The 71728-nt window shown below is 34.1% G+C and overlaps 7 protein-coding genes and 1 pseudogene across 8 annotated transcripts; all 8 read right to left on the bottom strand.

The window, feature by feature from the left end:
- Window positions 1–8874: 8874 nt before the first annotated feature.
- On the bottom strand, window positions 8875–10083 carry LOC115984952. The gene has a single exon (XM_031107932.1). The coding sequence runs from the start codon at window positions 10081–10083 to the stop codon at window positions 8875–8877; it is 1209 nt and encodes a 402-aa protein (XP_030963792.1).
- A 15744-nt stretch (window positions 10084–25827) lies between these two features.
- Window positions 25828–27925, bottom strand: LOC115987912. 2 transcript variants are annotated; one of them, XM_031111523.1, is made up of 3 exons: window positions 27548–27925; window positions 26375–26479; window positions 25828–26184 (listed from the first exon to the last, which is right to left on the bottom strand). In XM_031111523.1, exons 1-3 carry the CDS (start codon window positions 27914–27916, stop codon window positions 25855–25857), a joined length of 804 nt encoding a protein of 267 aa, XP_030967383.1. In that variant the 5' UTR covers window positions 27917–27925; the 3' UTR covers window positions 25828–25854. The 2 variants fall into 2 exon arrangements, with proteins under 2 accessions (XP_030967383.1, XP_030967384.1); XM_031111524.1 differs by lacking the exon at window positions 26375–26479.
- A 3823-nt stretch (window positions 27926–31748) lies between these two features.
- Window positions 31749–34317, bottom strand: LOC115984951. The gene is made up of 6 exons (XM_031107931.1): window positions 33943–34317; window positions 33366–33693; window positions 33180–33256; window positions 32487–32973; window positions 32365–32371; window positions 31749–32070 (listed from the first exon to the last, which is right to left on the bottom strand). Exons 1-6 carry the CDS (start codon window positions 34315–34317, stop codon window positions 31749–31751), a joined length of 1596 nt encoding a protein of 531 aa, XP_030963791.1.
- Window positions 34318–42287: 7970 nt separating this feature from the next.
- LOC115984950 (disease resistance protein RML1B-like) lies at window positions 42288–51559 on the bottom strand. Its single transcript, XM_031107930.1, has 3 exons — window positions 51485–51559; window positions 47639–47856; window positions 42288–42567 (listed from the first exon to the last, which is right to left on the bottom strand). Exons 1-3 carry the CDS (start codon window positions 51557–51559, stop codon window positions 42288–42290), a joined length of 573 nt encoding a protein of 190 aa, XP_030963790.1.
- A 2937-nt stretch (window positions 51560–54496) lies between these two features.
- Window positions 54497–58502, bottom strand: LOC115984949 (annotated as a pseudogene).
- Window positions 58503–59053: 551 nt separating this feature from the next.
- Window positions 59054–63372, bottom strand: LOC115987911 (UPF0481 protein At3g47200-like). The gene is made up of 2 exons (XM_031111521.1): window positions 63297–63372; window positions 59054–60719 (listed from the first exon to the last, which is right to left on the bottom strand). Exons 1-2 carry the CDS (start codon window positions 63357–63359, stop codon window positions 59307–59309), a joined length of 1476 nt encoding a protein of 491 aa, XP_030967381.1. The 5' UTR covers window positions 63360–63372; the 3' UTR covers window positions 59054–59306.
- Window positions 63373–63416: 44 nt separating this feature from the next.
- On the bottom strand, window positions 63417–66156 carry LOC115984947 (transcription factor HBI1-like). Its single transcript, XM_031107929.1, has 4 exons — window positions 65951–66156; window positions 65699–65858; window positions 63705–63941; window positions 63417–63596 (listed from the first exon to the last, which is right to left on the bottom strand). Exons 1-4 carry the CDS (start codon window positions 66154–66156, stop codon window positions 63417–63419), a joined length of 783 nt encoding a protein of 260 aa, XP_030963789.1.
- Window positions 65841–68430, bottom strand: LOC115987913. The gene is made up of 3 exons (XM_031111525.1): window positions 67759–68430; window positions 66590–66694; window positions 65841–66399 (listed from the first exon to the last, which is right to left on the bottom strand). Exons 1-3 carry the CDS (start codon window positions 67863–67865, stop codon window positions 66309–66311), a joined length of 303 nt encoding a protein of 100 aa, XP_030967385.1. The 5' UTR covers window positions 67866–68430; the 3' UTR covers window positions 65841–66308.
- Between the last annotated feature and the right edge of the window lie 3298 nt (window positions 68431–71728).

The following is a 71728-nucleotide window of genomic DNA, read 5'->3' as shown; positions in this document are numbered from 1 at the left end:
ATGGTTCTGTTGAATGTTTTAAGCTTTTGAGGATTTTAGATTTATAGACTTTTGTTTTTGTTCACAGTGACAGTCATCAAGCAGAGGTTTGTGATTCCAAGACTGCAACAGAGCAAGGGTGAGTTATATTTTTCATGTTTGCTTTGATTTCAAGTTTGAATGCTTAAAACTTTTAATATATGAAGAAGGGGCTTGGTTTTTTTGTGTATAACCAATGGATGAATTATTGTCTCTTTGGTTTATTTGAGAAAGTATTTTGTGAAAAAAATTTATGAAAGAGGTTTTTTTGGTTAGAAATATTTTTAGTGTTTAATGATTTGGATGGATGTGATGCTGTATTTTTTAGTTTGTTTTGTAAAATGGATTGTCATAAGGTGTTCCTCTTCCCAACCTTTATATATATATATATATATATATATATTAAATATATGTTTCAACTCTCTAATTCTTTCCCCCTTTCCACGCTGTTGCTTTGGTTAAACCAATCTAGGAGCCAGAATAGGAAGCAAAAAGGTTGATGTAAGAATCATATTAAAGAGTTTGTGCAGGATCAAGGAGATTCCTCTTACAATAGATGTGGAAGCACCCTTCTTTGGTTTGATACTAAGGTTTGGTTTTCTACAAGAGTGGAAGATGGAGTGCAATAAAATAAACTATTTCACAATGATAGAAAATCTTTGTGTTGTGCTAGATATAAACAAACTCATTAGAATGTGAACGTGTATTACATACTATCACCTTCTAGAATAGAGTTGTATCTGAAAGCTTAGTTTCTACATTGATTGAATTTAGCTAGAAAACACGCATTGTTCGATTTTGTAAAGAACCATTGGGTAAAGTCAATTATGCTTGGTACTTTGATAGTGGATATGTCAAACTATATTTGGTAGTGATACTTTGTCAAGGTGTTTTAAATTTCATCAATGATCAACTAGAATCCTGTTTTCTTCTTCTTTTATGGGGTCTTTGACTCTTTGTTTTTTACTACATATATTGCTAATACAAATGAATCAAAATGCTATTTTGGATTGGTTAGTTGCCCATTACACTTTTAAAATTTTCTCCCAAATAAGGTGTTAACTTTCAATTTTAAAGTTCAGATATATTTACAAATACTCAATATATTGGCAGGCACGTGCCTTGCACGTGCAGCCCACACTAGTCTTCTATATATATATATATATATATATATATATATTAAAGCACGAATGTGCTAAATCACTGTAGTTACAGTGCTTTGGTTTTGTGAGTCACTTTTTTTCCCCAAGTTTTGAATAGTAACTACAGTGCCAAGTGGCACTGTAACTACAATAGCTATAGTTTTTTTTTTTTCTTCTTCTTCTTCTTCAGTAATCGCTCTGTGTTTTTTTTTTTTTTTTTTTTCCTTTTAAATATTTATATAAGCTGGTATATATATTGTTATATTAACACAACAAATTTTATAATATTTTCACAATTATTGACGTGCGCGAATGCGCTAAAACACTGTAGCTACAGTGCTTTGGTTTCGTGAGCCTTTTTTTTTTTTAAGTTTTGAATAGTAACTACAGTTTTTTTTTTTTGTTTTTTTTATTCTTCAGTAATTGGTTTGTGTTTATTTTTTTTTTCCTTTTAAATATTTATGTAAGCTAATATATATATTGTTATATTGACACAACAAATTTCAGAATATTTTCACAATTATTAACATGTCAATTTCTTACAAGTCAAAATAAAATAATAAAATATGATACTGTGACCAATCACAACTAAAAATAAATGTTTTGAGAAAATGTTACAATACTTATTGTGCAATACTTTTGGTTTATTCAACTGGTAGGGTATCTACAGTGCCTAAAGTTTTTTTTTTTTTTTTAGTAATCGGTTTGTGATTTTTTTCTTTTAAATATTTATGTATGCTGATATATATATATTGTTATACTGACATAACAAATTTTACAATATTTTCACAATTTTTGATGTGTCAATTTCTTATAAGTCAAAATAAAATAATAAAACATGAGACTGTGACCAACCACAACTAAAAATAAATGTTTTGAGAAAATGTTACAACATTTACTGGTATCACAATATTTTCACAATTGTTGAGATCTCAGTTTCTTATAGATCAAATAAAAAAATGCTCAGTTCACAACATTTTAACATTAATTTCTACCATGCCTAAAGTTTTGTTTATTATTTTTTTTTTCGGTTATCAGTTTGTGTTTTTTTTTTTTCTTTTAAATATTTATGTAAGCTGGCATATCTATTAACTATATAAAAAAAGCCAAAGGCTCATGAATAGTATTTTTTTGGTTTATTCAATTAGTGAGGTGCACTTTTTCTTTTTTTTCCCCTTCAAGTATGCCAATTGGTTTGAACTTTGTTTTTGTTTTTTTTTTTTTAAGATCTATATATGTTTACTTTGTACTTGCAATGCAAGTTTACATTGTAAATACACAAAAGTGGTTAATATTATACACATTTGCACAAAAAAAGGGTAAATATTGTACAAATTTTGTAAATGTGTACAAAATTTGCCAATTTTTTTGTGTCTACAATATAAATTTACATTGTAATTAAGTACAATGTATACATAGAGATATTATGAAAATGTTGTGACACATGTGTCAATTTCTTATGGGTCAAAATAAAATAAAATAAAATAATAAAATATTATACCGAGATCTAGCACAACTAAAACTGTCGTGACATTTTGTTGTTATTACAATATATTCACAACTATTGAGGTGTAAGTTATAGATCAAAATAAAATATTAAAATATTGGATTGGGATCTGTCACGGTCTTATACGAATGAAATTAACTTTTTATGACATAATTATCAAAATTCTTAAAATTAATGTCTCTTTTGATTAATGTAAATCTCTAAGTATTTTAAAAATCAAATGATTTATATATTTATTTTGTGATACAAATAAAATCTAAAATTGATCATAATCTCTACTTTTTTCCCCATCGCTAACTAGTCTATATTAAAAGAGCCAATGGCTCTATCTACAGTCATTTTTGGTTTCTCTTATTTATTTAATTCCACTATTAATCTCAACCCAAATCCTTTTCAGTTCAACTTTACGGTTTTGTGTGAGCCTTTTAAGCTTAAAGGAAAAAAACAAAAAACAAAAAACAAAATGTTGAAGCCTTTCATAGTGCAAAATACTTCTCTTCTCCAACCTTTCTCTCTCTCTTACCATTTCATCTCCCCACTACTTCTTCAATCTTTTCATCTCCTCACTACCCTCTACATTAATACCATTCTTCCTCTTTCCCTTCATCTTCCATTATTTTTTACTTTTCTTATTCACACCCTTTTACTATAAATTTGTCACTATATCTTCTATTCTATGCATAGTTTTCCCTCACCAAAGAAAAGGTTCCCTCTCTCTCTCTCTCTCTCTAAATTTTTTGGTGGATTTTTTATTTTTATTTTTCTTGCATCTCTACTTTAGGTTGATATTTTTTTTTTATTCTTTAAAGCTCTATTTTGGGTTAATGCGATTTAGTTTTGTTTTTTAAATTGTGATTTAGTTTTGTTTTTTAAATTGCTGTTGTTGTTTTTATTTTTTATTTTTTATTCTCTTTGATTGTTAAATGTTATCCTATTGCGTTCTAAAGAATTAAATATAGCATATAAAAATGTAATATTATTCTATTACATAGCATGATTTGGATAATTTGGTATTCATTATGTTATATAGTATGATTTTTTATAGTGCTCAATTTAGATATTAAACTATGAGACTTTACTAATTTTGGTTTATTTTCTAATCCTTTGTGGTGGACAAAGTACTCTTAATAGTTGTATTAGAAGTACTCTATAATGTTATTTATTTAAAGAAAATCAAAGGTTAGCCAAACGAAAATAATCGGATAGGTGACAAATTTTAACTTTTGCAATTTTATTTTTATTATTATTATTTTATAACAATGCATGTATAGAAATTTAATTCTTAGATTTTGCTAATAATTGTTTATTTGATAATACGTTTTGGGCAGTCGAAATTGTAATTTCCACAAAGAAAATAGCCTTAATAGATTATCAAAAACAAAATTTTATCCTAATATTGGTTCAATTAATTATTGTTAAGTTTTATTAATTTTTTTTAGTTTATGTTTTTTTGGTGTTTTGGATTGTTCCTATATTACATTTATGATTGTTTCTATAATAAATAAAAATATAATTACGAAATACATTACTCATTATTAGATTAGTTTAAATTGTAAATTTTTTTTAATAAAACCACCATAAAAATAATTATCACGCGCAACGCGCGGGTTCGCAGCTAGTGTTAATATAATATTCGGGGTGAACACGAATCACTTGGGACTGATGCTCTAAGTCGAAGCCAATCCCGCCTAGCTTGTGACCAATGTTCACTCCTAATCTCTCCTTAAATTGTTTCACAATTTTTTTTACTAAAATTGATTAGTGTATTGCACCTAATTACCAATAAAGAACATGTGATTTAATGATAGAATTGGTAAAAGAGAGAAACCATTCGCATGTATTTTACTCACATTTGAAGGAAAATTCTAATATATATATATATATATATATATATATTGAGTTAGAGGGGAAAGAAGAGCACTCATTTAAACACGAGAATGCTTAGGAATCCTTCCTAAAAGATTACCCGAAACCAAACAACTAGAAAAAGTAATAAAATGACCTTCACTTTTGCCAAAAACCTAATTCAAACAGCAGGTTAACAACTACTACATATTATTTATTCTGTCTCTTTACCTTGAAAGCCAAAAATATAATGAATATTCAAATGCCTCAGAAATGAATCAACGAACCCCTCATAGAAAATAGAACCAGCCAGGAAAAAAAATAAAATAAAAATGGCACTGCCATGGAATTTATTAACTAATATAAGGTTCACATAGTCTCATCTAAATCATTTTAGAAAATCTTTTTATTTTTTTATTATAGGTCAATCATTTTAGAAAAACTTAACATATGACAAAGCATTACCACACAATTATAAGATATATTACTCATAACCTAGTCCTCAGTTTATGTGTATCCTAGGTGCAATATCTTAGGTTTCCCAATTAAATTCAAACACCTAGTTGTATTGACCAATAAAACACAAACAATGTCATCTTTTCCAAGGATAATCAAATTCAATACACCAAAGTGTTTAAATTTAATTGGGGAACTTTATGTACTGTACATAAATTTTACCCTTTCAAAAAAAGTTTCAAAAAACTGTACTTCTGATAGAATAAAATAGACGTGCCCAACACTGTCTAGATTGTTGAGGATTCATAGCCAATCCAAATATATTTGGGACTACAATTTGGTGGTTGTGAAAACACAAACCAATTTCAGAAGACACCATTTTGGTGCTTTCAAAACAGTCATTTGGTGTTGCAGTTTTCAAAAATCCATATCTCCCCATCCCCATCCCAACCAAAAAAAAAAAAAAATATGAAGGAAAAAAAAAAAAGGAAACCAAATGATTTGTTGTGCATGTCTTTTAAAGCTCAGACAACAGTTCCAAACAAACCCAATATTTTCTATTAGTACTTTCCGTACAAGCAGGCTAAGATTCTTCCCAAACTAATTGGGGGGAAAATGCTGGTGAAACAAGTTTGGAAGTGACAAATGAATTGCATAAGACAATTCTTAAGAGAACAAAGTCAGATTAAATCACAGTTACGATATTGCCATGGTAGAGGAATTAGAACCATGATCTACTTGATAGAATCCCATAATTTGTTGTCAGCCAAAATTGGGGTAATTGGACAAGCTATTTGGTTTTAAGAAGAGAAAAAAACGGGGGGGTGGGGGGTCGGGTTGAGAACAGGGTGGAAGAAACAAGCTCAAGTTCACATCAATTGAAACCAAGAAAATCCCCATTAAAAATAACTAGCTGTACAAGTCGGCACAAATAGTTACTTCCACATCTAAACAATCTAATGCAACATGCTTATTTCCAAAGCTGCCATTTTATCATTCCACCCTCCTCAGGTCCAAATGTGATAAGCATTTGTACCCAAGGAGCCATCAAAACACTTTTTGCCACCACATTCATAGAAGAAGTCTCAAAACAAATAAACTGGACATCTCAATTTTTTTTTCTTGATAAGTAACTGGACATCTCAATTTATTTGAACTTTTAGCTCAATTTTTTTCTCCTTCAAAGTTCCACGGGAATAAATTGAAATACTAATCCTATCTCCTATCCATGCAAAACAAATAAGCAGAAAGGGAAGGATAGCTATATTACTTCATTTGACAACACAACATTATGGACATCAGTTGCAAAGTATAATAAATCCATACCCGAAAAAAAAAAAAAAAAAAAAAAAAAAAAAAGCACAAAGGAAAGGATAGCCATAATACTTCATTTGACAACACTCAATGCTATGGACATCAGTTGCAAAGTATAATAAGCAAACAACTCAGTAGTTGAATGAAGTAATCAAACAATATGGAAGTTGAAACATTTTTTTTTGATAAGTAAGAAAGATATATAATAAAAGCTACCTCATGAAAACACAAGGCAGAACAGAGAATACAGAGAAGGAAACAAACAAAAAGAGAGGAGAAGAAGAAAAAAGAAAACAAACGGAGACAACAAAAAGCAAATTAATTACAGAGAAGAGAACTAAGGAACATAGGGATAGAATCACTAGAGGTGAGTCCCCAAGCCCTAGACCAATCAAAAAGAGAGCCACTAAAGTAAGCGAGCAGCTGGTCATCAGACTTGTCCCTATCCTCAAAAGTACGCCAATTACGCTCCCTCCAAATACACCACATTAGGCACAACGGAGCTAGATTCCAAACGCTAGAAGAGTGCTTTCCAAACCAATTCCACCAACCTAATAGCATATCTGCAACCGATCTTGGCAAAACCCAAGAAATCCCAAAGGATCTAAAAACCATGCTCCACAACAGATAAGCTTTGTCACAATGGAGAAGCAAATGATTCACCGACTCCCCATTACAACGGCACAAAATGCACCAATCTACAAAATCGAATCCTCTATACTGCAAAATATCCCCTGTAAGAATCTTCTCCCAAGCCGCAGTCCAAATGAAGAAGGAGACGTGAGTAGGAGCCTTAGCCTTCCAAATACCTTTCCAAGGAAAAGTAATAGGCAGGGAGCTTCGGAGCTTATTGTAGAACGAGCGGATGTCAAAAACCCCTTTCTTCATCAATTTCCAAACCATGCGGTCTCCTTGCTCAGATTGAGGTAAGTTAGAACCCATGATTTGAAGGAAATCATCCACCACACCCATCTCCCAATCATTTGGATTTCTAAGTAAAAGAACCTTCCAACTTCTCCGAGCCTCGGTCCCCAAACGTTCAAGAGAAGAGGCCACCGAAGCCTCTCTATTAGAAGCAATCCCATACACTACCGGGAAAGAAAGATGGAGTGGTGAGTCCCCACACCACTGGTCCGTCCAAAGCTTCACTCTATCCCCCACCCCTACCTCAAACCGGATGTGTTTGCTAAACACCTCCCATCCTTTTCGGATACTTCTCCATAAGCCACACCCATGAACACCCCTGCCCAGTTTGGAAGACCAACCCCCCCACTCTTCCCCAAACCGCCATAGCCATTTTCCTAGTAAAGCTTTGTTAAACGTAGATAACTTCCTTATACCCAAACCACCATTAACCTTAGGAGCACACACCTTATCCCATCCCACCAAATGAAGCTTGGAATCCCCCCACAAGAAGTCCCTCTGAATCTTCTCAATCTTATTAGCCACATGCGAAGGGATGGTAAAAAGGGATAAAAAGTAGGTAGGAAGATTGGAAAGCGTACTCTTAATCAGTGTCAATCTACCACCTTTAGACAAATACAACTTCTTTCACCCGGCCAACTTAAGACTAATTTTTTCCAAAATAGGATTCCAAATAGAAGGGGACTTATGGGCAGCCCCCAACGGCATACCAAGATAGGTCATAGGCAAAGACCCAATCCGGCAACCCAGGATCTCTGCCAAGGCATGAATATTGTTAACCTCCCCTACAGGAACCAACTCGCTCTTTAATACATTAACCTTCAAACCTGTGACAGCCTGGAAACAAAGGAGAAGCATACGCACATGAAGGATCTGCTCCACATCCGCATCACAGAAAAGGATAGTATCATCCGCAAACAAAAGATGCGAGACACACTCCCCTACACCTCGTCTGCCTATAGCCTGAAAACCCCAGATCAAGCCAGCACCTTCAACTCTTTTCATCATCCTACTTAAGACCTCCATCATAACTAAAAATAACATAGGAGATAGCGGATCCCCTTGTCTTAGGCCCCTCGTGCTCCCAAAAAAGTCAGCTGGAGCCCCATTAATCAAAATAGAGAACTGGACAGTTGAAATACAAGTGCGAATCCAACTACACCACTTCTCCCCAAAACCCATTCTCTTTAAAAGATCCAGAAGAGCCTCCCAATTCACATGATCGTAAGCTTTCTCAATGTCTAGCTTACAAATATCCCCCGGGATCTTGCTCTTCACACGACTATCAACACACTCATTAGCAATAAGAACTGAGTCAAGAATCTGTCTGCCTCCCACAAAACTATTCTGAGACTCAGAAATTAATTGATCTAAGACCTGTTTCATACGGTTTGCCAAAACCTTAGACAAGATCTTATACAAGCTCCCCACCAGGCTGATAGGTCGAAAATCTCTAATATTAGAAGCATCGATTTTCTTGGGGATAAGAGCTATAAAGGTAGCGTTCAAAGATCTCTCAAACTTATTGTGCTGATAAAATTCCTCAAAAACTGCTAGAACATCCCTTTCCACCACTCTCCAGCAATGGTGGAAAAAAGCCATAGAGAAGCCATCAGGACCTGGAGCTTTATCTCCAGCCAGCTCATTAACGGCTAAAAGAATCTCCTCCTACTCAAACCTCCTTTCAAGCCAACCCCTCTCCAACCCATCAAGCTGATCAAACTCCAAACCTTCCACAAAAGGCCTCCACTCCTCTGACTCCTGGTACAAATTTTTATAAAAATTTACTACCTGAACAGCCACCTCAGATTCCTCCTCATAAATCACCCCGTCCACCTCCACAAAACTCAGATGATTAAACCGTCTACGGGAATTAGCCACCTTATGGAAAAAAATTTTATTTTTATCTCCTTCCTTAAGCCATAGCATCCTTGATTTCTGTCTCCAAGAGATTTCTTCCATAGAGAGAAGATTTTCCACTTCCGATCTCATCACAGCTCTCTCACAAATCTCTGCCTCTGAGAGGCCAATCTCCCCTTCCTTGACATCTAACGATTTCAAAGTCTCTAATAAATGAGTCTTTTTGCGTCCAACATGACCAAACTCCAATCGGTTCCACTGAACGATGTCCTCTTTCAAAGCATTCAACTTTTTGTCAAAAACAAAACTAGGAGTGCCAGAGAAAGAATGCTGACTCCACCAAGACTGAACTATATCGGTAAACTCATCCGTCTTAAGCCACATATTCTCAAACCTAAACAGACTTTTCCCCCTCGCCATTCCCCCTACCTCCACTAGAATTTGAAAATGGTCAGAAACAGGACGAGGGAGAATCCGTTCGGTCACATCCGGATATTGCTCCTCCCAATCATGAGACACCAAAACTCTGTCAATCCTGGACATCGAAGGCCTTTCTGACCCGCTAGACCAAGTAAAGCTCCTTTCTGACCTGCTAGACCAAGTAAAGCTCCCTCCCTCCAAAGGTAAATCTATCAAATTAAGATCCTTAATGAACTCCAAAAAAAGTTCCATAGCCGGAGTAAGACGGGAGTTACCCAACCGCTCACTAGGGAAGCGGACAATATTGAAATCCCCAATGCAACACCAAGGGACATTCCAGTAATGCTGAACACCTGCCAACTCGTCCCACATTAATCCCCTCGCATTGTTATCTATTGGGCCATAAACCCCCGAACACGCCCAACTGAAACCGTCCCCCACCCCTTGCCACCGAATAGACACTGAGAAAGAGCCCACCAAAACCTCCGTCCTCTCTAAAACCCTTCTATCCCACATCATCACAACCCCTCTGGCTGTCTGGACAGCATCCAAGGCCACCCAATCCACATAAGGACAGCTCCACAAATTACCTACCATCTGTCTATCCAAACCAGAAAGTTTAGTTTCTTAAAGGCATATTACATCACACTTCCACTTACGCAAACAATTCTTCACTACCAAACGTTTCCGACAGTCATTCAGCCCCCTAACATTCCAAGAGAGAATTTTTAAATGCATAAAGACATGAAGTCCCCGGCTGAAAAGAATCTCAGCAACCAGCCACTACCTACCATCGTAGTTAACCGAAGACTGCAAGTTCCTCAGCTCTCTCTTTCCCTTGTCCTTATAGATAACCACTTTTCTAGATTCTGTAACTTTCCTGTTTAGCACTTTGGCAGCCTCCGTCTCCCTCTCAATCTTCTGTAACAAAGCAATGCACAACTTTTCATGACGGCACAAAGGCAGCCCCACCAATTTACTAAAACCAGGGAGCCTATTCTTCACCCATCTAGAAGTATCCTGAGTATCCACACACTCCACTGCCTGGTTATCACGGTTCAGCTCATCTGACAGAGGTAACCCACCGGGAGTGATAGCCAACAGAGGAATAGGTGAACTACCTTCACCACCCAAACCCATATCAGAAAAATTCACCCCTTCCTCCGCCAAAGAACACACCCCAGGGACAACACTCAATGCCATTGTGGGTAACTCTGCTGATCTGGGTTGCTCAAATACAAGGGCCGCTTTCGGCGGGACAGCACTATTGTCCAAGCCACCTTCATCCCCCTCAATGTCACCCAGAACCAAAAGACCAGCCCGCGATAAGCTCAGAAGAAAATCAGATAAAAAACCTTCAACCGGTGACCACGGAAGCAAGTTATCTAACTTACCCAGTGACGACGTGGACTCATCGGAGCTAGTTCCGACAAGGAAGTAGTCGTCGGCCTTGCCCATTAAAAATGAAGGCAGGACAGGGCTGATTCCGGCGAAGAAATGGCCATCGGCCTTTACCTGGGCCACCGCGAGCTCGTCGAAGCATGTGCCGGCGGAGAAAGGGCCGTCGGCCACCACCGGAGCCACCGTGAGCTCGTCGGAGCAAGTGCCGGCGCAGGAAGGACCGTCGTCCTTACCCTGTAACGACGTGGGCTCACCGAAACTAGTACCGGTAAAAAGCCATCAGCCTCACCAGATGCTAGCAAGGGCATGACGGAGGACGACATGCACCGGCCCGACACCCCTGACTCTAAATCTGCTTCCAACGGGACCTGGGCTACAGCTCCTTTACCAGCCCAAGAGCTCTCTCCCACTTCAACAAGACTTGGGCCTGAAAAAAGACCCTCTCTAGTGTCTGGGCTTGTTCCAAGGCCCATAAAAGGCTTAACTACAGCCTGATTAGAGCTCCATTGAATCCATTTAAAAGCCTTAGAAATCTCTCTACCAGATTCATGCGAATCCCCTCTGCACTTCGTATCTCCCCCTTTCTTTCTATCCCAGAAAACCCATCTCCTCCCCATCACATCAACCTCCACGACAAGACCTCTCCCAGACCAGCAAGATCTCCTAGCATCACTCTTCTTCCCCATAACAAAATCTTTTGAATTCAAATTAATACTAGGGAAATGTAGCCTAGTGTCTGCCAGGTTTTGCTCACCAACCTCTGCCACCTCATAAGAGCAAAGCTCCCTCCTAGCTCCTCCCACCACCTTCATCCTACCAGATTTCACCACCGGTAAATCCCCCTCTTTAACACCAGAGATTCTCAGATTCACTCCCATCTTCTCCTCCCCTATCTGTGGTAACTTCCTTTTGGCAATTGTTCCTAGTTGCTTTGGTTGCTTCCTTTCCTCTATTCTTCCATGTAAACCTTGCACAACTTCAGCAAAAGATCTAGAACCTACAGCCTCCAAGTTAGACCTACGCACCTGAGGAATGAATTTGGGAAATCCATTTCCTCCCACTACATATTGAGAAGGGTTCAGTAGTTTTCTAAGTTCAAGGCCAAAAGCCCTCCAACCAAGACTCTCTTTGCCTTCCGGAATGATAATCGACCTCCTAGACCCACCAGCTTTGAGCTTAGTCAACAGCAAGAACTGACCAGCAAAGTTGCAACTACATTGGAGAGTAAAAGCTGTGTCACCTTCTCTAAAAATAAAAAACTGTTTGGAACTCACCCCAATAACAAGGTGTTCTATGCTAGACATCAGTCAATGTGCTGCATTCCTACCCATAAAGACTGATCTCATAAAGAATTTGCCCCTCTCAAAAATCCTTAACATGAAATAACGACCCCCTTCCTCTAAAACTAAATGAAAAAATTTTGACTCAATGAAGAATTTACGAACTCCCCCCATGTAAACTGCACTTTCCAACTTTGCTTTCCAAAATAATATGGAAGTTGAAACATAACGCATAAACCTTACACTAGCATACATATGATGCTAGTTTCTCTAAAGTTAACTCAGAGAATAAGAACTGGAATAAACAGGAAGATAGAAGCATGCATAGGAAAGGAGATACCTGTAAAATTCTTTAATTACTGCAATGGACATATCTTTAAGGCGTTCTTCAGGCAACTTTTCTGAAGGAACATTTTGGGGAACAGCTGCTCCCTCCATGTGTGATGTTGGTGAAGTGACAACGGATCTATCAAAACTCCGATCAGGATTCCTTAGGTCTCTGTGACCAAAATTTACATAACGCTCTTGAGGGCTTGATTGGTCATAAGCTGCTGGAGCAGCAAATCTATCCAGAATATATCTTGGAACAAGTTCATCTCTTGGGCCATAAGTTGTCCGCTCCGACACCATACTGTAACCATTCAAGCCAACTGCCATTCTTCGGGAGTCTGCAGCACCAGGAGATATTTCAACTGCAGGAGCACTTGACATTGCTGGTGGTCCTCTAATTGACATTCCTCTTGCAAGACCACCTTGAGGTCCAAGTGTAATAGAATCATCACCAATAGGTCTTTGAGGCAAGGGAACTGAAAAACAGTATCACATTCAATGAAAAACACTCACTTTACCTCTCTCTGTTTCTCTTTGGAAGAAAAGGTAAATAGAAGATTATTATTTCATTGAATGAGAATTTACAAAGTAGCTTTTGCTTTTATATGTACAAACAAGTATAAAAGGGAAAAACGGAAAAAATTAACTTCTAAAACTAATTGATCCGTGAATTAAGGAGTCAGTGGCTGCAAATGCATAATTAGTTAATGCTCAATGTACACATGTCTGCATCTGGCTGCTCCTTATCAACTAATCTCTGCTACAACTTATCTTTACTAACCTCTTCCATGTGAACCTCACGTGCCTCAACACTCTCAGCACTTTTCTTCTTATTTTTCTTCTTAATACTCCCCCTCAAGGTAGCCACTGCTGCTGTGGTTGATTGGCTACCCTGAACCTCTATTGATTCTGCAGCAGGTTTGTAGATATCTATCATTCCTAACTTTGCTACCAACTTTGAAAAAGCTGGAAATCCCAAGGGTTTAGTAAATATGTCTACATTTTGATTAACCCCTGCAATATGAAAAGTTTTGATGATGCCTCTCTGTATCTTTTCCCTAACCAAATGACAATCTATTTCAATGTGTTTGTTGCGCTCATGGAATACAGGATTGGCAGCTATGTGAAGAGTTGCTTGATTATCGCAATACAATAGTGCTGGCCTTTTGTGCTCTATATGAAGGTCCTTCAACAGCTGCTTCAGCCACACAATCTCATAAGTAGTTGAAGCCATGGCCCTATATTCAGCTTCTGCTGAACTTCTTGAAACAGTACCTTGCTTCTTTGAACTCCTGGAGATTAGGGACTCCCCTTGATAGACACAATAGCCTATTATAGACCTACGAGTGTCTGGACATCCAGCCCAGTCCGCATCATAGAATGCCTTGAAGTGCAATTCTGTATTGCTGGAAAGAAAAAGACCTTGCCCTGGTGATCCTTTGATGTACTTAACAATCCTAAAGGCTGCCTTCAAGTGTGGCTCTCTTGGTTTACTAAGGTATTGGCTGAGCAAGTGTATTGCATATGTTATGTCTGGTCTAGTTATGGTAAGGTACATTAGCCTTCCAATAAGTCTTCTAAATGTGTAAGATCCTTTAATAGAACCCCACTGGTTTTAGACAGCTTAATATTTTGCTCCATGGGTGTATTGAAAGGCTTAGAACCAGCTAAGCCAGTGTCTTGCAGAATCTCTAATGCATACTTCCTTTGGTTTTGAGCTATTCCTGTCTTGCTTCTAGCTACTTCTATCCCCAAGAAATATTGGACAGGCCCTAAGTCCTTGAGCTTGAACCTAGTGTCTGGCATGCCCTTCAAATGAGTAATATAGGACTCATTATTTCCAATCAAGAGTATGTCATCCACATATATTAGCAGTGCTACAAAAGCAGAACCTTTAGTAAAGGTAAAAAGTGAATAGTCAGCTTTAGATTAAACAAAACCCAATTCTAAGATAGCATTAGAAAGTTTGGCAAACCATTGCCTGGATGCCCTACTTCAAACCATACAAAGATTTGTTTAGTTTGCAAACTAAAGGACCTTGAGCACCCTGAACAAACTCCCCCTTACCTTCTGTCTCCCCCTTGCTGTGAAACCCCAATGGAAGGGACATATAAACATCTTCAAGCAAGTCACCATGCAGAAATGTATTGTTGACATCAAACTGAAGGACGTGCCATTGTTTCACAAGAGAGAATGTCTCATTTTAGTCAATGCCTGCCTTCTGTGTATATCTTTTGGCCACTAGCCTGGCCTTGTATCTTTCAATGGTGCCATCTGAGTGATATTTCACTTTTTAAACCCATTTTGAACCATTGGCAACCTTACTAGGTGGAAGAGGCACAAACAGACCAAGTATTGTTAGCTTCAAGAGCTTCAATCTCTGCCTGCATGGTAGCGCTCCAATGAGAAAATTTCACAGCTTCATGATAGAAAGCAGGTTCAGAGTTAGGATTGGAAATTGCTAAAGCAAAGGACTTGTACTTGGTGGAAAGTTTGGCATAGGTGAGATGACACCTAATGTCATAAGGCTTGCCAGCAATTGGAACAAGAGCAGAAGACTTACATAAATAGTCTTGTAGGTAAATAGGGGGTTTGTGCGATCTGGTAGAACTTCTAAGAAGTGGAGCTGTGATGTTAGCAGGAATAGATGGCTGAGCTATGATATCATTAGAAACAGGAGCTGATTGTGTACTTGAAGAAGGTATATCAGAAACAAAAGAATCATGAAGTTGATTAGGAGTAGAGGCAATAGTAGGAGATGTAATAGGTGTATCAGTCTCAGGATGAACAATAGGAGCAAAATCATGAATTGGAGGAGAGTCATCATACTCAAAATGCTCAGCACTATCAAATATAGGATCAGATTCACAATCCAAAACAGGTTTAGGAAAAACAAGGAAATCTGAATCTACGTGAACAGAAGCAAAGGCAAAGGGAAAAATTGTTTCATGAAAAACAACATCCCTTGAAATAAAGGAGGTATTGGTGTCAATATCCAAAACTTTATATCCTTTAATGCCAAATGGATAGCTTAAGGAAACACATTTCTTAGCTCTAGGAGCAAATTTGTGCCTATTATGAGAAAGAGTAGAAGCAAAACACAAACAACCAAAAACCTTTAAGTGAGAATAGGAGAGTGGTTTTTTGAAAAGCATTTCATAAGGGGTTTTGTGATTCAAAGGAGAAGAAGGTAACCTATTAATCAGATAAGCTGCTACATATAAGAGGTGTTAATGCTTCCTCTCAACAACAGAATTTTGTTGTAGAGTTTGAACACAGCTCAACTGATGAATAATTCCTTTTTCTTGTTAAAAAGATTTCATCACAAATTCAGCTGCATTGTCTGGTCTAATGATCTTAACTTTGAGGTCAAATTGTGTTTCAACCATAGAACAAAAATTTCTTAAAATTGATTGACATTCAGACTTGAACCTTAAAAGATAAAGCCAAGTACATCTAGTGTAATCATCAACTATTGTTAAGAAGAATCTATAACCATCAATTGTAGGAATAGAAAATGGACCCCAAATGTCAATATGTATTAAAGCAAAAGCACATTCCACAACATTGCAGGAAAAGGTAATTTCTTTTGTTTTGCCAAAGGGCAGACCATACAAGGTTCATTATTATTACAAGAAACAATAGGCATAGTTATATTCAATATGTACAATTTCTAATCAGAAGGATGACCCAATCTGATGTGCCAAAGATCAGTTCGAACAACTGATGCAATGGAAGGTAAAAAAGCAGTAATCTGAAAAGAGCACTGTGTTGTAGTGTCTTGGAGAAAGTAAAGTCCCTGAAGTTCTTTACACAGACCAATCATCTTCCAGTGAAGAAGGTCCTAGATAAAACACATATCACCAAGAAAGATAAAACAACAAGTCAAGGACTTGACCAATTGACTAACAGAAATGAGATTGAAGTGAAAAGAAGGGACAACCAAGACATTTTCAAGGATTAAATGTTCTGAAATAATGACAGTGCCAATGTGACTTACTAATGCAGTCTCTCCATAAGATAATTGAACATAAGCTTCTATAGTGGAAGTTATGGTAGAAAGGATAGTGACAGAATGAACAAAATGATCACTAGCTCCAGTATCCAATATCCAAGTATTAGCAGAAAAAGCTAGTCTATTAACTTTCTGGGAAGAAAAAATGGAATGTGAAAGGTCTAAGGTGGAAGCACAAGAGGAAGTTATAACCTTACCTGTGAAATTTGGCATTAGAGGGTGCTGAACCATGGCCTGAGAGTGAAGACCTGTTGCTACCACATTGGCTGCTTGATGAGAACTTCCAACCTGAGATTCATCCAAAGACTGACTGTTCAAGAAAGCCATTAGCTGCTGGCATTGTTCTTGAGTGATAGGGCACTTCATGGCCTGATGCTCCAGTGAACCAGTGGTGGACATGGAACCAGAATTTGACATGACCAATTGATCATTTCCAATGAAATTGGTAACCTAATTTGCTGAAGATGATTTTCCTTTTGGCTTATATCCAGGCGGATAGCCATGTAACTTGTAACAATTGTCAATAATGTGCCCTTGAATGCCACAATGACTGCAAATTGGCCTTTCCTTTCGATTGCCATACCTATTCCCCAAATTAGGCTTAGCACTTACATTAGAATACAAAGCAGCTGCTTCAATCTCAGAGGAGGAGGATGAACTAATGTTCTTTTGCATTTCCTCATGAAGAACCATAGAATACACCTTATTCAGATCAGGCATTGGATCAGCCATGAGGACTTGAGTTCGAATTGCAGCATAGTTCTCATTCAGTCCCATTAAGAACTTCATCACACAATCTTTCTCAAATTTTTCAGTCAAAATCCTCATTGCTCCACAAGAACATTCAGGCAAAGGATCACAATTCATCAATTCATCAGAAAGTGTCTTGAAGTTAGTGAAGTAATCACTCACCAAAAGATTGTTTTGAGAAATGTGAGAAATTGCCTTCTGCAGTGAGTAGATCCTGGCAGCATTTCCTTGATCAAATCTGTGCTTCAGATCCAACCAGACCTGCCTAGCAGTCTCATTATACGTCACACTAGATTTGATGTTCTTGTTCACAGAGTTGTATATCCAAGAAAGAACCATTGTGTTCGCAAGAGTCCAAGCTTTGTACAGTGGAGAATTGGCTTCTGGTTTACTGATAACACCATTGATGAACTCAATTTTGTTCTTGGCAGTAAGAGCAATAACCATTGCTCGTGACCAGGATGGATAATTCACACGTCCAATCAAAAGCTCAGTGACCAGAATAGAACCAGGATTATCACCACTCTTCAAGCAGTATGGATCGGGATTCAATTCATTAGAATCCGAAGAATCCACTGGATCTGGTACAGGAACCGAAGAAGCTTGATCAACGGAAGCCATTGTTACAGCTCTGATACCATGAAAAACACTCACTTTACCTCTCTCTCTTTCTCTCTGTTTCTCTCTGGAAGAAAAGGTAAATAGAAGATTATTATTTCATTGAATGAGAATTTTACAAAGTAGCTTTTGCTTTTATACGTACAAACAAGCATAAAAGGGAAAAACAGAAAAAATTAATTTCTAAAACTAATTGATCCGTGAATTAGGAGTCAGTGGCTGCAAATGCAAAATTAATTAATGCTTAATGTACACGTGTCTGCATCTGGCTGCTCCTTATCAACTAATCTCTGCTGCAACTTATCTTTACTAACCTCTTCTATGTGAACCTCACGTGCCTCAACACTCTCAGCACTTTTCTTCTTTAAGGCACTGTGTCCTCAAACCGAATCCACGAACCTGACTAGGCAGGCCAAGGAAACCACCCATCTGCGCACTTGAGGGAGACAACATAGTTGACCCTCTTGAACCAAAATCCATAGGTGTCCTTCTTGATGAAGTGTTGATGTTTCCTCGACCCAACCTGCTAGTTTGTGCCTGTCGTTCTTGAGCAGCATCTCGGTGCACTTCCTCAATCTTTTTCGGCCCTTCAACTTTCCTGCGGTGTTGCCATTTATTCTTTCTCAAATCAATTGAATCCTTCAACATGAACCTGATCCTAGAAGATAAATTCATATTGTTGGAGAACATCTTCATTCTCTCAAAATATGCATCCATATTCTCCTTGGCTTTGGAATGGTCGATCATCTCTTCAACAGTACTCATCAATTTGCACAAAGCTTCAATATCTTCTTCATCAGGATTATCATACTGACCCAGCAACTTCTGGATGCATGCGTGGATTATTCGCTCGGTCAACATTTTCTTCTTGTACAACTCCCCAATTAATCTAATGTTACCCAACACTCGTCTTCGAGCCTTAATTCTCTTTTCTTCTCTTTCCTCTGCAGACTGTCTGATCTCACCCTCTTCATCAGCTTTATTAGCTTCTTCTCGCTCTCTTTCCCATCTCTCAAATTCCTCCTGGCACTTGTTCAAAAACACCCTCTTAAAAGTTGTCTTTTCATTGTCTTTGCTAAAATCAGGCAATTCCAAAGAAAGTTGACTACAGAAATTGGCACACATTTCACAGAAAGTAGGCTCCATTAAAGCTTTGTCAAAGATCTGTGAGATGACACCAGTTAGAGTGTCAGGATTGTCAATGTTTACTGCTTTCACTTGTTCAAAAAGTTTATCAAAGTTCTGAGGAGTTAGCTACTTATTTGGCATTGACAATATAGAGAGTGAGATTTTCCTAAATTCAAATTGCTAAGGATGAAGTTTGAATCCCCCTGAATTGAGAAAGATGCATATAGAACAAGTCCTATCCAATTATGTAAGGTTGAATTTAATCAACCATCTTGTTGGCTTTATTTTGTGCCAAATTTGCTTGTATTTCAGTAATTAGTAACCCTGTATTTAGGTGGGATTCTTGTAAGGGTAGTGAGTGAGATAGTGTGAAGAAATGCTCAAGAGTGTGCAAGAAAAACAAAGACTTACGACTAGATCTCGCGGGTGACTCGCGGCTACAAGCCGCCAAAAGCTGCACACGTGTCAGGCATGCCAGAAGTTGAAGCGTCATGCTAGCTGGAGCATTACAGGACAAAATAGGACAACTGGCCGTTCAGTTATCTCGCGGCTGGATCTCACGACTCAGTCAAGCCGCGAGCCAGCCTTGTTTTGAAAAAGCTGACTCTTCATGTTCCATTCTCACCCTAGTATAAATACCTCTTATACCCACGAAAGAATGAGAGCTTTCAGAGAGAAACCCCAGAGTAAAACAAGATTGATTCATCCACAATCTTCACAAAAGATACTCTTCAAATTCCTCTACTCTCTTCCTCTCCATTGTTAAATCCTTGAGAGGCCTTTTATCAAAACCTTTTTTCACCATATCCATTACTGTAAGAGGGCTGTTTAGTGTTTTGGGAAGCAGTTAGGAAGGAACCAATTTCACATTGGTTGATGCTATGGTCAAGTAGCAGAATCCGTGAAGATAGAAAATAAATAAGTTCTGCGCAACCTCGTTGGAGCAAGAAGTTTGGAGGGCTTAGGTACACTGGATAGATTAAGCTTAGAGGGTCTATTGCTGTTCATGTATCCCAACTACATTTTCTAGTGGATTACTTACCGCTTGGAGGGCTACGGAGAGGTTTTACTCCGAGGGCTTCAGTTTTCTCTTCGATAACACATCATTATGTTGTCCTTATGTTTGCATCTCTCTTCCCTTAATCTTTGCCTTTTAGTTTCTGCTGTGGATGTGATTTTAATTGGCTTAGATTGTTTACCAATTCTGTTTATAGCTTGTGTTCATTTTCCGCATACTTATCATTTGTCATATAGCTTGGATTTGTATTTTTGTTATTGAGGGTCTAAACGTTTAAAGGTGTTTTATACACCATTTGAACCTTCAAATTACTATTGTGGTAAAAATTTGAGGGCAGGTCCATTGTCGTTGAGCATCCACGATTTTGATGACTGAACCAGTCTTGAATTTTGCTTGGAGTGAAACAACAATTATATGAAGTGGACGGATTAAAGTCCTGCAAAAGAGAAATACGGTGTGCAATTAGAGAGAGCTGATCAAATTTCTTTAGTATTCAAAATAATATTTTATAAGGTTGTGTTTGGGAACTTAGATTTGGATTTGGATTTGAAATTAATAGATTTGAAATCAAGATATTTCAAATCTATTGATTTTAGGAGTTATTTCAAATCCAAGCATCTTAAAGGTTTAAAATCCTCAGGGAATTTGTCAAATCTATTGCTTTTAGGATTTTTTTCTCATCGATCATGGTCTGGACCTTCAAGACCACCTCTTGCTGCTGCAAATTCAAATCTTTTACATGAGCTACATAATTACTTACTTCTCCAAATTTATATCTACATAATAATTTATTTGTCGTATTGCTCTTTAATACTTTAATGACATCATCGTGAAGCCAGAATCTATTGCGTCTTCCAGTTTCCTCTGATTCCTCAAGATAATTTCTCGATCCATTTTTTGTAGTAAATCATAAGGACTGTAGTTGAACAAAGAAAAAGAGAAAATAAATCAAACGTCAATAAGTAACATTCAATTGGAAAACAAAAAGATTATCAGGACTTAAGACGAGTATAAAACAAAACAGAAATGACCATATGGCGGACATGCTGAACATGGAATTGCTACCATAAAAATCTGTCTTTAGCACAATAGGTGATGATTAGCTGCTATTGTTTATCGTCTTTTAGGGTGATTATGAAGGTATTACAAATTAAATTCTCTTACATCATTTCACTTTTTGAATACTAAAATTCTGTTTACACAGATCACAGTTTTAGCAAGTGTTCTTGACCATACATACATTCATCTACTTGGATGCTTTTTTCTTGGCAATTCTACAATTAGCAATACATTGTTCTTGTTAAATAATATTATTATTAACAACGCGATGTGTTATACCATGTTGTGCATGCTAGAATGGATGCGGAAGAGGAAGCATAGAATAGGAACATCGAGAACACGAGGGTTACGTGGTTTAGCCTTGACGGCTTACATCCACAGAGGAATCCCTTAAGGGCTACATCTTTATTGTGTAAGAGTGTAGTACAATAACCTATGTTACAATGAACCCTAACATGAGTATATATAGGTGACCAAACCCTAGACTACTAGTACAAGCAGGACTGGGCTTGGGCCTATTACATTGGGCTAATATATGTTTAATATATATCTCTAACTCCCTCCCTTAAACTCAAGGCGGAAGCTCGATGAAGGCTTGAGGTTGGATAAGCATGAGAAGATCACTTGGAGATGCCGTGAAGAATGCCTTTGAAGAAACCACAATGAAGAATGTGCCAATTGAATTTCGGACCTTCAAATGAAGAAACAGAGTTCGAAATTGGAATCTACGCGAAAAACTGAACAAGATAGGCCATTTTGTAAATTTTAACTTTTTGTCAAAGGTCAATGCAAAAGTCAAAGTCAAGGGATCCTAGTTAAGTCAACAGTCAGTGCTCACAGGTCAGATCCGGGTGGCCCGGGTCGGGTCGGCCGGGTCAACGGTCAGCTAGGTGACGTGGTGCTGATGAGGCGACACTGCTGACGTGTGTAGATGACGTGTATAGGGTTGCGTGGCTCTTTGCTGACGTGGAGTAGTGATGTCATCTGGTCACGTCAGATGACATCAGCGGCAGTTCTTCGGTGTATGAAAGGCGCGTTTGTGTTCCACCGGCGCGTGGAGGAGAAGCCAGAAACCCAAGTAGCGTGTGGAGGCACGTGCAACAGCGGTTGAAAGCCATATTTCTTCCATAGGCAAATCGGTGGTCGACATGGCCAATAGGACGGCGCATGTGGCCAATGGATGAGCTACACAATAGGAAATCATGGCGGTGCGTGGGAAAGATTTGTAAATGCAGGTGGCGCGTGTGAAAGCGATAGACGGTCAGACTTCTCGGGTTTTGCAAATCGCCAAGCAATGAGGTTGACATGGCGGCGCATGTGGCTATGATCTAATTGGGTCTCGAGATTTTGGCAACGTGTGTGAGAGTTTTATGTTGCATTGTTCTAGCGTGGTGGAGCGTGCGGCTGTCGTTGGAGGTCGGGTGCCTAGGTTTTGTTCACGATATGCCGTGGAGCACTTCTGTCTCGTTGGTTTCATTAGGCAAAGGCTTGATGTGCATAGATCTGGTAGGGAGAGGCACTAATTACTTGGGCTTGAGGATCTGGACACAGCAGTGAGCCATGGTGGCTAGGAGATACCGTGGAGTCTAGATCCAGCAGACAAGCATGTGTGACTTCTAATGGTGGTGTGCACGTGAGAATCTTCTTTGCTTGCTAGAGATGTTTGTTTGATACAAAGAACAAAATTTGGCTCTGATACCATGTTAAATAATATTATTATTAACAACGCGATGTGTTATACCATGTTGTGTGTGCTAAAGTGGATGAGGAAGAGGAAGCATAGAATAGGAACTTCGAGAACACAAGGGTTACGTGGTTCAGCCTTAACGGCCTACATCCACGGAGGAATCCCTTAAGGGCTACATCTTTATTGTGTAAGAGTGTAGTACAATAACCTATGTTACAATGAACCCTAACATGAGTATATATAGGCGACTAAACCCTAGACTAGCTACAAGTACAAGTAGGATTGGGCTTGGGCCTATTACATTGGGCTAATATATGTTTAATATATATCTCTAATAGTTCTCACAACAAAACTCAGAAGCATGGCATCTGCAATCAATTGTTGAATTTTGATGATTTTCCCTTTCAGGAATTTTTTTTATTTTGGGAGAATGTCCCCTTCAGGAATTTTGATATTGTTTATATGCAGTAAGTAGTCAAATTTTTCATGACCTCTCTTTTCCTTCTTACAAGGGCATTTTTTAACACCTATTATCGTATTGTACCCCACAATATGAATTGGGTCTATAGTTAACCTTTTATGTTCAGGCCTGGTCTATCACAAAGATAAGGCTACAACCCCACTCTATATTACTTTATTGAATTTGAATTTTAATAAATCCACCATTGGATTAAATTTTTTTTTTTTTTATATTTTCTATTTTTGCAAAATTTCTAAAAGATTAAAGATCAATAGCTGGGTCATCAATCAAATGTTTAAATTTCATTTTTTGTAGTTTAAAATTATACACAAAAATATGTTTATAGATCAAATAGTAAATAGCATCCGATTGGTATGAAATTTGACATATGTATTAAGAACATAAATAATACGTAATCCGTTAAATTTTAAAAATATATAGTCATGTTAATTTTTTTAATAGGAGTTGTAACCTTAAGCTACAACCAAGTTTGTAGCCAAACTTTGTCTTATTGTATCTATGGTATACTTATATTTTTATTCTTATTCTTATTTATGATATCACATTTGCATTCTTAAAATATGGAACCTCTTGAATATTAAAATTTTTTTCTAAAACAATTAACACATTTTTTCTTATGAAAGATGCACGTAAAATTTTAAGGATACCAAAGCTAATAATATCATATTTTTAATAATATTCTTAAGAAAAAAAGTATTTTCTCAAAAAAAAAAATTGGGAAGGGGGCACCCCATGTGGTGGCTCCACTCTTGTCACAAACATATTCCTCTCTCATCAACTGCACAATTTCACATATACATTATGGGTTAAATAATTTAACACAGAATGACAATAATGTGTACAAACAATATATATTTTCATTTTTAATACAATCAAAACTGAAACGAAAAATTAATTAAGTATCGCGGTCAGAACAAGCAAAAAAGGATTCTCATTAAAAGAAGATCAAAAGTTTTACCCTTTCTCTAAATGCTCTCTAGAGATTTCGATCAGTTCTTTTGAAGCAACTCTCCTCTAGTCCACCTCCTCTTGGTTCTCCTGGAAACGTTTTACGTGTTAGGGATTTAAACTAATGACTAGAACCAATAAGACGTGAAAACAGAGATTAAAAAAATTGCATAAAGAAATAATGACATAAAAAAATTTATGTGGTTAAGCAATGTGCCTATGTCTATAAAGCTACAAAGATTTTCACTATGTCAGAGAAAAATACAACAGTGACATTACAAATTTCAATTCATCAAACCGCAATTCTGAAGCAACATTATTTATATCCTAAACAACGGCATAGCTAAAAATGGGTCAAGCCTCTACTCTATAGACTAAGCCTCACATTATCTCCCATTTAAAACTGTAATATTTATAAGTCGAATTAGGTTATTAATCGGATCAAAACAAAACTAGAATTCACATATCACAAAACTTTTTTTTTGGGTAGAAAATGGGCAACACTCTTATCCCTCCCTCCATGCATTAAACACAAATTCTCCCGAGCACTGCGTGAAAAACTTTGAAGAAAATGATGATCGCCATCCTCCCGATCCTTGATTTCTTAATTGCATCCAAGAGTATCTTAGAAATGGGCTCTCCCATCATAACTTCTTAATTATCCTTGAAGGGGATAGGCTCGTGATCTTTCAAGGTATAGTATAGATAGTCGGTAACATTATTATAGGTGTCTTCACCTCAAAAATTGAGGAAAACGTCATATTTTGGATTTTTGTGCTTGCTATTTGGTGGTTTCTAATCAAGCAATTGTGATCACATATCGGAATTAATTTGTAATTAATCTATAAACCGCTACAAAATTAATTTGGATTTGTCAAATTACCGATTCTCCCAAAAGTTTAAAATATTAGGAGATAGTGAATTTATTCATTTAATCTAACAGTCCCCCTTCAAATTACTAAATGGGAGGTATGGTGGACACAACGGATTGAACCCAAAACCTCTTTCTTTGATATCATGTTGAATTACTGATTCTCCCAAAAAAACTTAAGCTATTAGGAGATGATGAATTTATTCATTTAATCTAATAGGGCTAAAAAAACTGGTCCTTTCAATATTTTTGGAGGTGAAACATCTTAATGTGCTAGTTATTTAATAAATAAATAAATAAATCAGAAGCATATGTCAGCATCAATTTCATATATCCTAAACAATCAGGTGAAATGTATTTTGTCTAATGAATGAGAGTGAGAGAGAGGGAGGGAGATGACTTACCAGCAGGTCACTTTGGCCAAGTTGAATCTCAGTTTCATCAGTCTCCGGTTGATCAATTAGCCTTGGAAATATTTTAACTTCAAAGTCAATATTAGAAAAGATTTTTCTTTGAAGTCCCTTATCAACATGGTATTGTTCAATTTTTTTTTTTTTTTTTTTTTGATCCTCTTGTTGTTTACAAACAAGCTTTCGATTCTCTGAAATCAATTTGTTTCAGTGTTTTAGTTCTTGCTCAAACTGCACTTGATCATGCTGGTACAAAAGTTGTAACGCACAATTCTGCACTATCACGCTTAACCAATCACTCTCAAATGAGGCCTTAATGTGGCTGCAGTGTCGCAACATATTCTTAAATGGCTTTCCTGGTTCGTAGCATATCTAAATGAATTCACCTAGATTAAGTAACCACGTGATTTCTTCTTTATTGGTGGAGAAAGCAATTTTTTGATTATCGATATTAGCCATACTCATTTGGCATTGACAATATAGGAAGTGAGATTTTCCTGATGCCAGATTGCTAAAGATGATGTTTGGATCCCCATTGATGGAGAAAGAAGCATATAGAACAAGTCCCATCCAATTACTATCGTGGTACAAATTTGAGGGTAGGTCAATTGTCACTAAGTGTCCATGATTCGGATGACAAAACCAGTCTTGAATTTTACTTGGAGGGAAACAAAAATTATACAAAGTGGATGGATGAAAGTCCTGCAAAAGAGTAATACCGCATAAAATTAGAGAGAGAGCTAATCATACCTGTTTAGTGTTGAATATAATATTATTTAATCCTTGTTTGGTGGCATGTTTTGTACGAACAAATCCGTATAAATGCACTTAAGAAAACCAATAGTTTATATAAATGTTAAAGGTATTGCCAATTTTACTATAAAATTCTTACAAACTTAGGTGACAAATCTGACGGTAGCGAGTCATGGCTGAACCACTCTGAGATTTCACATTGAAGAATACATTGATTGAAAATACTACGATTGTTATAGCGGTCCTGCAAGACATATCATAAATGATAATCAAGCTTGACTAAGTTTGTGTGATGTTAACATAGTTATGAGCCCTATAAACATGTTGACCAAGAAAATTTTACCCACAACAAAAAGGATACTACCAAGAGTGGCATTGCTGTTACTGAAACCACATCATTAATTAGAAGACGATAGATTCAATTTGTATTTAGAAAGACTTAAGTTGTCAATAAATGAGGCTCAAAAGTCATAAATGATCCTTGTCATATTCTAGTTTGAAATCAAAGTTCAATAATGAAATTTATTACTAATTAAAGAAAGTTTATATTGCCGACAGTCTTGTAGCTCAACTTATTGGTACTTTTCAGTGTTTCCATGAAAGCATCCAAGATTCAAATCTCCCTTGTTTCAACTATCAAATTATCAAAATTCTAAAAAATAGTGTAGTTGGAGAAAAGTATATATAATTGAAGATTTATTATTATGGAATTTAGGATTCATGTCAATAACATAATAAGTAAATTAGCTTTAATTACTTTCTGCATTGTATTTAAAAATCAGTGATGCTAGAGTCTTCAAATTGATGTATCTCCCATCATAAAAAAGTAATTTAATTTTATAACATTATTGAGGTGGCACCAATGATCAATCACATTCATTACTACATAGTTTGTAGGCCTTTTTGTAAAAAAAATTTGTAATAGTTTTAATATTTTTCTTTGACTAGTGAAATATCAATTTATAAAATTTATGTGATAGAATTTATAATATCTCTAACATCATCAAAAGCATATTTCAAGGAACATATGGTATTAGGTCTTATAAAATTGTGGGAAAAACTTGTTACACACACCATTACACACGTGAAAAAGCAAAGTACTATTTCCACAACCGGGGAATTGTTTCAATTGCTTTTTTGCATACGTAAAAGTGTGTGCATTAACGTTCCTGTAATAAACATTATTCTAAAATTTAATATGGATCATGAAGTGGGAAGCCAATCTCAATGGAATAAGATCAGGTTTGTGTTAGAGAAAGAAACCAACACCTTTACGTCAATGTTATTTGCACTATTAGTATAGAAATCTTACCAAGGCGGCAGTTTTGTAGAATTGCTCATAAGAATAGTGACCAGAAGTTCCCCTAGAGCCGTCACTGCCACTGAATTGATCAGGATTATAAAAGGGAAATCTTTCATACGATGTGAAAGGACCATCGTATGAGGTTATGCATTGTACCATTCTATGTGTAAATTCCAATTTTTGCCGGTATACAAGATCGACCCCACACTTTAGCGCCGATACAGCCGAACTATCGCTCACAAATGAGAATTCAACCGTAGTGCATCGACTCCATTCAGGTGAAAGAAACCAACATGGAATGAATGATAACCAAAGGAATCCACGTTGATGTAATGATATTATTACGTCCTCTTCGCTAATGCTATATAATGGATTCATACAACCCAAGTTGGTCTTCAAATGACAAATGATTGTTAAATAACATTATTATTATTAGCAACGTGACGTGAAGTGTTATATCATGTTGTGTATGCTAGAGTGGATGCGGAAGATGAAGCATAGAATAGGAACACTGAGAACACGAGGGTTACGTGGTTCAGCCTTGACGGCCTATATCCATGGAGGAATCTCTTAAGGGCTACATCTTTATTGTATGAGAGTGTAGTACAATAACCTGTGTTACAATGAGCTATAACATGAGTATATATAGGCGACTAAACCCTAGACTACTAGTACAAGCAGGAATGGGCTTGGGCCTATTACATTAGGCTAATATGTCTAACATATATCTCTAACAATGATGATAAAAGAAAATTCTGAACCTTAATTTCATAGGAACGGAAGTAGGATGTTTTTGAAATGAGAAAACAGCACAAAATGCAAATCCCATCCACTCAAGATTGTCATACAAATTTAGAGGTAGCTGGATTGTTACTGATGAGGATCTAGCAATATTTTCAGATTTGAACCGCCCTGGGATTTCACTTTGAGGCAAACATTGATTGAGAGTACCAGGGCCCTCGTAGTGGTCCTGGAAAACATATCAGAAATGTTAATCAATTATGAGTCAATTTGTATGAAGAAACATTTAGCTTGTCAGTAAATGAGGCTCTCATAAACGTTGCTTCTCATATTCTAGTTTAAATCCAAGTTCAATGCAGAAATTTATTGTTTATAATAAGGTAAATTTATATATATATATATATATATATATATTAATTTTATATTTTATGACACATCAATTTTTAAGGTTCATTCAGAAATAATTAAACGATAGAAATGTATTAAAAAAAATTAAAGGCCACAATTAATTTAGTAATCAACTAAAATTAAAATAAATGTATAAAATATGTAAATATTAGTAAAAATGACTAAAATATCTTTAAAAAATACAAAAAAACTTTCAAATAAATTTTCTTATTAAAACATTTTTACTTATCAAAAAAAAAAAAATTCTTGATAATTTATCGTTAATAGTTAATAATAAAACATAAATAAGCATAAATTTTTTTATAATAATCCTTCATTTAAATTTTTTTAAAATAATTTTATAATAATCCTTTACTTTGATTTAATTTTTTTAAATTCACTTTAAAAATAAATCCTTAATATATACTTAAATTACAAGTAGATTTTACAAATAAAATAAATTTATTAATATTTAATATATTGAGAGAGAGGTGATATAATAAATCAAAACACTATTAATCTTCATTAAAAAAATACTAAAAATATGTAAAACTAAAATAAATGTAATAAATATAACCTTGACCCAATTGAACCATAATTGTTTTTCAAAAAAGCCTTGACCTAGTTGAACCAGCAGACGGTTTTGACAAATTTTTTTATTCCACCATTGGTTCAGGAGGTTTTTTTTTTTTTTTTTTTTAGATTATTTAAATATCTGGTTCTCTCACATATAAAAATAGCATCGTCAATTCTCAATCAACCCAATCAGACCAACTAGTTTGGTTTGGATTTGAAAACCATGGTTGTGGGGATCTGTAGCCAATGAGGGGTGGGTCATAGTGGTGCAGAGATATTTGTGGGGGGTTTTTTTTTTTTTCCAGAGTTTTGGCTTCATTGGCAGTGATGCTTTTGGTCAAGTGGGTCGAATTTTGCTCTCAGTTTAAGCCAAATTAATTCAACATGAAAAATAAATAAATAAATAATAAAAAATAGAGAACCTAGAAGTCAACATTTAAGCCTACTTAGCACCAAATATTAGAAACCTAAACCTACAATTTGTTGGAGTCAGTGCCGGACCATGAGGTATTTTCAATAGAAATTTTATTCATTACTATAAACCTCCTAGTAGGAGTACAAGACTTTGGTTATATATATAGACTTCTAAATCCTAATAACCATGGGAAATAAAATATAATAACTTAATAAACTACCAGATCTAGAGAATATATATATATATATATATATATATATTTATTGACCAACAAAAAGACAGTTGAATTACAAGATAAAATAAAACTAAACTAGTTTTCTTTTTAAGCCTCCCGCATCAGAGTCAATAGACTATAGATTTTTCTTTTTTTGACAACTATAATATTTAAAATGTAAGCATAAAAGATCAAATTGTAGTTATTTAATTTAAGCATAGGTTTTTATGTGTGCACTTGAACCCACCAAAGAGAAATGATTTAATAAAAGTCTCGAGTTAATTTAATCCAGAATCATTAATTCTTAGGGACATAAAATTTTGCAATTTTTTTTACAACTTGTAAGTTGCTCGTGCGATGCACAGATAATTTTGTGATATTTTATATTAGACAGTTTTGAAGAATATTGTACATATATTATTAAAAAAAGTAAAAAAAAAAAAAAAAAAAAAAAAAAAAAAAAAGAGTAAAAAAACATATACATTTTGAGATATCAAAAATTAATTTAGTAGTTTCACTGCACATTTATAGCCTTCTCAAGGTAAGATTAATTTTTTTTCAAATCATGAAACCAAAAATAGAGTAACAGAATCATGAAAATCAACTAATTTGTGTCATGATCACATTGCATACCATGAAATAAAAGTATGCCCAACTCTCTCAACGTCTTCTACTCATCAATATTGTGATATTAAGACATTGTGTGGGCAAGTGCATACGAATGTGACTTATAGTTGATTTAAAACCAAGGTAGAATATGGCTTTACATTTCACACCAAAGTAATATTCTCTCTTCTTATATACCCAAGACAAAAACTATTCAATCAAATTACCCAAGCCTAAATCATATTTAAGCCCCTAATTTAAAAAGAAAAAAAAAATTACCCATTGGAATTTCAATGGCTTGATGGTGGTGGGAAGCTAGTATAACAAAGGTGACAACTCCTCATATTCTTCTTTCTCTCTCTCAAAAATGATTTTTCAATCTTAGCTCTTTTATTTTGGTAATAGTAAAACAATGCATTTCATTTAATAATCTACAACATTTTCACTTCTCTCTATCTCTCATTAAGGCCTTATCTAGTTAGTTATTACTATTAGTTCTTAATTATTATTATTTTTCCTTTTGTTTTTAATACTAAAATGGTGGGTATGCTAAAAACATTGAGAGAAATGTGTGTCGTAAGCTCAAGAAATTAATAAAAGATTAATAAGATAATGATAAAAATATGGTAATATGAACTTTTGGATAATAGTAAAAAAAACTTAATGAAATGAGGTAAAAAAAGGCTAAATGCAAAATTAGAGCGTCATATGGCAAGACCTCGTGCACTCTAATATGAGGTTTCTGCTTTTTTATATATATATATATATATATTGAACCTTAGGTCTTTTATTTTGGTAATAGTGAAACAGTGTGTTTCATTTAACAATTCACAACATTTTCAAGTCTCTATCTCTCCATGGGGCTTTATTTGATTAGTTATTACTATTAGTCCTTAATTATTATTATTATTATTATTTTGTTTTTTTTTTAATACAAAAATTATGGGTATGCTAAAAAACATTGTTATTAATACCGTTTCGGTTTGTCCAGTGGAACGGAATATTTCGGTACTGGCCAATTTCGGCATACCGTTTGAGGGTGTTTCGGGGTTCCTAAAAAATAATTTATATATATTCTTATAGAACATAAAATTGTCAATTCTAATAAATAAATAACCAAATATCAAACAATACAAATCATTTCGTCTTAACTCTTAAGTCTTAAACATCAATATAACATCACTTAGTCTTAACTCTTAAGTCTTAAACATCAATATAATATCAATTTAACATCACACAATAAGAACATTTAACATTAATTTAACATAATATTACTCCTCCTCCTCATCATCATCCATGAGAAAAGGATCAAATTCAACATCAAAAGAACTCCCACGAGAACTACTAGCACCCATTGGAAGATTTGTCAAGACATGTTCACTGTTGTTGTCATCATCATCATCGTCATCAACATCAATAGTTTCAAGTTCAACATCCTCTTCCACATTCACTAGGGGTGCTGGTTCATTAAGACAATCCCAATTTATGTCATCTGGATTAAGAAGTGCAGGTTCTTCAGCCACCCAATCTCCCATCAAGTCAATGTTATCCAAGCTTATAGGATCCAATGCATACTTATTCCTTTGAATGTTCCTACCAATGAGAATATTAAACATTAGTAACATTTTATAAATTATAATTATTTGAAAGTACATTTCATTTACATATGAGTAACGATTATAAATTTACCTTTCTCGAAGCCTCAAATTATAATGGACAAAGACCAAATCATTTACTCATGTATGTTCCAATCTATTTCTCTTCTTTGAGTGAACATATTCAAATGTGCTCCAATTTCTCTCACAACCAGTTGCACTACAACATTGACTTAGCACACGAATGGCAAATGATTGTAAGTCTGGAGCTCCAAGTCCAAATTGCACCCACCATGAAACTACAATAACAAATAAAAATGTAAAATAAGCATTGCTCATGTAATCTTACAATAACAACTACAAATGATAAATAGACATATTGAAAGGAAATACTATTAAATTATTAATGTTTACCTGGATTTAGTCTCTCTCGTTGGCGAATTGCTAGTGATGTGCCAAAGTCACCAATTGATTTTTTGTACTCATCAAGTTGTGAACTTATTTTGTCTTGAATGTCAGGATCGGGAACCAACCTCATTAGAGTGCTTAGCAACCCTCTTTGAGCTTCATTTTGCCTTTTAAATGAAGGCCTAAAGTATATTGCAAGGCTAAGAAAGCAACCTGCTGCATGCAGGGGACTATGAAGTTGTTTGTCCCATCTAGCATCAATAACTCTAATATAATGTCCATACAAAGAAACTTTGTTCTTCAACCTTCTTTTTATTTCCTCTTTTTCTTTGTCCATTGCTTCATACAAGTACCCCATAGCAGGTTTCTCATCCCCATCAACAAGACGAAGTACTCTAACTAAAGGCTCACTAACTTTCACTATGTGCTTGCATTGAGACCAAAACGAATAATCTTCCAAAACAATTTTACTTATCTCCTTCCCAAGGGCAATCTTAGCATGGGGGCATAAAAGACATTTACCACAAGTGAACATTTGTCTAAGCTCCTTTTGAACCTTAGCATGCTCTGTAGACTTAAGAAGTTAATGGCAAACCTTGTAATTGCAGGACGACATAACTCTCTTCCATTTGTAAAATCTTGCCTCATCAAGTCTAAAACAACTCCATGGTTGTAAATGAACTTTGTTATCTTTTTTGCCTTCTTAATTGCTTCATCAACAAGAGTGCACCATCTAGGATTAGCAATATTCTCCAACATCAAGTCTATGCAATGAGCTGCACAAGGAGACCAAGATAGAGTACCATACTTGTGCTGTAATTTTTTTCCAGCCTTTTTTATAGGCAAAAGCATTATCTGTAATCAATTGCACAATATATTCCACACCAATTTCTTGAACAACAGAATCAAATATATTCAACAAAGTTTCAGCATCCTTTGTAAGGCCTGAAGTGTCAATAGATTTCAAGAACATGGCTCCCCTTGGACAATACACCAAAAAATTCATTATTGGTTGTTGCTTTTGATTTGTCCACCCATCAGACATCACTAAACAGCCATATACTTTCCAATCATTTTTTATATCTAACAAAAAATCATTAACTTCATGGATAGCATTTTTCAAAAGAGGTCCCCTCAACTCATAAAAAGAAGGCCCCTTAAATCCTGGCCCAACAGCAGCAATGGAATCTATCATAGGTTGATAATAGGGTGACTGAGATGCATAAAAGGGTACATTAGAATGATACCACCATCTTGCCACATTCATTTTTGCATTATCAATCATTGCTTTTGTAGCCAAAGCACTTCTTATAGAGGGTTAAGCACCGGGGGTTGTTCTAGGAGCAAAATAACTCTTAATCTTCTTCTTTCCTCTTATTTAACCCATATCAGTGTCAACATCCTTTCCCTTAGATTTTCATTTACCTAATGTTTGAGGGGGACTCTTTTCAACAACCCTAACCTCATCCTCCTCCTCCTCCTCATCAACATCATATGGGTTCCCCATTTCTAATTGAATCCTCTTTTTAGTTTGTTTATATTTTTTCAAGTCTTCAATCATTTGTTTCATTTGAAACCTAATATCAGATGAAACCTTTTTACATGGTTCAACTTGACCCCTAATCCCAACAAGATGATACTTAAGTCTAGTAATACCACCCCCTTTAATCAACTTATTACAATGCAAACATGTATTGTTATTTTTTGCGTTAGGCATTGCACGGGCATGAGCCCATGCGGGATCATCTGATCTTGTAGGGGCAGAGGCCACAAAAGCAAAGGAAGTACCTGCACGGGCATGAGCCCATGCAGGATCCCTTGAACTATGATGAGCCATAATTTACTGTTTAATGAAATGAAATGAAATTCAATCAAATGCATGAACAACCATATATAGTTAATGAAAAAACAAATCAAGTTAAGAAAAAAACTAAACACGGTTTGGCTGAAGCTTGAATCTGAGAGAGTGAGAGTAAAATTTATGAAGTTTACCCGATTTATTCAATCACATATCTTAACAAACAAATCACATATCTAATATCTTAATAAGTTCTTAAATCTTAACCACAAAACAAATCATAAGAAAAAAAAATTATGATTTGGCTGAAGCTTGAATCCGAGAGAGTGAGAGTAGAGAAAGAATACCTGATTTGACTGTTCAATCCGAGAGAGTGAGACTGTGAGAGAGTCAGAGACAGATGAGTATGAGAGAGTCGAGAGATTGAGAGAGCACAGCAGTGAAGGATTAGCACTAGCAGTGAGCACACTGAGCAACGACAGTGAGCACGAGCACGACGGCAGTGAGTGAGGGATTTGAGAGTGAAAGTGAAAGTGAAAGAATGAAAGAAAAAGGGTCTGAGATTAGGTCTTTTAGTAAAGTCCAAAACGGTGTAGTTTGGGCCTTTACAGGTTTTTTTTTTTTTTAATAATAGGCCAAATCCTGTACCGGCCAAAATTTGCGTACTTTCCGAAATTGGCCAAAATTTACTGGAACGGTCGGAATGGACTGAAACTGCCCGAAATCTGACCTAAGGTGGAACGGGGGGGGGGGGTTTCCGGAACCGTTTTGCATACCGGTACGAAAAATTTTGGCCGTTCCGGCCGGAACGAAACGGTATTAATAACAATACTAAAAAATATGAAGAAGAGAGAAACGTGTGTTGTAAACTCAAGAAATTAATGAGAGATTAATGAGAGATAGGTAAAAATATGTTAACATGTACTTTTGGGTAACAGTAAAAAAAAACTAAATGAAAATAGGTTAAAAAAAAAATGCAAAATTAGAGAGCCACATAACTTGTACACTTGAGAGAGAGAGAGAAACCTGCAAATATGGTCCATGGTTAAACCAACATTCATGGCTGCTTGATATCTTGCCTAAATAAATAGACACTTGTCTTGAACTTTTTGAAGTGCCTATAGCTATTCCTTGATATGAAAATGTTGTCTCGTGAAGTACACTCCCCTTGTATAGTTTCATTACTTGGTAGAAGCTTTGTCACGGGGGTAGGCCTCCTGCAAGCATCCAAAAACTTATCTATGATTTGATTACCAAATTTCATATCTATTGCATCGAAGTGTGGTAACAAAATACTTATTGAATCCCGCTTGTTAGAGGCGGCCTTACATTATTTGGAACCTAAGGCAAAAAATTTATGCACAGCTTTTAATATGTAAATATTAATTAAAAAAAATTATTTAATACTAATCAAATCATGGTCAATTTGATACATTAAATATATAATTTGATGAATAATACCGACTAAACTAATGTTAATTTCATATAGAGAATTAAATATCATAATTGAAACATAAATATTAATAAAAATAAATAAAGATATATTACAATTAAAAAAATCTTTATTTTGAATATACAACGATACATAGTTAAGTAAAGTAAAAAATCTAATTATTAATTTTATATCTTGTTTTTAAGAGAGGAAGATAAATATTATTTGGTGTGTGACTTTATCAAATATTAAAGTCTCAAACTATTAAGGGAGATTAATCTATAATTGATGATTTAACACATTTGCAATATTTTTTTTGAAATATTTTAGAGGTTCAATTAGGTTAGAGTTCTATTGGTCTTGTACATTGAGAGTCTTAATAGAAATGAGAAGGGAACATGCGCTTAAAGCACTATAAAATGTTCACAATATGATGTGACATTGACTCTCATTGATGAAATTCATCAATCTAACTAATGAATATTTAAATCACTTTTTTATGATTAGTAACATGGAAATTTGTAAGCCAATAATAAAATTTGTAATATCCTTAACATTACTAATAAAAAAAATGCATAACCTTTAAAAATATATATAATTTTATAAAAATTTGGACTTTTAATAATTGGAAATGGGACATTTTTTCCTAAGGGGATATATTTTTTTTTTTTAGTGAGGCCTTAGGCCTGGGCCTAACTTGCCTAGGCCTTGGGCCGGGCCTGCCGCTTGTAATTGAAACCATCATTTTTCATCTGAATTGTATACAAAGCATATATATAGTGAAACCTAACCATCTTGAATAATCATGCAAATCTGCAGGCAACTGCGTTTTTATGGCGGGCCCATTTTGATAAGCAAACCAGCGTGGTGGAGATGCAATCTGAGGAAAGATATAATCAGACAGATGGTTTCTGTATTTATGTAAAATACAGAAATATATAGCCTTCAAATGTTCAATGGGTGAAAGAAAAAAAAACACATACAAAAACAGTAAGTTTAAAGACAAACTTTTTTCATAATTGCTAGTTGGCGTAGGCTTCACAGGTGTGAGTGGAAGTTTCTTGTAAAGAAAAATAAGGAAATGCTAAGATTTACTATACCTACACGTGTGAGTGGAAGTCTCGTGCAAAGAAAAATAAGGAAATTCTAAGATTTACTACATAAAACTTGCAAATTGATATGGTAATAAATATGATTAATACGTTTCAATCAATCATAAATAAATATTTGAATCTATATCTATATATATCTAAAAGTTAAAGCATAACATTTAATATTACTATGTTCCTATTGAACCACATCAGTGCCACATCATCAACCTATTTTCAATATTTTCTCTTTCCTTTTTAATTATTTTTCTCCTTATTAATTTCCCACTTTATAATTACATATTCTCCAACATTTACTTACTTTTACATTTTTATCTCCCTACTACTCTATACTTTAACCTTACAGTTTTTCCATCCCTTCTTCTTCCTTTTATTTTGACTCTTCTTCTCCCCATTTTTTTTACTATAAAAATTTGTTATTTTCTCTTCCATTTAATCCATAATTTTCTCACACACAAATGTGAATACTCTCTCTCTCTCTCTCTCTCTCTCTCTCTCTCTCTCTCTCTCTCTCTCTCTCTCTCTATATATATATATATATATTCTTTCTCTTGATGGATTTTTAATTCTTTATTACACCTCTAATTTAGATTGATGAATTTTTATGTTTAATCTACTTTAGGTTGATATGATTCGGTTATATTTTAATTTTTTGTGTGTGTGTGTGTTTTTTTTTTTTTTTTGCGTACATGTTATCCTATGAAATTACAAAATGATTCAATGTTATTCTAATACATAGCATGAGAAGGATAATTTGGTGTTTACAACTATATATTTTCTTTTGAATATTCTTCTAGTCATCTTCTTTTATATAATTTTGTTATCTGTCTCACATTCTCTTACAAAATAAAGGTGATTATTCTCTCTCTCTCTCTCTCTCACCATAACAAACTATACAAAAGTTTGAATAATATAGATCACTTGAAAAAAGAATAGTATTTCTATCTTTTATCACCAAAAAAAAAAAAGAATAATATCAATCAAATTAATACACCTAAGTTTTTTATAAAAAATAAAACTAAAAATAATAGAATAATATATTTGTAAAGATGGAGGGATAAAGAGATGAAAAATAATTTTAGAAATAATATCTCCAGTACGTTTTGGAGAATAAATCATACATTATACCATGTTATAAAATAGTTGTATATTTTCACGCATCGCGTGGGTCTGCAACTAGTTGTTATAATTAGTGACATGTCTATTGGAGACTCAAAATAGTAAAATTTGTAGTGCCTATAACACCACTCAAAAGATAAATAAATTGAGGATTTTTTTATGGAATAAGTTGAGGAATTAATATAACATAATATATTGGACTCAAACTCATAATTTTATGCTTTGGATGAAGTGGTGTCCTTATATATATTATATTTACTCCTAATTAAGGTCCCTAAAAAAATATAGGAAGAGATATGATAACAATTTTGAATTTAGTAATATAGACTGACAGAGGAACAGACCTGATACAATCTTGAAAGCTGTGAGTGTGACTTGAGCTCTCCACGGAGGTCATTAGGGCTCCCAAAAAATTTTTGGCCTAAGTTTTGTAGAAATTCTCCCATATCTTGGTTATATAGAATACGTGCACCACACATTTTAATCTCAATATCCGGGCTGTTGGTTCCAATGAAAGGAGTAATGCAACTCCGTTCGTCTAAATGTTTTCTAAACCTTGCATGCGATATATATAGCCAAAGTCCAAATGAACCAACATATGTTTCCTTACGAACCTTGAAAGTTATAAGATCTCCATTTATGACCAAACGACAATAAAACTCATGAAAGTATTTTGTATCCTCTCCAGGAGAAACGTCGTTCGAATGTGCTGGGACTACAAAGATGACACATAGAGTGATTCCTTTCCAATTTTTATTACTGAACAGATTTGAAGGTAGTGGGATTGGTCGAATGACCCAAACCTCTGATGCTTGAACCACTCTGGAATTTCAATTTGAGGTAAAACATAGCAAAAGCCTTCCATTTGATGAATTTGATCCTATAAAATATTAAAAACAACTGTAAAAAGATGCTCATGCGTGTGTGACAAGTGAGAGAGAAAGAGAAACCTTCACGTATCTTTGCCATAATAGGTGTATGTCTAGCAAAGAAACCTCAGCAATTGTGGCATCTTCATCCTCGGCCAAGCCAAGGCAAGTAATAATAGCGAATCCTGCTACACCCGAAGTCCATACAACAACTTGATTTGAATAATTTTCAAGCGCAGTACATCCTTGCACTGTAACTAACCTTGTACTTAATGGAACATATGGCAATGATTTAAGCTTGCTACAATGATCCAAGAAAAGAATTTTGAGCTTTGAAAGTCGAGAAATGTAATCAGGCAACCATATAAAATTATTTTTGCTCAAATTCAAATACTCTATTGACAACAAGCAGCTAGGGTCATCAGGGAGTGCCAACAGATTGCAGTCATTTAGACTTAAGAGTTACCAAAGTGCTTAATTTTGAGAACGAATTAGACAACAACAGGTTGATGGGCTCTGGTTCAGGATGCCGGGCATTGTGGAAACAATATGTTGACAAAGCAGTTGTAGCAAATACAGGAATTCTGAGATAGGTGTATCGCCATGCTAGGAAAGATAGAAAAAGTAATAAAATTAGTCGCGGAAAAGTGAGGGTGGCACCAATTGAGGATCCAATAGGAGAGAGCCCAAGCAAATGCCCTGCTTTTGGTGGTTGACACTTACATCCTGATAGAGTGAGAATTTAAGAGATGTCAAACTATGAATGTCACTCGGAAAAGTCATAGGGTTTTTGCAGTCTTGAAGATTCAATAAGGTCAGGCCGGTTAGACGCCTGATTGTTGGTGGTAGTTCTTCAATGGCAGTCCCATCCAAATAAAGCTCCAACAAGCTTCTCATGTTTCTCCCAATACGGGAAAATTTCTTAAATCTTGAACAGCCAGATAGAATTAAAGTTTTAAGAGATTCCAAATTGAGCTCATATGGAAGGTTCTTAAGACATTTACAATCTTTTAGATTTAATAGAATAAGTCTTTTAAGACCTCCAACAGAAGGGTGCAACTCATGCAATCTTGTACAACCTTGGAAATTTAGCCTCTCAATATTTGAGAATCCAGTGAAGTCAGGAGTTTGGGTTAAGTTTTGGGAGTCACTCAAGCTCTAGTCAATGAGTCACTCAAGTTCAAGTCAATGAGCTAAGGGGCTGTTTGGTTTAGCAATTTCCTTAACTCATATCTCAGTTTCCATAACTCATAACTCAAAAATGGTGGGACCCATAGCAAAAAGGTTGTTTGGGAAGTCCATAACTCTGTTTCCATAACTCTGTTTCCATCACTTAATTATCTGATTTTTGAGTTATGAGTTATGAAAACTGAAAACATATTTTGGCTGTTTTTAGTTTCCATAACTCATAACTCAATAGCACTAAGGGGCTGTTTGGTTTAGCAATTTCCTTAACTCATATCTCAGTTTCCATAACTCATAACTCAAAAATGGTGGAACCCATAGCAAAAAGGTTGTTTGGGAAGTCCATAACTCTGTTTCCATCACTTAATTATCTGATTTTTGAGTTATGAGTTATGGAAACTGAAAACACATTTTGGCTGTTTTTAGTTTCCATAACTCATAACTCAATAGCAATTTTGTAATTAAACACACATAGGGGACCCACAAATAGTACTCAGCCGCATCTCTTGACCACTTTTTACTTCTTCTTTTTTTTCTTTCTTCTCCTAGGTTGGCTGTTCGATTCTTTTTTTTTTTTTTTCACTGGTTTGGTCTATTCTGGGTTTCTTCTTCTTCTTCTTCTTTTTTCTCTTCTTCTTTCACTGGTTTAGTCTGTTCTGGGTTTCTTCTTCTTCTTTTTTCTTCTTCATTCATTGGTTCGGTCTTCATGTTCTGGGTTGTGTTTTTTTTTTTTTTTTTTTTTCACTGGGTTCGATGAGTTTGGGTACTAAAAAAAAAAAAAAAAACTGCACTAAGTGACAGGTATGGGCCCACAAATAGTGTGAAAAATATTGAGTGATGGGAAGTGAGTGATGGTGCCAAACAAACATGGTATTTTAGAGTGATGAGTAATAAGTGATGAGTGAGGAGTGATGAGTGATGAGTGACAGAAATTGAGTGACCAAAAAAAATAAACCAAACAAGGCCTAAGCTTTCCCAACTTCTATGATGAAAAAATAAGCAGGGAAAAAAAAAATTAAGCATTCAAGAACTTAAACTTTATAAAAATAAAACATAAAGAAAAGAAAAAACAACAAAAGTGAAAATCTTACACTAAATTCACTTGGAAGTTGCTGAAGACAAGTGTAATGCATAATGAGCTCAACAAGTTCGCCAGGCTGAAAACTATTAGGCAATGATTCCAAAGGATAATCATGCCATTCCAACAAACATAACTCATTAGAAAGATAATTGAGGCAAGAAAGGTGCACCTTACAAATTTTGAGCAATCTTGGTTTATTCATCTTTGAGAATGATTCAGCATTCAATTCTTCCTCTTCATCTAGAGGTAATCTTAATAGCATGCCTTCTATATGTTTTGTTCCCTGGTAAACAAGAATAGTAAGATTAGTATACCACTAGATAAAGCAAAAACTTACATGAATATATTTTAGAATTATATACTTCTCTTAATTTATGTCTATATAATAATCCACTTACAATATTGTTCTTTAATACATCAAGGACGTCATCACAATGCCATAACCTACTAAGTTCTCTAGCTTCTTCTGATTCCTCACTAACAATTTCCCAACCCATTTGTTGTAATAAATTATGCATCCACAATTCCCCCCCCCCCCCTACAAGAGTAATTAGAGATTTGTCGATGAGATTTTTTAGATTAATGTCCTGGAAGTAAACTGATTCTAGTATATTAGCAACGCGATTCTTCTCGTCCCCTTTGAAGAAATATGCAATATCTAAAAATAGTTTTTTCTCCTCTGCCCCCAATCCATCAAAAGCAATTCTAAGTGTCTTAGTAGTTTTTTCATGGGGTATTGCTCTTAGCTAATTCTGAGCACTTTCCCATTCATTTTTTGTTCTAGTACACAAATAGGAACCCAAAACTTTAAGAACCAAAGGAATTCTCTGAGCATACTCGACAAAATTGTTGCAATATTCCAGGAAATCATTCTCACAATGAGGTTTGTGGAAGGCATTCAAACTAAAAATTTGTAGAGCTTCGACTTCATTTTGTCCTCTAGCCTTGTATACAATTTTTATTTCATAACTTGCCAATAAATCTTTGTCTTCGGTAGTTACAATCATTCTACTTCCCTTGCCAAACAAATCACACTTCCCTACTAATTTTTCTAATTGACTTCTTTCACTCACATCATCAACAACAATAAGAACCTTTTTGTTATGCAGTATATCGCTGATAACTTGCATTCCCTTATACTCATCCTTTACCCTTAATCCCCCTTTTCCTATATCAAAAAGGAGTCGTTCTTGTAAAGTCTTTAAACGATGTGCTTAAGATTCCGCTCTAATATTTTCGAGAAAACTGCAAGCTTCAAATTGGTTAATAATCTTATCAAAAACAGCTCGTGCAAGAGTTGTCTTGCCCATATCACTCTTCTCACATATTCCAATAAAGTGAACATCAGTTGATTCCAGATCTAAATATGAAATCATTTCCTCAACACGAGAGCTTATTCCAACAAGATCATCTTCAATATCATTTGAACATTTCTCTTTCAATTTTGAATATATCTTTTGAACAATGCTTTGAATAAAGTTTGCCTCATGCACCCTATAAAAAAAAATATTACAAAAATCTTTGTGTCGAAAAAAACTAATTGGAGATGTAGCATGTAGGCATTGATGTTTTGCTTGTTCATCTCATAAAAGAGAGAGCTCTAAAATTGAACTAAACTACACAGTCAAGCTCAATTTGCTTGTCGAAATCCTAGGGCATGCAAGTAGATTATTAGTTCTCAGAACATAAAACATGGCTTTTCATGTAAACTTGAAGTAGCAACTACTGTACTATTCAACATAGATGTTCTTTTTATTTTTTAAACCCCCCCCCCTCCCCAAGAAAAAAAATTGCAATTTAATTGAAATTCTGATTTGGCTATTTGAAACCTAAATTTCAACAACTAGAAAATCTCAAATGCCATGTCATTTAGCACACAATCTGTTGACTGTTTCTTTTCAAAACAAAAAGAAGAAGAATACAATCCATACTATTGAGAATTGACCAAAGCGAAAATCATCTTCATTTCAAGATCCTAAGTAGAAGCCCATAAAAATTGTTGAACCCAGGCTTGAATGGCTGCCCAAAGTACATATGAGGTAGCAATTAGCACCACATATTGGGCCACAATTTATTCTTAAGTGAAATGAAGGAATTTAACAAGGTTGCACTAGGATACTTGAATTTGAATTTAGATTTGGATTTTAAATCAATGGATTTAGAATGTCTTGATTCCATATGTATATTCTATACATAAGAGGATTTTAAATTCTAAATTCCTAAATCTATTGTTTGGATGCTTTAATAACCTATAAATTGGATTCGAAATCCTCTCTTTCAAAATGACCAAATACCTTCATAATCCCCTAAATCTCACCTAAAACCTTAAAATTAGTGAAATACTCTCAAAACCTCGAGAATGACAAAAGTTTCCCAAAAATATCCCAAATCTATAAAAATAACCAAATAACCTTGAAACCCTACAAAATACCTTTGAAAAATTTTGAAATGACAAAAATGCTAGGGAAAAAATCTCAAATGATCGAAATACCTCTAAAACTTCCAAAATAACCAAAACACCTGTTAACCTATAAAATGACCAAAAATAAATAAATCCTTACAAAATCAAAATTTATCGAAAATTGAACCTAAAATGGCCAAATTGACCTTGAAATTAAACCTCCAAAATGATCAAAATATCCAATGTGATTGAAATACAAATAAAACTACCAAGATGATAACACCCCCCCCCCCCCCCACCTACCCTCAATAAAAAAAAATCAAATGACCAAAATTCTAAATCTTCAAAATGTTGTTTGATGTTTTTATAAAATGAACTTATAGTGTACACATGCATCATGTAAAACATTTAGTAATTTTATGAATTAAACTAACTAGAATCTAGTTAAAGTAGATTTTTCAGTACTCAATGTAAGTGGAATTATTTTTTTTATTAATAAACAAATACATGCATATACACAAGGGAAAAAGGAATCGAGTACTTGTAATACAAATTTCTGTGAGAAACTAGTTACAGCTCGTGCATTGCACAGTTTTATGAAAAAAAATTATAAAATAGATGTATAAATAATTATATATTTTAATAAATATTATAACAAAATAAGTACTAATTTGTTAGTCACTTGAAGTATTGTTAAAAATAATATCAATGATTAAAAAAAGTTAGAAGTATTTTTTTCCTTTGGAAAATCTTTGAATACTTATTTGTACACTACGATTTTAGAGTGTTCTTTATTAAATCTTTAGACATAGTATTATAAAAATTGGCCACTTTTAAGAGATAGAACTATTTGAAGAATGATAACCTTTAATTTGTTCTAATTATAAAACCTATCATAATTTTTGCTTCCTGTACATTGCACGATTTTATTCATAAATTCATATAATACAAAACTTATTTGAGAAACAAGAATGAAATGAATAGTTTGAATTGTAAGAGAGACACTACATGTTAATGAAAAAAAAAATTTGGATTGGAATCTTTTATTTTGTAACTTGATATTCTGATAAAATAATATTAATTTTATAATGATAATAATAATTAATAAAATTTAAGTTGCAACTTGAGGAAAATAGAAACAACAAAAACGTGAGATGAGATTTAAATTTAGAAATTTTTTAAAATGGGATTTTAATTAGAGTAGAATTAAAATTTTGAAAATTTAGATAATAAATATTATCTAAATTAAATTTTTGTATGTTAAATATTATCCCTTAATTTAAGAAATATATCATGACAAATAAAAAAATAATGTTAATCTAATTTTATTTGATGATAAGAATGAATTAAAGTCCTGATAGTATACTATTTTTTTTTTCTTTTTTGAGAAAGAGTATACTATTCATTTTTACTTCTTTAAAAATCTAAAAATTTAATAAAATTTCTACAATTTGGTGAAGCCACGTGACACAACCATGGCATCTAAACCCAACTTGACTTTTAATTAGAGTAGAATTAAAATTTTGAAAATTTAGATATTAAATATTATCTAAATTAAATTTTTGTATGTTAAATATTATCCCTTAATTTAAGAAATATATCCTAAAAAATAAAAAAAAATAATGTTAATTAGATGATATATATTATCTAAATTAAATTTTTGTATGTTAAATATTATCCCTTAATTTAAGAAATATATCATAAAAAATAAAAAATAATGTTAATCTAATTTTATTTAATGATAAGAATGAATTAGAATCCTGGTAGTATATTATTCCTTTTTAGTTCTTTAAAAATTTAAAAATTTAATAAAATTTCTGCAATTTGGTGAAGCCACATGGCGCAACCACGACGAGCCCAACTGTTATTATATATATAATACTTGTCATTAATCCGTGCGATGCACGAGATAGTTAAATAGAAATTAAATATATTTATTTTGTCCAAAGTATTGTCTTGAAAATATATGAAAATAAAAACAATTCATTCAAAATAAAAGTTCACATAAAAATAAAAATAAACACAGAACTTGTAGAAACCTAAAACAACATAATTTCAAAAGATCACAAAAGTAGTACATGTAAAATTTCATAAACTTAGAAGAGTAGATGTTATCAATGCTAGTTGAACGTTACTTTTATGAACACCACCACAAGTTGAATATTTCTTTTATGAGCACTTCTTAGCAAATCTATCATTGTACATGGACATTTGTCCATTTGCATATTCCATATTTCTATGGTTTATGAACTAGTTCTGCAACTGTGTATGTGAAACTCATGAGATGTTTGTCTTCTTGTCCTCATTTCCTCCATGAAAACAGGATAATAATTGAATTGAGTTATCTACTTTTTGTCAATGCTAAATCAAACCTTTCATACCTCTAGGAAATATCAGCAACCCCTTGTTAAAAAAACATTTATATACAATACATTTTTAATTGATAAATAGTAATAAGAATCAAACACAGCTTACCTTGATTAGATAAACAATAGAGCATCACATTTCTTACCTATCTTCCTTCTTATGACTCTCCATGTCATATGGCTTCTAGAACTCATAAGAAATTTCATCAAACACCTTGTGTACATGTAAAAGAAACAACACTTGATGAAAGTGAACATTATTAAAAATGTCCATACTCAACTTTAAAATAGTAGCATAATAGTCATAAATCAATGCAAAACTACAAATTTAACAGGAAAAATCACTATTCAATTCAAAGATTCAACTTAAATTAATCAAGGACAACCCAAGAAAAATCACAAAATTAAGACTAAATGTATTATGACTTTGAGAAAAAAAAAATAGTAATGAATTGCTAATGGTGACGATTTGGGGGAAAAAAATAATATGAAGAATTAAACAAACTTTACAACTTTGCAAATAATTCTTGTCATCTTTAGAGTTCTTAAACCAACTATTTTCATTGCAGAAACCAAAATACACACTCAATTGTTCCACCACTATAAACTATACAACAAACTGAGCCATAGCAAATGTTAGTAATACAAAATCTCATAAAGGATGTAAAAGCATATTCCTGGTTCAATTGAAAAAGCATAAGAAAAATGAGTGGAGTTCTTTACACTATTTATATAAACCATTCATGCTATCCCTCATCCAAAATCATATATGGACCTTTTATATATATATCATACCTACATATCGGATCATAACAATTTTGTAACCAAGGGCCTATTATTAACATTCAATACTTTACCATCAAATTTGAAGCAAAAACTACAACAGCCAATTCCAAATCATGAGTTTGGGTAATTTTTGTTCAAAATTCTTTAATTGTCTAGAGGCAAAAGCAACCTAGCCAGTCATTTTTTTACATCGCAAAAAATGACATTGAAAAAAGAAGGCTAACAAACACATCTCAACCTGATTAAATCAGCAACATAGCATCACATTCTTTACTTATCTTCTTCCTTACCAATCTCCATGTAATATGACTCCTAGAATAACAAAAATAAAAAATAAAAAATCACATAGAAATTTTATCAAACAAATTATGTCCATGTAAGAGAGATGGGGATACTAAAAACATCCAAAGAAATAGTTGTGTGCTTGAGGAGCTCTGGACACCCATGTTAGGAAGAAGTAGTAATATTAGTCTATAAAGATCCAAATTTCTAGTGCTTGTACTCACAAAGACCCAATATCTTTTTATTGGGTCTTTGTGAGCTTGATTGAATAATTTAAAAATGGAAAATAAATTAAATATAAATTAAGTCAAATCAATGTCAAGACCATGTAAGAATTTTTTTTTTTCACATTAAATTCAGTAAAGAAAATTGAGTATAGCACATACACAACAAACTGAATTAGTGAAAAAACCTTCAACTGATCCAAGTTCAATCAAACATAAACTCTATCAATCTATATAAAATAAAAATCAAACATAGTAACTTTATTTTTTTGCTTGGTATCAAGACAAAAAAATTTACCATTAAATTCACACATTACTATCATAGTATCATCATAAGAGAATCAGACCAAATGTTATAAAAGGATAACATGAGTAAGACCTGGTAGTTGAAGGAATTGAGTTTTATAAAAAATTTGTGAAAAAAAATCGATTAGAAAATTATGAATATTAGCTTGCACCCATTATAGATCAGTAGATCTAGCCTTAGTATCATATAAATTAAGTACCAACACATAGTGAATAAGACAAGGGAGAAACAATTTGTACTTTTTGGCCAATCTGCTAATGTCAGGTCCTCCCAAGCTTGGCCAGCTGCTTTGCGAGGAACTACTTTCTTCTTGGTTTCTGCTTTGTGCTCAATCTCACTGCTTGCAAGGGCAACCTTTATGCACTCAAGTGCTTCTGTTGTAATCATTTGTGCATGTATTTGAAACAATTTTTGTGCCTGTTCAAATACAGCACTTTTAATTATAAAAATATAATTAAAAGAAAAATAAAAGATCAAAAACCATCTGCACGATTTAATTCTCCTTTTCTTTTGGTTACAAACAGATTGGTGCTCTTCCCAATCATTAAAAAAAATCAATTTCATGTCACAAAGGTGGAGAATTGTGGCTTGGCTGTGGGTCTTTGTTTTGGAAGAAGGAGAAGGGGAACGGTGGAGGAAGGTGAAGGGGTTTACATTTTGTCTCTCAAAAGTGGAGATCGGTGGTTTGGGGAGCAAGTTTAGCCGTGAGTCTTTGTTTTGGAGGTAAAAAAAACATCTATGACAATTAAAAATATCAAAATTTTATTAATATATATATATATATATATCAAACAGAATGACAGCCAGTACAGATACACAGCTAAAACTACAAATACAAAACTGAGTCAACAGACTCAGGAATACCCCCGAGTTTGAGATAACCAAGAAACTTAAATATGCAATTACATACCAATTTTAAATTCTTTCTAAAAACATATTATTAATAAATATGCAAGAAACAATACAGAATAAAGGAAAGGTAAATACCTGACTGTCCTTGTCTTGTAGTACAAAGAATCATATGTAACCCCTCCTTAATCATGTTCAGCTACAAACATGAAAAAAAGAAAAATGCAAGCACCTGCAACAAAAGTGGAATGAAATAGAATACCATAGAAAAATCTTAGTAGAAATAACATTAAGTAATTCACAATTGGCAAATTAACAAAGCAAAATTCACAATTCACAAAAAAAGGTATCTAAAAGGAACCTTCACAATTGATTGAGCTTCCATTTACTTTTGCTTCACTGTTGTTTTTTTCCTCAACATCGAAACAGATGCTCAATTTGGTTAAGTTTGTCTAATCGTGAAAAATACTTTGGAAGCTTTATATCAAGCAGATGGTGTGCGTCTATGAAAAGTGAAACTATTTTGATTCTAGGAGAGTTAACTAACCTGGGTTGGAGGAGAAAGATGAAGAGAAGAACATGATTTATCAACTACGAAATCAGAGAAAGAAATCAAATTAAAAAAAAAAATTAATTTAACAAATTCTTAGGTGTAAATTAATTGAAATCAACAATAATCAAACTGAAAGCAATTCAAACATTAAAGAGTCGGCAATTTGGGCTAATTCAAACATTAAAGAGTCGGTAGTTTAGGCTAATACCTTAGAGAGAATGATAGAGAGGATTAAACCCAGATTTTGAAAGAGGGAGTGTTTTACTTTTATTGGGGATGAAACCTAGAGGTTTGCGTTAGGAAGGGGTGAAGTGGTTAGAGAGAAGAAGGTTTTGGATGAGCATACTTGAGGGCTGAAGAGATAATCAAACGGTGGGGCTTCAAAAATAGAATGTTTAAGGAGAAGGTAGAGCGTGTTAGGGGCTTAGGGCTTCTCTGATTTTGCATTTAAGTATTTTTTTGGGTTTTAGAAAGGTTTTTTTATTTTTTTTATGATTTTTTTTTAATATTGTGCTGATATGGAAAATTGTGGGAATTTCAGAGGCTTTGGTTTATATATATATATATATATATATAGATATATAGATAATATGATTTGATTACAAATTCAAAAATTAAATAATGCTATATATGTAATCACACACATGCAGCTCCAAGGTATAGAAGAAACAAAAACAAAAATTGACACACATTACAGATGTACATTCAGCTCCAACCTCCAAAGGATTTTCCCATAAATTAATCTTCTCCAATGATTGAATCCGCAAGCCATTTAGAGTTGACTCTTGCAATCTTTTAAGATTAGAGGTATGTCTGTTCCCCAAAGGGAAACACTCATGACTACGACCGTAAACAAAAGCCAAGGGACACATAAAATAAGAGCCCAATCTAGAGAGTAGGTTATTATGGCCACCACTGACCAACAATAGCAAGCCCAGAGGGAGAGATTGAGTGCAAATACTTGGTACCTAATGTACTGTTCTGGAACTAGGAGAATAATCATTGAGTATGAGAACCCAAATATGAAACTATTAAATGCCGAGGACCCCATAACGCCAATTCTTCCAAATTTGTTCAAAGCAATGGCTGTCCCCCTTGTCAGGGGCGGAGCCACGTAGTGGCTTGGGGGGCCCCGGCCCCTACAAAAAAAAAAAAAAAATTCCATTAGAGTAGGTAGAAAAAAAATTTTGCGCCTCCTCAATATTGGACAACCGGCCCCCCCATGCCCAATTCTCAACTATTCTCCCAAGCCCAGCTCAAATATTCTCCCCAGTCCAGCTTTAGTTTTAGGCCTTATCACCTTATGTACTCCAAATAAAACAAGCTGGCCCGCTCAAGTCCAGACACTAAAAACAAAACTTCATTTTCTCTTTATTTCAAAAAATCCACCCACTGACCCATGGAATCTCTTTCTTTACTTCTTATTCTTTTGTTTTGTCTTCTTTGATATACTTTCATTTGCACCGATATCGTTGCCCACCTACCAGCCCCCGAAACTCTAGTCCTTTGTAGTCACAGTTCGAAAAAAAAAATCTTGACCAATTTTTTCTTTCTTCATCAGCTTTAGTTTTGGAACTTGGTGACTGGTGAGTTTTCTTCTCTTTCTTAAGCATTAGACATTCATCTCTTTCTAGTGTCTTTTTTTTATTTTCTCAACTATCTACACCTAAATATTCACATGCTCTTTATATTTTCATAGATTTTTGGAGAAATACATGATTGAAGGCATGGGGAGACTGTTTGTGATGGGTCTTGAAGGGAAGATCTAAAGTTGGAGGCAGTCAGGCAGAGGTAGTAGGCATTGCCACATGGGTGACCTATCTTTGCACTTTCTGAAGACAAAGTTTCTAAGGTAAAATTGTTTTGATTTATTACCTATTTTTGATTAGTTAGATATCATGTGGCTGTGGATGTGGCCGTGAGTGTTGTTAAATTGTTTGATTTTGTGTACTAATACTTGTGTGTTTAATTTTTGTTTTTGTTTGAGGGGTTATTATTAATTAAAGTCGTATTAAAAATGGGTTGTATGTTTAAATTATAGTGGAAATTTTGTATTTTCTTGAGTATGAATAACATTCATATAACTAAGTAAAAATTTCTAATTAAAATTTTATTTTTTAAACTTCTTTTCAGTTTAATTTTTGAGTCATATTCTTAAAGCTAAAAGAATTATGAGCAAACGAAAAACAATTAATGCATTCTTAAAAAAAAAAAATGTTAGCAATTCAGAAATTAGGACATCTGTGGCTATAGAAAAAAATGTTGATACTTCGATGCCTGATGAACACCCTGACCCCTCCAAATGTTCAAGAATTCAATCTGAAGAGATAGATTGTGATCCAGGATCACGTAAACAAATATATGAATTCTCTATCAACAAACAAGATGAAATCCGACGAGCTTATCTCAAAGAAGGTCCATATCAACCTAAAAATATAGACTATCCATACAACGATGATACTCATCGTCGTCGATTTCAACCTTCCTGGTTCGAATCAACCCCCCCATGTAAAAATTCCTGGCTATGCCCCTACCCCTTGTGTGTGCATTGCACTGACTCTGACTCTAAATTTTATTCCCTATTTCTGTGCCATTAATTGACTTAATATCATCTTGCCAAAGTTCCCCAAGAGGGCTTAGTACCGTTTGATAGCTGATTGTTACAAGCATTACTGCAACCACCAGAAGCATACTGCGCCTTTCATCTGAAAATGCCATTATTTCATGAGCATACTTCTTTCAAACAAGATTCACTTATCTTGATAATTTTGCAAACCAATAGAATGTAGAAAGAGAAAACCACAAATTATCTCCAGCACGTTTTAGCGTAACTCTGATCTCTCTGTTGTTTACTTGTGTTTGTCCTTCTAAATTTCTATGGTTTAGACTATTAATTCCCGAATCCCAATACAGTAAGTGACTCACAGCCTGCATATGTGGTGATACATTGTCGCTATATAATCTCATTAGTGTAAATTATTAATCAAATCTTATCCTTGGTCCCAGATCTTAGTGCAATTCCAAATGAATAAACATCTTCTTCTTCTTCTTTTATAATTCTTGAATTCAAATTATAATGAAAGAAGAAAAAAAATGATTATATATAATGCATCTTACATGCAATTTCAAGGCCACATAATCGTTTAAAGATAAGATACTTTATATTAAAAATAAATACTCCCTCCGTCTCACTTTGTTTGTCCTCTATTCCATTTTGGGATGTCCCAAAATATTGTCCTGCTTCTAAAAATAAAAGTCATTAATTTAATAATGTTTCTATTATACCCCTTTTAATTTACTAATTCAGTTTTTTGATAAATTTATTTAAGGGTAGTTTTGAAAATTTATACATTTTTAAAAAGTAGACAAGATAATAAATGATGTTCCCTTAAAAAATTTGACTTTTCAAACAGGATAAACAAAGTGGGACGGAGGGAGCAAATAAGAAGAAGAAGAAGAAGATAAGATCTTATGAATTGAGAAAGAAGCTACAATTTTCTGCAGCTAACAAAGGAAATGTGATGACATTTATGGAAGAGCCATTGATATCGTTGTAATACTCATGGGTGTAAATTGTAAATTTTCAAAGTCGAGGAACTAATTTAGAAGCAACTCTAAACTGGGGTAAAGAAGATTTTGGCCTTAGGCAACTCCAATCATTTGTCATCTGCTTCTTTAACTGCTGAAAGTCAAATCTTTGCTGCTCATGAATTTTAGAACTGAATTAGTGTGTGTTTGGGTTGGCGTTTGCTGCGTTGCGTTTCAGTTTCTACGTTTTCTCCTTTTTTTTTTCTTTTTTTTTTTCACGCGTTTTCCCCCTCACAAGCGACTACTGTTCATGTACTGTACATGAACAGTAGCCGCAACATTTGACCAGTTTTACATGAACAGTGCATTCGTGCACTGTTCACGGACCCACAAATTTCATTTTTTATTAATTTTTTCATTAAAAATGGGTCCCACGGTGCTATTCACACATTTAAAAATTATTTTACTACAGTGATTTCAGTTTTCAGTTTTCAGTTTCAGCAAAATAAGTTCTATCCAAACAGACCCTTAATATCCCTACACTGAAGCTTCACCACAATCCCTGAAAGACCAATTATAGCAGGCAGCCAAAATTTACGCTGGAACTATGCCACTTTCTTCTTTTGATTTTAGACTGAAAAATCGCATTAAAGAAAGTTGAGATGACACTTATGTTTGTTCTGTTTGTCGCCTAAAAGGATGAGCAAATGTTTATGGACAAGTGTAGTTTGAAATTAAACATAATCATTTGCATTACGACCCGGCCAACAGTGTTTCAACTTACTCCAATTCGAAGTATAATTTACTCTTTTTTAGAAGTTCAAACTATGAATGCAACCAACACAGGTATGACCGCAATTTTTTTGTTATAAATTTATGCTTCCCAAGCATGATCTCGTTCAAATTATACCCTTAAGAGCACCTGAAACTATTTTTAAGCTTTCAAATATTGAGGAGCCCAACTAAATTACATCATTTGCCCCCACCCTCCATGACCCAAATGTGTTGGCAAGTTGCTCTTGTGAACCAATCAAAATGATATGGTTTGTCCAAGAAATAACGACTTCTATGTTTAATTAGCATGCTGCTCTTGTTAAGTCTTACTTAATGTAACACCACCTTATAAATTTTGAATGGAATAATATTTTGAAAATATATCTTATCAATAGATTAAATGTTGTCTATATTGTTGACGCAGAATATTTTATTTTATTTTATGTTGGCAAATACATAAATCAAATCTTGTTATAGTTTTTAAAGTTTACAGATGTACAAAGGACTAAAGATATGGTTCAAACACAATATATGTGAGAAATTTGATTACAAATTCAAAAATTAAGTAATGCTATGCAATCACACTGCTTTATTGCATTATACATTATATTCGTAGATGACATTGGGTACTTCAACTATGCCCTTAGAATCATGGACTAAATTTTATTATCAAAGAAAAAAAAAGTAAAAATTGAGACACATTAGGTCAGCTAATATTTTGTTCCCCATCAATTCTTCTCTCATGAGTGAATCCACAAACCACTTAGAGTTGACTCTTCTTGCAATCTCTTCCAATCTTTAAAGTTTAAGCGTATGCTTGACTCTTTTCGAAGTGGGAAGAAAGACTAAAATACTTGACCATATTGGTTTGTTAAACTAATCCTTAATAAAAGTGTATTTGTATTTTTATAATAAGGGTATTTTAGACAATTTAATTTAAAATGTTTTTATTCCATTATTTTTAAGGTTCTAATCTTGTGTTGTCACCAAATAAATAAATAAACATATACATACAAGTTGAAGTGTAACATTTATTGTTAATACGCTCCTATTGAGCCACATCAAGGGCTACATCAACAGCCACATCATCTACCTATTTCCCATCTCTCTGCTACTTCCAACCATAATTTTCTATTTACTTTTTCATCTTTCCACTACTCTCAACCTTAATGTCACTCTTCATCTATCTCTTTCTCTTCCGTTTATTTTGACTCTTCTTATCTCCATTTTATTACTATAAATATGACAGTCTCTCCCTCTCTCTTTCATGTCTTATCTTTTTGTGAATTTATTTTTATTTTTTGTATCTCTATTTTAGATTGATATATACGTATGTATTCTTTAGAATTTTACTGTGGAGTAAACTCATCCAAGAAATTGTATGATGGATACATCGATTCACATCTCCATCTTTAGATTGCTAGCTTCAATGGAACCTGTAAAAACAATGTAGGCATCCCAAGTTGAAGAAGGCGGTAGTTGCTGCAGGGCAAGTTTGATATATTTTAGAAATTGATGAATTTAAATTGACACAGAACAGCATTGGAGCACAAAGTTTAGAAGCAATTACAGTGAAGCAGGGTGTGTCAATATATGTTTCAGAGATCGACAGAGGTGCACTGATGGTTCGTCGAAGAGCCATATCAGATGAATTTATCCCCATTTCCAAACCACAACACGCAACCACTTGTGCTGGATTATGTGGTATAGTGTCAAAGGCACCACACCTTTAATGGCTTCCTTTTTCTATAAAAACAGGTCGTGGGTGTATTATGGTCACTGAAAAAAAGCTGTGGATTTAATCATTTTGGAAGAAAAAGATAGAGAGATCCTTATTATCAACTTTCTTGATTTCAATGAAAAATGGATACCATACTTTCTTAGAAAAAATCATTAAAGTTTTTTTTTTTTGGGGGGGGGGGGGGGTACTATATGGTCTCTATCATTGGTCAAAAAATCCACTTTACTTCATTTTCACATTAAACCGATGGAAACATGGAACCAAAAAGTGTGACATGCTAGCTCTATCTTCCTGTAAATGGTTGGGAAGGAAAGGATGTTGATCTTCCTTGATGGAACTCTAGATTGAGCTGGTTTTGTAAATCGGCATCCCAAGTTGAAGAAGGCGGTAGTTGCTGCAGGGCAAGTTTGATATATTTTAGAAATTGATGAATTTAAATTGACACAGAACAGCATTGGAGCACAAAGTTTATAAGCAATTACAGTGATGGTTCGTAGAAGAGCCATATCAGGTAAATTTATCTCCATTTCCAAACCACACCACGCAACCACTTGTGCTGGATTAAACTGAAGGTAGGCAGGATTAGACATTTCGGATGACATTCAAATTGTTGGAAAACTTGTTGAGCAAGCAGGAAACATCTGTTGATATTGAAGTAAAAAGAGAATGAGCAACATAAGGAAATGCTGGACACCAAGGTTTCCCAATGAAACGAAAGACCATGAATTTTGATTAAAATTGACCTTCTGTAGAGTTAGCAATCAAGAGTCTTCAGGCAAATCAATTTTAATTGCCAAATGGATAGCTAATACACACATGCTTTATATTCTTCACATATGTATATTTTTCTTACCTCTTTTCCAAAGAAATCTTCAATGTTGGAGTCGAGCCTTGGATTTACAGCAGCTAGTTTCATGGACAGGAACTGCATATTGTAATGACAAAAAAACCCATTTCAGAATAAAATGAAATTTCAAAATAGATGAAGAATTACATAGAAAATTAGCACGTAAGCCACCACAAATTGTCGTTGAAGAGATTGAACACAATTGATGATTTCATCGAGCATTACAGCTTTCCCTGTGATCTTGTTACACCCTGGTACTAAATCCTGCGGAAACTTCATTCTCTCACTGATCTTTTCCCTTCTCACCTGCATAACACATTCATACATGACATAAATTACACAAACTGCTGAAGAAAAATTCTGGATGACTGCAATAATGCCCAAATAAAGAAAATACCACAAATTCTTTCTTACCCTCTCAGCTAGACTGTGGCTGTCTGTGGCCTGGCCGCGGCGTGCCTGGACATGAATATAATCCGGCTTCTGAACCTCGGAAGCTTCTGAATTCTCCTTTGAAGTATCAGAAGAACTTTCTCTATTGTTGTTGTCGATGGTAGTGTTTTTGGTGCTGGTTTGCTCTGTGATCTTTGATTCCCCGTCTTCTGCACATAATTTGCTCCTATTGTCTTTGGGTTCATCTTCCACAACAACCTACACATATCCAAAAGAAATCCTCATCAGTAATTTCAGCAAAACCTGCCAGACACTGTTTCTTTAAAAATCTTAACCTTATGAAGTGGTCAAAAAGCCTCTAACATCAAAATGCGTGTCTAAGGTACAAGAAACGTAAAAAGAACCCCCGACACAGATTTGGAGATTTTTCATATCCTTTTAGTGCTACAGTTGGAGACCTTGTGCAAACAACAAATCCAGTCATAAAGCAAAGTTGCTGCAATCAGTAAACCACAGTTGTTGATCTAAATCTTTGAGTGGAGATGTCAAATTCAAAAACTGAAGAGTTTGTGTTGTTGATCCAAATGTTTGAGTGGAGATCTCAAAGTCACAATCTAGGGAGTTTATGTGCAATAGTTTCTCAATAGAGGTGTCTGTGGATTCAGAGTTATATCTGATCACGTGAGTAAGTATTACGTGACGTAGCACTAGATTTAGGATTAACTCTATTGTATAAACTTCAATTTTATTAGTGAAATGTTGTCTTGAGGATTGTTTAAGTTAAATCCTCCCAAGTTTTTTACTTTGAAACCATAGTTTCAAAAGTTTTCCTAGGTCGTCATTGTTGGTGTTCACGTGATTTGTGATTGTGTGATGTTTGTTTAATTCAGATCTATTACATAATTAATCTAATTAATTATTTGGCTAAAACTTGGTTAATTATGAGACAACTGGGGTCTAAAACCCTAACACATTCTACTCAAATACATTTTTCCCAAAAAAATGAGAGTAGAATTACATGTAATTTTGACATAGAATTAAGCTCACAAAAACATGGACTTAAAGAGTTTAAAAATACATCGAGCCCTATTCTGATAAATTACACATAACAGAATAAAAATGTATATCAAGAAACAAACTTTTGTATTATATATTTTTTTGTTTATATTTTGTTAAGGTTAAATAAATTTTAATTTTATTCTTCATTTGTAAATTAAATTTTGAATTTTAGTACATTTCTTATTCTTGAATAGTAAAAAAAAAAAAAAAAAGGCATGCATTAAACACAAATTCTCCCACGTGAAAAACTTCGAAGAAAATGATGATCGCCATCCTTCCCACCCTCGATTTCTCAATTGCATCCAAGAGTATCTTAGAAATGGGCTCTCCCATCCAAACTTCTTTATTGTCCTTGAAGGGGATAAGCTCGTGATCTTTCAAAGATATAATATAGATAGTCGGTAACATTATTATAGGTGTCTTCACCTCAAAAATTGAGGAAAACGTCATATTATGGATGTTGGTGCTTGCTATTTGGTTGTTTATAATCAAGCCATTGTGATCACATATCGGAATTAATTTGTAATTAATCTATAAACCACTACAAAATTAATTTGGACTTGTCAAATTATCGATTCTCCCAAAAGCTTAAAATATTAGGAGATAGTGAATTTATTCATTTAATCTAACAATCCCCCTTCAAATTACCGATAAATGTTAAGTATGGTGGACACAAGAGATTGAACTCAAAACCTCTTTCTCTAATACCATGTTAAATTACCGATTCTCTCAAAAATTTAAGCTATTAGGAGATGATGAATTTATTCATTTAACCTAACAGGGCTAAAAAAAACTGGTTCTTTCAATATTTTTGGGAGTGAACCATCTTAATGTGCTGGTTATTTAATAAATAAATCACAAGCATATGTCAGCATCAATTTCATATATCCTAAACAATCAAGTGAAATGTATTTTGACTAATGAATGAGAGAAAGAGAGGGAGGGAGATGACTTACCGGCAGGTCACTTTGGCCAAGTTGAATCTCAGTTTCATCATCAGTCTCCGGTTGATCAATTAGCCTTGGAAATATTTTAACTTCAAAGTCATTATTAGAAAAGATTTTTCTTTGAAGTCCTTTATCAACATGGTATTGTTCATTTTTTTTTTTTTTTGATCCTCTGTTTACAAACAAGCTTTCGATTCTCTGAAATCAATGTGTTGCAGTATTTTAGTTCTTGCTTAAACTGCACTTGATTGTGCTGGTACAAAAGTTGTAACGCACAATTCTGCACTATCACGCCTAACCAATCACTGTCAAATGAGGCCTCAATGTGGCTGCAGTGTCGCAACATATTCTTAAATGGCTTTCCTGGTACATAGCATATCCAAATGAATTCACCTAGATTAAGTAACCACGTGATTTCTTCTTTATTAGTTAAATTCATAAAATACAACGATCAAAAAACATAATTCAACTTGAGGGCGTGTTGAAAATGCTTTCTTCAAGGTGATAATGTACCCCTCTTAAAAGAGTTTTCAGTTGGGTTATAAGAAATTCATCTCCATGCAACAAAATCACCAATTGCAAACAATTGGTAAATACATTTAGTAAATATATTCTGAAGTTTTTTTTTTTTTTTTTTCCAAAGAATTCTTACAAGAATTGTATTAGGCCAACAATATATTCTGAAGATAATGCTCCCTCATTACTCAAACAGCCACTCTTTCTACAATGACGATAATGTGGCATAAAGTTGATGCAACTGACAGTGTCCTTGCAACTGCCTTACAATGTACTAATATTGTTGCAGAAAAAGGACAGAGACAATTGTGTTTACTGCCACCTTGCTTTGCAAAATTAGACATATTTGAATTTGAATCAAGTATATTCATCTTGAAACTTTACTACATATGAAACTTTAACTCACATCACGCACAAACTCACACAATTATTTCAAACCACACATATTACATCAAATTAGAAAGTACAATCACCCTGACTTATTTCAAGAAAACTTCAAAGCCAAGCTGTAAACAAATTAACAAATTAACGGCTGTCTGGAAGGCATAGAAATTAAACCATGTAATTCTCAGCAAGCTAGACACACTCAGAAAGAGAGCAGCATATAAAATTTTACCTTTTGCATATTTACTTTGATGTAAAGTTTTTGCAGATGTTATCTCAGGGTCTTGGGGGAGAGTTGACAGCATACCAAGTCTGAGTGATAGTTAGAGCAAGTGCTAACAATGCGCCAATGAAAGCAATGAACGTCCAGGGACTACTGAAATGGTCGTGAAAGACTTGAGCTATCCAGGTCATCCACTTGCTCTCATAGTGCTTCTGAATTTCTGATCTGACATCCTTGTATATTTCCACGTTAGGCACCAAGCTGGTGCCTATCTCATTGAAGAGTTTAGCCACTTCTTCATCGCTGCCAAGGACATTGTGGAGTATCCGTGCTTTCCTTAGCATCTTAACATCGTTGGCTTCATCGATTAGTGAATCGAGGAAGGATATATAAGAGGTGACCCCAAAATCATTTTTAAAATCCAGACACATTTCATATGCTATCAAGTTCAGGAACTTAGGCCTGGTTGAGTCATCCACAACAATTGGAGGAAGGTGAAGTTGTCCACGAAAAATAAATTGTTTAGTGAATTTTATCTTACTCAAGTAACAATCGTTACCACGTTTCAAATGGATACCTGCTGTTTTAAGCTCCTGGACATTGCGATAGGATTGCCAGTGCTCTTGGACATTTTGTATATTTTGGTTGATTTTACCAACCGTTCCATCAGGAATGTACTCTGGTCCATGAAGCATTCGTGTCCTCAGATGGTCAAGAAGATGGACGGGCTCTGGAGCCTGAGCTACTGATGTGGTATGATCTTGTACGTGTGGGTTCTTCTCATCGTGGCTTTCTTCTTTCGCACTTTGTGCTTGTTGTGGCTTCGATCTTTGGCTGAGTCTCCACGATAACCAATTTGATTGCTGATCCTCTGGTACCTTAACGTGCGAGCCAATGTAAGTTTCAATTGATTCCCTCAATTCTTTTTCCTTCACACTCAAGCTCATCAACCATGTGAGTAGACGATAGGGAAGTTGATTCTCTAGCAAGAACAAATCCCGTTGCCCAAATGCGACACTGTCCGTTTCTATTTTCAACTCTTTGAACTTGTTGTTAGTTGCACAATATATGTACTGTAATATTGCACAGCCATCCACTAACAAAATCGAAGTGAGAGCCTCATCATCATATTTCTCGATCACCTCCTCCTCGAAGCATGTCCTCAGTTCATAGATTTTCTCCTTAATCATGTTGTATACATCTTCCATATTCTTACCGCTACCTTTAATGAATTCACATGTCAACAGTAGCTTGTAATTCTCTCCTAGCTGGTACTTTGGATTACCATGATGGATTGGACCGAGTGATACCACTTTTGGCTCATAATACTTGCGGAAATCGTCGACGGGTTCTCGCAGCAAGAATATAACCTTCTGTATCTTTGGTATTTGAGATTGATTCATCGCATTTTCTTTTGCCTCCATTACTTTTTCAAGCCTTGCCTTGAGATCAGTGATGCCGATGCTCTTACAAAATAATGTTTTAGTCAAATTACGGTAATTAAAATTCTAATTGACTCATTCAGTAATAATTTGATTATCATAATTAAACAATAATTAAATAATTTGACAATAATTTGACTCATTCCAAGTGTTGAGACAATCAAATGTAAGCCACCAAGCCTTCTTGGAATTTTAGTTTGGCTCTAAATGATTTCCAGCCCTTCAACAAATTCATAACACTTTGTTTTTGTAGATGCAGGTGAAGGAAATAAATTTCTCTCAAGGATATGTTATTTGTGAGAGAAATGAATAAGAGAGAACGCAAGGATATTTTGTTATGGTTGTGGCTCTCTCTCTCTCTCTCTCTCTCTCTCTCTCTCTCTCTCAACAAGATAGGATGATGAAAATGCTCTCTACTAACTCCCTAAGATGGGCTCTCTGTTTTTCCCATGTCCTTGGCATGCAAGAATGTGTGAATGTTGGTTTATATAAATAAGTTGGCCCAGAGTACAGAAAGTTGTTTGGAATTCTATTTTAAGCAAGTCATGAGCTAGATAGATCATGAGCAGGTTACAAGATGCACAACCAAAGGTTCCACCTATTTCTACCATGTGTCCTTTCCCCTAACAATACAAGCCATATGTACGTCACGAGTTCCTTATCCAACAACTTTAACCAACTTTGACAAAGACTCAAGTACATTTTGTAAAGTCTATATTTTTAGGTTGGCAACCATGGACAAATTGTAATTTATAGAACTTAGTTTGCCTAGTTGTTTAGTCTAGAAATATTCAGTTAAACAAGAAAAATGAAGTTCAAAATAGTTGCAAACTCAAAGAAATCATAAAAGCCCGTGCAGATAAGTTTTACTTATCTCAACTGATCGAGATGCACATCTCGATTGATTAAGACTCAGACCAGATTTCAGATCTAGCTTTTCTCTCAGCCATCGGATCTAGGACTTTGATGGATCTTAGGTATATATAAATACATGCCCTAGAGCATGTTTAACACATTCAAGCGGGGAGTGTTATGTACACAATGTTGATGCCCATTTTTTGATTTGTACCCAAAAGCCCATATGGAGGAAAGCCCAATAAAAAAGCATGGCCCAAAGGCCCACCAAGAAGACCAAAGAGCAAGAGAGGTCCAAAGAAAGAAATGTAAGGGAAAGAATCTATAGCAAAATACAAATCTGCAACAGAATACAGCTTCGCCGTAGAATACATTTCTCTGGCAGAATAGCTTCGGCAGATAAAGACAAATTGGGCCCAAGACCCTTTTTGATCTAGTCAACATTATTTGGCCCACAAAAACCCAAATCCTTTTGTACAAAGGGATAGGTGTGAAAACTAATACGAAAAAGCATGATGAAAAGAAACAAGGAACAGTAGGAAATGTCAGCAGCAGGAAACGCGTGAAGAAAAGAGAAGCCAAACTAAAGGAAATGACAAACACAGCAGGAAACGCATGAAGAAATGAGACAGAGACACATAGCAGAACAAAACAAAGCTAATATGCTACGGCAAAAAAAACGTGGGAACGAAAGAAGACAAAAAACAGAAGATGGTGGAGCAAGCATACAAGGGTCGGAGCACTACCAACCTGTACCCAGCCAATACAAGGGAGGTGGGCCCACGGTCAAAGGGATTCAGAGGGCGTGGTTTGGTGGTGAAGGGAAAATGGGATCTATATTTGGTTTCCAACCATGACTTATTTTGGAGAATATATCTTGCTGGAATGATATCTTACCCAAAAGAAGTAGTAGATGGTTGGGACCATCTAATGCATGCCATAGAGCTAGGTAGTGAGGTAACCCAATCCTTATCCATTTGAACCCAAAGGTAGAGGTATACAGCAAGAACAAACAAAATAGAATTTTGTCACTAAATGAGTAATGGTGCAGCAAACGTAGCAGACAGCTTTACTATCTGTGTTGCGTTTTATTATTCTTGGGTCTTCTAAGGTTTTATGGAAAATCTGATATGTGAATTTAGTTTTTTCATAACTGATGTGGACCATGCTCATCAATAGTTTGTAAACTAGTTTATGACTTTAGCATTACTCATCGTACTAATACTTTACTATTAGTGTAAGGCACTGTTTAGCACAAACGAAATCATTGACCAGTTGATCTGAATTCAATCCTATGAAGATGGTGACTAAGAAAATTTTGCCTATATCAAACAGGATACTACGAAGGGTGGACATTGCTATTACTGGAGGATAGGGATGATGAATAACATATTAAATAAAAACCCACTCGCAAAATTAGAGGGAGTAGTTAATTCACCTCATTCTAGCAGTCAAGATTCTATTTCAGATTGTATCAATGACTCACTCGCCAAGTAGGCATGAGCGGTATGCATTTGTAGCCGGAAGAGGCTCATATGATAAAATAGTACGCATGGCATGGGAAAAAAATTTGGTCCAGCTGGACAACAAGGTTTCCCAATGAAACGAAAGAACATGAATTTTGCTTAAAATTGACCTTCTGTAGAGTTAGCAATCAAGAGTCTTCAGGCAAATCAATTTTAATTGCCAAATGGATGGCTAATACACACATGCTTTATATTCTTCACATATGTATATTTTTCTTACCTCTTTTCCAAAGAAATCTTCAATGTTGGAGTCGAGCCTTGGATTTACAGCAGCTAGTTTCATGGACAGGAACTGCATATTGTAATGACAAAAAAACCCATTTCAGAATACAATGAAATTTCAAAATAGATGAAGAATTACATAGAAAATTAGCAGGTAAGCCACCTCTAATTGTCGTTGAAGAGATTGAGCATAATCGATGTTTTCATCGAGCATTACAGCTTTCCCTGTGATCTTGTTACACCCTGGTACTAAATCCTGCGGAAACTTCATTCTCTCACTGATCTTTTCCCTTCTCACCTGCATAACACATTCATACATGACATAAATTACACAAACTGCTGAAGAAAAATTCTGGATGACTGCAATAATGCCCAAATAAAGAAAATACCACAAATTCTTTCTTACCCTCTCAGCTAGACTGTGGCTGTCTGTGGCCTGGCCGCGGCGTGCCTGGACATGAATATAATCCGGCTTCTGAACCTCGGAAGCTTTTGAATTCTCCTTTGAAGTATCAGAAGAACTTTCTCTATTGTTGTTGTCGATGGTAGTGTTTTTGGTGCTGGTTTGCTCTGTGATCTTTGATTCCCCGTCTTCTGCACATAATTTGCTCCTATTGTCTTTGGGTTCATCTTCCACAACAACCTACACATATCCAAAAGAAATCCTCATCAGTAATTTCAGCAAAACCTGCCAGACACTGTTTCTTTAAAAATCTTAACCTTATGAAGTGGTCAAAAAGCCTCTAACATCAAAATGCGTGTCTAAGGTACAAGAAACGTAAAAAGAACCCCCGACACAGATTTGGAGATTTTTCATATCCTTTTAGTGCTACAGTTGGAGACCTTGTGCAAACAACAAATCCAGTCATAAAGCAAAGTTGCTGCAATCAGTAAACCACAGTTGTTGATCTAAATCTTTGAGTGGAGATGTCAAATTCAAAAACTGAAGAGTTTGTGTTGTTGATCCAAATGTTTGAGTGGAGATCTCAAAGTCACAATCTAGGGAGTTTATGTGCAATAGTTTCTCAATAGAGGTGTCTGTGGATTCAGAGTTATATCTGATCACGTGAGTAAGTATTACGTGACGTAGCACTAGATTTAGGATTAACTCTATTGTATAAACTTCAATTTTATTAGTGAAATGTTGTCTTGAGGATTGTTTAAGTTAAATCCTCCCAAGTTTTTTACTTTGAAACCATAGTTTCAAAAGTTTTCCTAGGTCGTCATTGTTGGTGTTCACGTGATTTGTGATTGTGTGATGTTTGTTTAATTCAGATCTATTACATAATTAATCTAATTAATTATTTGGCTAAAACTTGGTTAATTATGAGACAACTGGGGTCTAAAACCCTAACACATTCTACTCAAATACATTTTTCCCAAAAAAATGAGAGTAGAATTACATGTAATTTTGACATAGAATTAAGCTCACAAAAACATGGACTTAAAGAGTTTAAAAATACATCGAGCCCTATTCTGATAAATTACACATAACAGAATAAAAATGTATATCAAGAAACAAACTTTTGTATTATATATTTTTTTGTTTATATTTTGTTAAGGTTAAATAAATTTTAATTTTATTCTTCATTTGTAAATTAAATTTTGAATTTTAGTACATTTCTTATTCTTGAATAGTAAAAAAAAAAAAAAAAAGGCATGCATTAAACACAAATTCTCCCACGTGAAAAACTTCGAAGAAAATGATGATCGCCATCCTTCCCACCCTCGATTTCTCAATTGCATCCAAGAGTATCTTAGAAATGGGCTCTCCCATCCAAACTTCTTTATTGTCCTTGAAGGGGATAAGCTCGTGATCTTTCAAAGATATAATATAGATAGTCGGTAACATTATTATAGGTGTCTTCACCTCAAAAATTGAGGAAAACGTCATATTATGGATGTTGGTGCTTGCTATTTGGTTGTTTATAATCAAGCCATTGTGATCACATATCGGAATTAATTTGTAATTAATCTATAAACCACTACAAAATTAATTTGGACTTGTCAAATTATCGATTCTCCCAAAAGCTTAAAATATTAGGAGATAGTGAATTTATTCATTTAATCTAACAATCCCCCTTCAAATTACCGATAAATGTGAAGTATGGTGGACACAAGAGATTGAACCCAAAACCTCTTTCTCTAATACCATGTTAAATTACCGATTCTCTCAAAAATTTAAGCTATTAGGAGATGATGAATTTATTCATTTAACCTAACAGGGCTAAAAAAAACTGGTTCTTTCAATATTTTTGGGAGTGAACCATCTTAATGTGCTGGTTATTTAATAAATAAATCACAAGCATATGTCAGCATCAATTTCATATATCCTAAACAATCAAGTGAAATGTATTTTGACTAATGAATGAGAGAAAGAGAGGGAGGGAGATGACTTACCGGCAGGTCACTTTGGCCAAGTTGAATCTCAGTTTCATCATCAGTCTCCGGTTGATCAATTAGCCTTGGAAATATTTTAACTTCAAAGTCATTATTAGAAAAAAATTTTCTTTGAAGTCCTTTATCAACATGGTATTGTTCATTTTTTTTTTTTGATCCTCTGTTTGTTTACAAACAAGCTTTCGATTCTCTGAAATCAATTTGTTGCAGTATTTTAGTTCTTGCTCAAACTGCACTTGATCGTGCTGGTACAAAAGTTGTAACGCACAATTCTGCACTATCACGCCAAACCAATCACTGTCAAATGAGGCCTCAATGTGGCTGCAGTGTCGCAACATATTCTTAAATGGCTTTCCTGGTACATAGCATATCCAAATGAATTCACCTAGATTAAGTAACCACGTGATTTCTTCTTTATTGGTGGAGAAAGCAATTTTCTGATTATCAACATTAGCCATACTCGTTTGGCATTGACAATATAGGAAGTGAGATTTTCCTGATGCCAGATTGCTAAAGATGATGTTTGGATCCCCATTGATGGAGAAAGAAGCATACAGAACAAGTCCCATCCAATTACTGTCGTGGTACAAATTTGAGGGTAGGTCAATTGTCACTGAGTGTCCATGATTCGGATGACTAAACCAGTCTTGAATTTTACTTGGAGGTAAACAAAAATTATACGAAGTGGATGGATGAAAGTCCTGCAAAAGAGTAATACCACGTAAAATTAGAGAGAGAGCTAATCATATTTGTTTAGTGTTGAATATAATATTATATAATCCTTGTTTGGTGGCATGTTTTGTACGAACAAATCCGTATAAATGCACTTAGCAAAACCAATAGTTCATATAAATGTTAAAGGTATTGCCAATTTTACTATAAAATTCTTACAAACTTAGGTGATAGATCTGACGGTAGCGAGTGATGGCTAAACCACTCTGAGATTTCACTTTGAAGAATACATTGATTGAAAATACTACGATTGTTATAGCGGTCCTGCAAAACATATCAGAAATGATAATCAAGCTTGACTAAGTTTGTGTGATAGTAACATAGTTATGAGCCCTATAAACATGTTGACCAAGAAAATTTTACCCACAACAAAAAGGATACTACCAAGGGTGGCATTGCTGTTACTGAAACCACATCATTAATTAGAAGACAATAGATTAAATTTGTATTTAGAAAGACTTAAGTTGTCAATAAATGAGGCTTAAAAGTTATAAATGTTCCTTGTCATATTCTAGTTTGAAATCAAGGTTCAATAATGAAATTTGTTACTAATTAAAGAAAGTTTATATTGCCAAGAGTCTTGTAGCTCAACTTATTGGTACTTTTCGGTGTTTCCATGGAAGCATCCAAGATTCAAATCTCCCTTATTCCAACTATCAAATTATCAAAATTCTAAAAAATAGTGTAGTTGGAGAAAAGTATATATAATTGAAGATTTATTATTATGGAATTTAGGATTCATGTCAATAACATAATAAGTAAATTAGCTTTAATTGCTTTTTGCGTTGTATTTAAAAATCAGTGATGCTAGAGTCTTCAAATTGATGTATCTCCCATCATAAAAAAGTAATTTAATTTTATAAAATTATTGAGGTGGCACCATTGATCAATCACATTCATTACTACATAGTTTGCAGGCCTTTTTATAAAAATATTTGTAGTAGTTTTAATATTTTTCTTTAACTAGTGAAATATCAATTTATAAAATTTATGTGATAAAATTTATATTATTTCTAACATCATCAAAAGCATATTTCAAGGAACATATGGTACTAGGTCTTATAAAATTTTAGGAAAAACTTGTACACACCATTACACACATGAAAAAGCAAAGTAGGATTTCCACAATTGGGAAATTGTTTCAATTGCTTTTTTGCGTAGGTAAAGGTGTGTGCATTAACGTTCCTGTAATAAACATTATTCTAAAATTTAATATGGATCATGAAGTGGGAAGCCAATCTCAATGGAATAAGATCAGGTTTGTGTTAGAGAAAGAAACCAACACCTTTGCGTTAATGTTATTTGCACTATTAGTATAGAAATCTTACCAAGGCGGCAGTTCTGTAGAATTGATCATAAGAATAGCGACCAGAAGTTCCGCTAGAGCCACCACTGCCACTGAATTGATCAGGATGATAAAAGGGAAATCTTTCATCAGATGTGAAAGGACTACCGTATGAGGTTATGCATTGTACCATTCTACATGTAAATTCCAATTTTTGCCGGTATACAAGATCGACCCCACACTTTAGCGCCGATACAGCCGAACTATCGCTCACAAATGAGAATTCAACCGAAGTGCATCGACTCCATTCAGGGGAAAGAAACCAACTTGGAATGAATGATAACCAAAGGAATCCACGTTGATGTAATGATATTATTACGTCCTCTTCACTGATGCTACATAATGGATTCATACAACCCAAGTCGGTCTTCAAATGACAAACGATGATAAAAGAAAATTTTGAACCTTTCATAGGAACGGAAATAGGATGCTTTTGAAATGAGAAAACAGCACAAAATGCAAATCCCATCCACTCAAGATTGTCATACAAATTTAGAGGTAGCTGGATTGTTACTGATGAGGATCTAGCAATATTTTCAGATTTGAACCACCCTGGGATTTCACTTTGAGGCAAACATTGATTGAAAGTACCAGGGCCCTCGTAGTGGTCCTGGAAAACATATCAGAAATGTTAATCAATTATGAGTCAATTTGTATCAAGAAACATTTAGTTTGACAGTAAATGAGGCTCTTATAAACGTTGCTTCTCGTATTCAAGTTTAAATCCTAATTCAATGCAGGAATTTATTGTTTATAACAAGGAAAATTAATATATATATATATATATATATATATATACCCCATATTAGTTTTATAATTTAGGACACAACAATTTTTAAAGGTCATTTAGAAATAATTAAAAGATAGAAATGTATTAAATTTGTAGAAATTTTTTAAATGTATTAAATTAAAATTAAAGGCCACAATTAATTTAGTAATCAACTAAAATTAAAATAAATGTATTAAATATGTAAATATTAGTAAAAATGACTAAAATATCTTTAAAAAATAGAAACAAACTTTCAAATAAATTTTCATGATAATATATCGTTAATAGTTAATAACAAAACATAAATAAGCATAAATTTTTTATAATAATCCTTCATCAAAATTTTTTTTAAAATAATTTTATAATAATCCTTTACTTTGATTTAATTTTTTTAAATTCACTTTAAAAATAAATCCTTAATACTTAAATTACAAGTAGATTTCACAAATAAAATAAATTTATTAATATTTAATATATTGAGAGAGAGGTGATATAATAAATCGAAACACTATTAATCTCCATTAAAAAAAAATACTAAAAATCATGTAAAATTAAAATAAATATAATAATGCTTTCCTTTTTCCTTTTCTTTATTCATTATGAAACCCAACAACTCTAACCGGTCTGTTGGTTACTATACCAAACATTGTTCTTGATTAAGGGGTCTCAGGTTCACAATTCACGACCCCATATCTCAATTATTAGAAACCCTTGACCCAATTGAACCATAATTATTTTTCAAAAAAGCCTTGACCAAATTGGACCAGCATACTGTTTTGACAGTTTTTTTATTCGACCACTGGTTCAGGAGGCTCTTTTCAGATTATTTAAATATCTGGTTCTCTCACATATAAAAATAGCATCATCAATTCTCAATTAATCTGATCAGACCAACTAGTTCGGTTTGGGTTTGAAGGCCATGGTTGTGGGGATCTGTAGCCAATTAGGGGTGGGTCATGGTGGTGCGGAGATATTTGTGTGTTTTTTCTCTTTTTTCTCTCTTTTGAAAGCTAGATTTTCTTATGGGTATAAAGCATGAAAAATGAATTTTTTTTTATTTTTTCATTTCACAGTTTTGGCTTGACTTGCAGCAATGCTTCATTAGTTTGGTCAAGTGGGTCGAATTTTGCTCTCAGTTTAAGCCAAATTAATTCAACATGAAAAATAAATAACTAAAAACTAAAGATTGAGAACTTAGAAGTCAACATTTAGGCCTACTTAAAGTTAGCACCAAATATTAGAAACCTACACCTACAATTTGCAGGAGTGTACCAAACCATGAGGCATTTTCAATAGAAATTTTATTCATTAATATAAACCTCCTAGTAGGAGTACGAGACTTTGGTTATATATATAGACTTCTAAATCCTAATAACCCTGGGAAATAAAATATAATAACTTAATAAACTACCAAGATCTAAAGAATATATATATATATATATATATATACATATATATATAGACCAATAAAAAGACAATTGAATTACAAAATAAAATAAAACTAAACTAGTTTTCTTTTTAAGCCTCCCACATCATTGAGTCAATAGACTTTAGATTGTTCTTTTTTTTCGTTTTTTCTTTTTTAACAACTATAATATTTAAAATGTAAGCATAAAAGACCAAATTGTAGTTATTTATTTTAAGCATAGGTTTTTATGTGTGCACTTGAACCCACAAAAGAGAAATGATTTAATAAAAGTCTCGAGTTAATTTAATCCAGAATCATTAATTCTTAGGGACATAAAAATTTTCAATTTTTTTCTCAATTAGTTTTCTTTTTCCTTTTTCTTTTTTTTTTGTGAGAGAGAGAGAGAGTTTTCACAACTAGTTAGTTGCCGCACAAATAATTTTGTGATATTTTATGTAAGACAGTTTTGAAAAATGTTGTGCATATATTATTAAAAAAAAGTTAACTAAATTAGAGTAAAGAAACATATACATTTTGAGATATCAAAAATTAGTTTAGTAGTTTCACTGCACATTTGTAGCATTCTCAAGGTAAGATTAATTTAAAAAAAAAATAAATAAATCATGAAACAAAAAATAAATGCAAAAGAGTAACAAGATCATAAAAATCATCTAATTTGTGTTGTGATCACATTGCATACCATGAAATAAAAGTATACCCAACTCTTTCGACATCTACTCATCGATAGTGCGATATTAAGAAATGGTGTGGGCAAGTGCGTATGAATGTGATTTATAGTTGATTTAAAACCATGGTAAAATATGGCTTTACGATTCGCACCAAATTAATATTTTCTCTACTTATACACTCAAGACAAAAACTATTCAATCAAATAACCTAAGCCTAAATCATATTTAAGCCCCTAATTTAAAAAGAAAAAAAATTACCCGTCGGGATTTCAATGGCTTGATGGTGGTGGGAGACCAGTATAACGAAGGTGACGACTCCTCAGATTCCTCTCTCTCTCTTAAAAATGATTTTTCAATCTCAGGTCTTTTATTTTGGTAATAGTGAAACAGTGCATTTCATTTAACAATCTACAACATTTTCACGTCTTTCTATCTTTCATTAAGGTCTTATCTGGTTAGTTATTACTATTAGTTCTTAATTATTTTTTTTCTCTTTTATTTTTAATACTAAAATGATGGATATACTAAAAGACATTAAGAAGAGAGAAATGTGTGTCATAAGCTCAGGAAATTAATAAAAGATTAATAAGATAATGGTAAAAATATGTTAATATGAACTTTTGAATAATATAAAAAAAAAATTAATGAAACGAGGTAAAAAAAAGGCTAAATACAAAATTAAAGCGTCATATAACAGAACCTCGTTCACTCCCATATGAGGTCTCTGCTTATATATCTCTCAGGTTTTTTATTTTGGTAATAGTGAAACAATGCGTTTCATTTAACAATTTATAACATTTTCATATCTTTCTATCTCTCCTTTGGGCCTTATTTGGTTGGATATTACTATTAGTCCTAATTATTATTATTATTATTTTTTTTTTTACTTTTGTTTTAATACTAAAATGATGAGTATGCTAAAAAACATGAAAAAGAGAGAAAGGTGTGTTGTAGACTCAAGAAATTAACGAGAGACTAATGAAATAATGGTAAAAATACATTAACATGAACTTTTGGGTAACAGTTAAAAAAAAAAAAAAAAAACTAAATGAAAAGAAGTTGAAAAAATAATACTAAAAATAAATAA

This window comes from Quercus lobata, chromosome 4, assembly GCF_001633185.2.
Source record: "Quercus lobata isolate SW786 chromosome 4, ValleyOak3.0 Primary Assembly, whole genome shotgun sequence".
Taxonomy (NCBI): Eukaryota; Viridiplantae; Streptophyta; class Magnoliopsida; order Fagales; family Fagaceae; genus Quercus; species Quercus lobata.
This window is presented reverse-complemented; position numbering and strand designations above follow the sequence as displayed.

Bases quoted from the DNA above. Each gene is read 5' to 3' on its own strand.
- LOC115987912 (XM_031111523.1), bottom strand. From the start codon at position 27,916: ATGAATCCATTATATAGCATTAGCGAAGAGGACGTAATAATATCATTA. The intron at 26,480-27,547 runs GTAAGATTTCTA...TATGTCTTGCAG, and splicing joins TCTACAAAACTGCCGCCTTG to GACCGCTATAACAATCGTAG. The intron at 26,185-26,374 runs GTAAGAATTTTA...ACTCTTTTGCAG, and splicing joins CAGATTTGTCACCTAAGTTT to GACTTTCATCCATCCACTTT.
- LOC115984952 (XM_031107932.1), bottom strand. From the start codon at position 10,083: ATGGTAGGTAATTTGTGGAGCTGTCCTTATGTGGATTGGGTGGCCTTG.
- LOC115987911 (XM_031111521.1), bottom strand. From the start codon at position 63,359: ATGAAACTAGCTGCTGTAAATCCAAGGCTCGACTCCAACATTGAAGAT. The intron at 60,720-63,296 runs GTAAGAAAAATA...TTATTTTGTAAG, and splicing joins AAGATTTCTTTGGAAAAGAG to AGCATCGGCATCACTGATCT.
- LOC115984951 (XM_031107931.1), bottom strand. From the start codon at position 34,317: ATGGCTCATCATAGTTCAAGGGATCCTGCATGGGCTCATGCCCGTGCA. The intron at 33,694-33,942 runs GTTAGGGTTGTT...TATGCATCTCAG, and splicing joins AGGAGGAGGAGGAGGATGAG to TCACCCTATTATCAACCTAT. The intron at 33,257-33,365 runs GTGTGGAATATA...CTCCTTGTGCAG, and splicing joins TTCTGTTGTTCAAGAAATTG to CTCATTGCATAGACTTGATG.
- LOC115987913 (XM_031111525.1), bottom strand. From the start codon at position 67,865: ATGAAAGATTTCCCTTTTATCATCCTGATCAATTCAGTGGCAGTGGTG. The intron at 66,695-67,758 runs GTAAGATTTCTA...TATGTTTTGCAG, and splicing joins TCTACAGAACTGCCGCCTTG to GACCGCTATAACAATCGTAG. The intron at 66,400-66,589 runs GTAAGAATTTTA...ACTCTTTTGCAG, and splicing joins CAGATCTATCACCTAAGTTT to GACTTTCATCCATCCACTTC.
- LOC115984947 (XM_031107929.1), bottom strand. From the start codon at position 66,156: ATGGCTAATGTTGATAATCAGAAAATTGCTTTCTCCACCAATAAAGAA. The intron at 63,942-65,698 runs GTAAGTCATCTC...GGATATGTGTAG, and splicing joins TTGGCCAAAGTGACCTGCCG to GTTGTTGTGGAAGATGAACC. The intron at 63,597-63,704 runs GTAAGAAAGAAT...TGTGTTATGCAG, and splicing joins GCCACAGTCTAGCTGAGAGG to GTGAGAAGGGAAAAGATCAG.
- LOC115984950 (XM_031107930.1), bottom strand. From the start codon at position 51,559: ATGGCATTTTCAGATGAAAGGCGCAGTATGCTTCTGGTGGTTGCAGTA. The intron at 47,857-51,484 runs GTACTAAGCCCT...GTATTTGAACAG, and splicing joins TAACAATCAGCTATCAAACG to GCACAAAAATTGTTTCAAAT. The intron at 42,568-47,638 runs GTACTTAATTTA...TTTTTTTTATAG, and splicing joins GTCTTATTCACTATGTGTTG to GGTGCATGAGGCAAACTTTA.